This window comes from Oratosquilla oratoria, chromosome 30, assembly GCF_046742065.1.
Source record: "Oratosquilla oratoria isolate Oo_2021 chromosome 30, ASM4674206v1, whole genome shotgun sequence".
NCBI lineage: Eukaryota > Metazoa > Arthropoda > Malacostraca > Stomatopoda > Squillidae > Oratosquilla > Oratosquilla oratoria.
The window spans coordinates 13,893,330-13,957,468 of NC_134806.1; the positions used below are offsets into that span (position 1 = coordinate 13,893,330).

At 39.5% G+C, this 64,139-nt stretch overlaps 1 protein-coding gene across 3 annotated transcripts; it reads left to right on the forward strand.

The window, feature by feature from the left end:
- Positions 1 to 23,316: 23,316 nt before the first annotated feature.
- Positions 23,317 to 45,434, forward strand: DMAP1 (DNA methyltransferase 1 associated protein 1). Of its 3 annotated transcripts, none has more exons than XM_076212610.1 (10): positions 23,317 to 23,446; positions 33,027 to 33,258; positions 33,635 to 33,798; positions 37,088 to 37,303; positions 37,682 to 37,789; positions 39,485 to 39,670; positions 41,315 to 41,465; positions 41,937 to 42,091; positions 42,298 to 42,408; positions 44,740 to 45,434. In XM_076212610.1, exons 2-10 carry the CDS (start codon positions 33,042 to 33,044, stop codon positions 44,800 to 44,802), a joined length of 1,371 nt encoding a protein of 456 aa, XP_076068725.1. In that variant the 5' UTR covers positions 23,317 to 23,446; positions 33,027 to 33,041; the 3' UTR covers positions 44,803 to 45,434. The 3 variants fall into 3 exon arrangements, with proteins under 3 accessions (XP_076068725.1, XP_076068728.1, XP_076068727.1); XM_076212613.1 differs by having other exon boundaries at positions 41,321 to 41,465; XM_076212612.1 differs by having other exon boundaries at positions 33,027 to 33,255.
- The last annotated feature ends 18,705 nt before the right edge of the window (positions 45,435 to 64,139 follow it).

Sequence of the window (64,139 nt, forward strand, 5' to 3'; positions counted from 1 at the left end):
TATAGAGTAGGGATAATACACTTGTAAAAGAATTTTGGTAGCTTGGGTGACCAAAGATACAAGGCACTTAGCACAAGAAAGGACAATTTAGAGGTATAAGTAAAAAATAAATTAATAAGTCAATTATGTAAGTGTGTCGTTATACTATAGTGATCCGCCGGCCACCTTTGAAGCAAAATATTCTGTATAATCACAATATATGCACAAACTGGCAATAACTATCCCTATCGTTTGGTGAGCGACGGAGGCCACATCATTTCCCCGCTCTCTCTAATTCTTGTGAATTAATCTATATTGTTGATAGTGTTTTTGTTGTGGACGCCCGGCTTGGTCCCTTTGCATGGAAGGGATGGATTATATATTTGTGGTAATTGTTTTCCCGTCGAGAATTTTGTTCCTGTGGTTGCTTATGGACCAGTCCTTAATCCTCCTTGGAACACACACAGCACAGTCCCTAAGCTAATTTCCCTATCTCCTCACATCTAACACTAACCCCCCCTCCTTCCTTGGTGTTTTCCCTCCCTTATACTTATATTCACACCTCCATACACCCGCGGTCCTTGCTCAGTATTGCCGACCCACGCCGACGCGCAGGCGTTCCTCCCTCTGGGAACCCGACCCGCGCGGCCTTTGACCCCCCCCCCCCCCCCACACCGGGGGTGCCAACCGCCCGTCCCTGTCCGCGCCATATTCACATAAAAAACGCTACACTTCCCAAGTTCCCAGCAAAGTAATACTATTTCTTCTATTATTATTTCATTATATTACAAATGTTTACTATTTCAAACAGAGCACGAGTAATAATTAACCTGAATGAAAGGGTGGTTTGGCTTAGAAGAGTGGTTCTCAAACTTTTCCACCTAACGGAAACCCTTTCACATTTGCTGGTACTCGGCGGAATCCCCAACAACCCTCTCACCAAATATAGATGGACCCACCCCCATATAGATGGCCCCAACACACACACACACACACACACTTCAGCGAATGGACGGCTTGGATGACGTTCTGAAGAAAACTGAAGTCTGTGGATCCCAACGCAAAGAGAAGTGCCTAGTGTTTTTACAGGGTGGGGGGGAAATTGCTCGTGGAGTAGTGGGAAAGAGGAAAAGGGGAGGGATTACTGAGGGAAATGGAAGGAAATGAGGAGGGAGTAGACTTGGCCCAGCCAGACAAGCGAAAGGTAAACAAAAGACTGAGCGATGATGAAATGTCTAATAAAAATGTAAAGATTAGAAGTATAGAGAGGAGCAATACAGTAGAAAGTGACGAGAATATGTTCCAGGGATTTAAAGAGGGTGGGGGGGACACAACCCCCCCCCCCCGACTGATAAGACTAGAGGAGAGAGTTGATAAGGTGATCGAGGACTTGGAACGTAAGTTAGGTAATGTTGACTCCATTTTCCAGAGAATTGAAAGGTTGGAACAACTAGAGAAGGCAAACAGAAACTTAACTGAAGAAATAGAGGACCTAAAAAGACAGTTAGGAAATGTAAAGGAGGAGAATGAGAAATTGAAGCAGAATAGTAATGAAAACAGAGAGACAATAGCTAAAGAAGCTAAAAATTGGAGAACAACCCAAGAAGGGAATAAGGTTTCATTCACTGACATAGTCAAACAGCAATTGAAAGAACATAATGAAGACTCAGTTATTAAAGTGATGAGACAGAAGTAGAATATAGTAAGAGAATTAGCTGACAAAAAGAAATGTATAATTATATTAGGAATGGAAGAGAAACATAACCCAGATAGAACCGCAAGAATCAAGGAGGAAAATGAAAGAGTAAGCAGTTTATTAAAATTAGACCAGGAAGATGAACCAGAAATTATAAAGGAAATTGAGGAAAAATTCAGACTCGGAAAATATAGTACAGATAAGACCAGACCAATTAAGATTAAATTCAAGTCACAAACAACGGCAGAGAAAATTCTATCCAAAACAGGGAAACTAGCAACAAATGATCAATATAAAAAGGTATGGATAAAAAGAGAAATGAATAAGGAGGAAAGAGAGGCAGAAAAGCAGAAAAGACTTGAAGCTAAGGCAAAAAACGAGAACAGAACGGAGTCAGAGAAAGAGAGATTCTATTGGAGAGTAGTGAATATGAAAATAAAGCAGTTCGACATACTAAAGAAAAACATAAGGGAAACAGAGAACACAATGGAAGTGGCAGAAAACTAAGAGCGTCTTACACAAATATAGATGGATTGATAACAGGATTGAATGAACTGAATGATTATTTGAAAGAAAAAGAACCGGACATAATGGGAATTGTAGAAACAAAATTAAAAGGCCCACTACCACCCAACAGTGTAGGACATGATGCATACAATTATTGGATTAGAAACAGAGAGAAAAAACAAGGGGGTGGAGTTATGTTCCTGACTAAGAAGGATATAAACGTGAAAGGTGTCATATATGGAAAGAATACAGTAGAGATGATTATGATAGAAGTGGAAGACCGAGATAAGAAGAGCAGAAAATTTGTGATCAATTATGTGCCTCCGAAAACAGCCTCATAGGAGGAGAGTGAACATAAAAGTATGTTAGAGGACACAAAGATAGCATTAACTAAAATAATGGAAGACGGAGGAAGAATAGTTATGATGGGCGACTTTAATTGCAAAGAAATCTGCTGGGAAGAAATGACAGTAAAGAGTGGTGATGACTCATGGGGAAATGCTCTACTTGAGATGATTACTGACCATTCAATGACACAATGGATTCAAGAGAACACTAGGTATAGAAATGAAGAAGAACCATCGAGGCTAGACTTAATAATTACATCTGAACCTAGAATAGTGGACAATATTGAATATAAAACACCAATAGGTAAAAGTGACCACATATTGATTGAACTGGAACTTAATGAAGAAAAATATATGAAAAGAAATGAACAATATAGAAAAGGAAGAATGATGTATGAAAAAACAAACTTTGATAAAATAAGAGAATTCTTCCAACAAGAAAACTGGGAAGAAATATACAAAGAAGAAACATCAGTGGAAGAGAAATGGAATATTTTGACACAAATTTACAAAAAAGGAGTGGAAAAGTATGTCCCAAGACAAAAACAAGAAAAAGAATATGTAAAATGCTGGTACAACAAAAGTTGTAGGGAGTTAAAAGACAAAAGAGACAAAGCCTGGACCAGATGGAAAAAAGACAGAAGACCTGAAAAATGGAAAATATATACCAGTTATAGAAATGAATATGTACAAACGTGCAGAGAGGAAAAGAGAAAATATGAAAAAGACGTCATAGAAAAATGTAAAGATCAACCAAAACTATTCTACAGATTTGTAAACAATAAACTGAAAAACAAACAGGACTTAGAGAAATTAAGACAAGGGGGAGTTGAATACACTGAGGAAATGGAAATGGCGGAAATTATGAACAAACATTTTAAATCAGTGTTTACAAGGGAGAACATACAACCTGAAGAGATTGAATGGAAAGAGAAAGTCCCCCCTATAGAAAAAATAGAAGTATCAAAGAATGAAACATTGATACACTTGAGTAATCTTGATGTCAGAAAATCGCATGGACCAGATGAAATAGCAAACTGGATTCTGAAAGAATGCAGGAATGAACTGGCAGACAAAATACATAGCATAATAAGCAGTTCCTTAAAAGAAGGAAAAGTTCCAGAAGATTGGAAAAAAGCAAATATAGTACCTATATATAAAGGAGGAAATAAAGAAGAACCTACCAACTATAGACCAGTCTCTCTAACAAGTACAATAGCAAAAATTTGTGAAAGAATTATCAAAAATAGATGGGTAAAATACTTGGAAAAAAAAACAACGTACTAAATCCAAGGCAATTTGGATTCAGACAAGGACGATCATGCGTCACCAATTTAATATGTTTCTATTCAAGGCTAATAGATATAATACAAGAAAGAGATGGATGGGCTGATTGTGCATTTCTAGACCTAAAAAAAGCTTTTGACAAAGTACCACATAAGAAGTTGCTTAAGAAACTAGAATCTGAAGGAGGAATACAAGGTAAATTACTAAATTGGATGGAAGACTTTTTGCAAGAAAGAAAAATGAGAGTAGTGATAAGAAACCAGCACTCAAAATGGAATGAAGTAATAAGCGGTGTCCCGCAGGGAACAGTCCTGGCCCCAATAATGTTTGCTATATATATTAATGATATGGATGAAGGAATTGAAAGCTATATGAGCTTCTTTGCAGACGATGCAAAACTACTGAAAAGAGTGAAAACTGAAGAAGATTGTGAATCACTACAGAGAGATCTAAATAAAGTACAGGAATGGAGTAGGAAGTGGGAGATGGAGTTCAATACAAAAAGTGTAGTATAATGGAATTTGGAAAAAGCAAAAACAGAATAACAGGATCATATAATTTGGGAGAAGAAGGAATAAAAAAAAGTAGAAAATGAGAAGGACCTGGGAGTCATTGTTATGAATAATATGTCACCTGAGAAACATATAAATAAGATTTTTGGAGAAACTTATAATTTGATAAGAACAATCAAAGTGGCATTTACATACCTGGATGAAGAAATGGTGAGGAAAATCCTAATCACCCTGATAAGACCAAGATTAGAATATGCAGCAACGATATGGTCACCAAGTACAAAAAAATGTATAAAAAAAACTTGAAAGAATACAAAGAGCAATTACAAAACTGGCACCAACACTCTCAAAACTATCATATGAAGAGAGACTACAAAAACTTGAACTACAGACACTAGAGCAAAGAAGAGAGAGAGGAGATTTGATAGCTATTTACAGAATCATGAAAGGCATAGAAATTACTGATAGAGAGAATCTGATAAAATGGGATGACAGAAATACAAGAGGACACGGAAAGAAAATAAAAAAAGACAGCTATAGAAGAGATTTGAAAAAGAACAGCTTTCCACACAGAGTAATAGACAGTTGGAACAAGTTAGAGGAGAAAGTGGTGTGTGCAAAAACAATACATGAATTTAAAAATTGTTTAGATAAAATGAGAAATGAAGACGGGATACCACGAGCATAGCTCCCCTTCCCGTAAAATACAACTAGGTAAATACAACTAGGTAAATACACACACACACACACACACTTCCGTCGGACAGACGGCGAGGATTGACGTCCTGAAGAAAAAGTGAAATTTTCGTGGATCTCAACGCAAAGGAAGTACCTATTGTATTTGCAGGGAAGGGGATTGCTCGTGGTGTAGTGGGAAAGTGAGGAAAAAGGAGAAGGGGAGGGATTACTGAGGGAAATGGAAGGAAATGAGGAAGGAGAGGACTTGGTCCAGGCAGGCAGACGCCATGTAAACAAACGCGGGCCAGATCAATTTAGTGACGATGAAGGGACTAACAAAAATGTAAAGATTAGAAACATAGATATGAGCAGCACAATAGAAGGTGAGGATAATAATTTCCATGGATTTAATGAGGGGGGGGGCGGATACCAACCTCCCCCGACTGGCAAGACTAGAGGAAAAACTTGAACAAATGACCGAACATTGGGAGATTAGGTTCGGTAGAATGTCAAAAATTGCGCAAAGGGTTGAAAGATTGGAAGAACTAGAGAAGGCGAACAAAAACTTGACCAATGAAATAGAAGAACTAAAAAGACAAGTAAAAGAGGAGAATGGAGAATTAAAAAGGGACAATAAAGAGGCCTTAGCAAAAGAAGCACAGGGGTGGAGAAAAATACAGGAAAACAGTAAAGTTGCATTTACTGATATAATTAAACAGCAAATGAAAGAACAAACTGAAGACTCAGTTATCAAAGTGATGAGACAGAAGGAGAATGTTGTAAGAGACTTAGCAAATAAAAAGAAATGTATGATTATATTAGGAATGGAAGAGAAACATAACCCAGATAGAACCACAAGAATCAACGAGGAAAATTAAAAAGTAAGCAGATTACTAGAATTAGTTCAGGAAGATGAACCTGAAATAATGAAACAAATTGAAGAGAAGTTTTGACTCAGAAAGTATAGTACAGATAAGACCAGACCAATTAAGATTAAATTCAGATCACAAACAACAGCAGAGAATATCTTAGCAAAAACAGGGAAGCTAGCAGCAAGTGAACAATATAAAAAGAGAAATGAATAAAGAGGAAATAGAGGAAGAAAATATGAAAAGGAAAGAAGCTAAAGAAAAAAACAAGAACAGAACGGAGTCAGAAAAAGAATTCTACTGGAGAGTAGTGAATATGAAATTGAGGAAATGGACCATAACAGAGAGAAACAAAAAAGAAACAGAGAATACAATGGAAATAACAGAAAGTTAAGAGTGTCCTACACAAATATAGATGGATTAATAACAGGACTGAATGAACTGAACGAGTATCTGAAGGAAAAAGAACCGGACATAATGGGAATTGTTGAAACAAAATTAAAAGGTCCACTACCACCCAACAGCATAGGACACAATAGATATAATTATTGGATTAGAAACAGAGAGATAAAACAAAGGGGTGGAGTTATGTTCCTGACTAAGAGGGATATAAACGTGAAGAGTGTCACATATGGAAAGAATACAGTAGAGATGATTATTATATAAGTAGAAGACAGAAATAAGAAGAGCAGAAAGTTTGTAATAAACTACATGCCCCCAAAAACAGCCTCGTGGGAAGAGAGTGAACATAAAAGTATGTTAGAAGACACAAGAATAACACTAAACAAGATAATGGAAGATGGAGGAAGAATAGTTATGATGGGCGACTTTAATTGCAAAGAAATCTGCTGGGAAGAGATGACCGTAAAGGGCGGAGAAGACTCATGGGGAAATGTTCTACTTGAGATGATTATTGATGTGCCGTTACGAGAGGTAACGGGGCTTTTTTATATGTCCGTGTATCCCCATGTTTACATATCTTTTTGTCGTAAGGCTCGTTTCCCCTCGGAAGAGGTTTTCAAGTTTGTTTTTTCGTAATGTTTAATTTAAGTATGCTGCGAGCAGAAGCTTCGTCTGCTTAAGAATACTATCGTTGTAAGTTGTCTGCAAGCTGTGCTGCAAGATAGCATCTCATTATTTGTACAATGTTCACTTTAAGAATTAGACTTAAGAAGGTGTGTAAGAACCTGTTGCGGTGGTGTGATGTCACATCACGCCTCCAGCCAGTGTGGTTTGAAACGCCTTCTTGTATACCCGCTCCCTTCGCGGCCTACTCGGTGAGTTTTGAGCTGAATTTAGTTTTAGATCTGGTATATTGTTTCTTGTATGTCATAATGAATTTAGCCTTAAAGCTGCTCGTATTTCATGTTCAGATTATTTGTAATTCTGTATAAAAGCTGTTAGTAACGAGCGTTGCTCTGGTTTGTTTACAGTTTTTCATCTCCTACTCCTACTCCTACTACTTCTACTTCTACTCTTCCTCCCAATTACTGTGTGCTGCCATGGTTTCAACGGAAGCACCTGTTGTGTGAAGATGAGAAAGTCGTGTTTTCTATTGCCAATAAATGTTAGCGACGAGTACCCCGTGGATCCTTAACCCCGCGTTGTTTACGTTACGTAATCCAGAAAAGAGGGCACTCGTTACGCTAACCCCCTATGCGTCGCAGAGTAATCTGTGACGCCAAAATGAAAAACGATGGCCATTGGCGCTCTCTGCCAAGAAAATCGCTTTCGTGAAGAGGTGAATGAAAAGAGCCGCTGCGAAGGAGTTAAAAGTTAGCCATGCAGTATGCCAAGTCCATCTTGAGGATGTGGCCAGACCACGCCCTGCACGCCGTTGCCACGTCTAGATTCCCCTCGTCGTCACCACATGAACTTGATGTGTCGCCTTCCTGGCATAAGTTTGCGTGTGTGCGCTTGGGTTTGTAGCGCAAGTAAAAGTGTAGTGTAGCGCAAGCCAAAGTGTAGTGATCGTATCGGCGCGCGAGTGTGATGTGGCAGTCTTAGTGATCGTATCGGCGCGCGAGTGTGATGTGGCAACAACGTATGGTTGCCAAGCCCCAACAGTGTTTACATAACACCACGTCGCAGTTAAGCATGTGTTTTTCCTTTGAAGGCAAGCTACCTTGCCTAAATCCTGTCATATGTTAATATAAGCATGCGACTAATGTGCATTTTTAGATTGAACCAAATGTAGGGTTTAATCTGTTGTTGTCTACCTCAATAGTCGTATAGTTAGGAGTGTGGTAACGTACTCCGTGGTTTTCGATTAAGTTCGAGTTTTCCTTGTCTTCTTTATCATATTACTGTCTTGTCTCTCACTCTTTCTCTCGCTTGGCAATATGTCTTCCAACCACAGTATAGATGAAGGACCCGTCTCTGGTAGGGTCAGAGTCCTCACGGCTGAAGGGCAAGAGGCTTTTCAGAGAGCGTCTGATCAGCATGAAGAGAGGGTAAAGGCGAGTAGAGAAGGAGTACAAGCCTTATTGGAAGAACCGAATCATGGTCCTTGGTTGTATGAGGCCCACGCTGTGTACCAGGATACTGTAAAAAGGTACCTGGAATTCTTAATGCGTGAACGTACTTCAGAAAGTCTGGCTCGTGCTGAATCAGTGAAGCACGAAGACAGGGATTTTCAGGCATCTTTTCGTCAGGTAATCAGTAACTATGCTTCCTCTTCCTCAGTTGATGTCACGGAAGAGGAACACCACACTGAACCGTTTTTACAAGATGACCCGAAGTCCAATCAAGTTCCTTTATCCCTCGTCGACCACTCTGAGCGTTGTATGCCCCCTTCCATGAAGGGCAGTTCAAGAAGGTCGGTTAGGTCAGGTCGTTCCAGTAGCACCAGTGTTAGTGTTGCAAGGAAGCAACGAGCCAAGGTGGAGACCGCTCGTATCAGAGTTAAGTTTGCCGAACAGGAGGGTCAGCTTATGAAAGAGCAGGCTGAAATGCAGGCCAAGTTCAAAGTTATGACACAGCAAAAGGAGTTGGAAGAAGCCGAAGCCGAACTTAGGCACTTAGGACCTGACGATGATTGGGAAACATGCAGTGACTGGGACCAATTAAAAGGTACAGTCGCTACCCGCACCCAACTATATGTGGAGCAACAGGGTGGTATAGTCGATGTTTCCGCTAGTCAGAAGGATCTGGTAGGCTTGAATCCTGAAAGCCCTGTTTTCAAGCCCTGTTCTGATTTCAGAGTTAACTCACAGCCTGCTAACAATGTTCCATTCAGTTTTGAACCTCGTATCGAAAAGGTAAAGGTGAGGTCTGTGCAACCTGCGCAGCAACCTGTTGCTAACCATGTTTCTTATGTGTCACCACCTGTAGTAAAACCTCCTCGGAGTGCATCTCCTAGGTTGGGGACAACCTCCAATTCTGCCGATTTGAGCAAGTTCTTCTTGCGGAAGGATTTACTTCTTAGCAGGCTGTCTACGTTTGATGATACTGCGGAAGACTATGCTGTTTGGAAAGAGAGTTTCAAGGAAGTCGTGCAAGAGTTAGGCACCTCATGTAAGGAGGAAATAGACCTGTTAGTTAAGTACCTAGGTCCTGAGTCTAAAGAATGGGCCCGTACAACCAGAAACTCAAATGCCAAGAATCCAAACCTGGCGTGCAGTAGAATTTGGGAGCGCTTGGATGACAGGTTTGCTGCCCCTTCGATCAATGAGACTTCAATTAAAAAGAAGCTCGCCAACTTCTCTAGGATTTCACCTAGAGACACCTTAAGGTTATACGACCTGTGTGACATTCTGTATCAGATAGAAGCCTTGAAGGCTAACCCTGTATACAGTACACTGTTTGCATATTATGACGCCTCGTCAGGCATCAATCCCATTGTCGCAAAACTTCCACCCTGTATACAGAAAGCGTGGACTGGCAGAGCCATGAACTACAAGACTGCTCACGGTGTGCCGTACCCACCTTTCTCCTTCTTCATTGAGTTTGTGAAGGAGATGGCAAGGGTCGAGAATGACCCATGTTTCTCTTATCAAAGCCTTGGAGCCGATGGTTTTGTGAAACCAGAGAAGCCACCTCCCTCTAAGTTTCCTCAAGTGCGTGTGAAGAAGACTGACACCATGTTGTCCAGTGGCAGTAAGTCGACCATGGGCGCTGACAGGTCTGTTGGCGCCGCTAGTCCTACCGAGCAAAGAAAGGCAGAAAAGGGAGATTTTTGCGTCTACCATGATGCCTACGTACACCATTTGGATTTCTGCAGGGCTTTTCGCACCATGTCAGTGAGCGAGAGGAAGGTTTTCCTAAACGATAAAGGAATGTGCAACAGATGTTGCAAAGGTAACCATCCTCCTTCCAGCTGCAAAGAGAGAACTTTCTGCAAACTCTGTAAGGCCCATACTCATGTGACTGCCTTACATCACGATGAACCCAGGTCGAAGAGGAGTTCGACTCAAGCGGTTACACAGCATGGAAGGGAGGTTGCTCAAGATAAAACACCTCGCTCCCCTGTAGTCAATCAAGTGCCGCTTCCAAATGTTCTTACCCCCATAGTAAAGACTCAGGGAGGGGAGGATGCTGCGGTCAATTCCAAATGTACCTTGATATGCAGTAACCCCACCTCCATGAGTAAGTCCTGCGCCAAGACCTTCTTGGTAAAGGTCTATCCTGAAAGTAAGCCAGAGCTCGGAGTGTGGTGTTATGCCATCCTAGACGATCAGTGCAATTGCTCTTTAGCAAGGTCTGAGTTTTTCGATTTGTTTGACAAGCTGAGCAAACGGGTTTCATATCGTCTAGCTACCTGTGCAGGTGTAACGGGCGCTTCTGGGCGCACCACCAAAAATTACACCATCGTGTCTTGGCATAACTCACAAGAGGTGCATATCCCTCAGTTAGTGGAATGCGACAGCATTCCCAATGTAAGAGAAGAGATACCCACCCCCGCCATAGCTCGTGGTTATCCCCATCTGTCCGACCTGGCCGAATGTATTCCACCTCTGGTTCCTGAAGCTGAGATTCTACTCATCATTGGTCGAGATGTGCCTTCAGCTCATTACATTTTTGACCAGAGAATTGGACCTGTCAATGCCCCTCTAGCTCAACAGACCAGTCTGGGTTGGGCAATCATTGGGGAAGTGTGTCTCCATGGCACTTGTAGGCCTCCTGTCATTAGCAGTTTCAAAACATCCTTTGTACATGATAGACGTCCCTCTATAGTCGCACCATGTGGTAACCAGATTCATGTTTCTGAAGTAAAGGATGATTTGTTCAAGGTAACCAAAGATGATGACAAGGCCGCCCTGTCGATTGAAGACAGGAAGTTCTTGGATGTTATGAACTCAGAGTTCCGCAAGGATCAAAGTGGTCATTGGGTCGCGCCACTGCCTTTCCGTCCCAATGTTGTAGCCACCAGTAATAATAGAGACTTTGTGTGGCACCGCACACTGTCTCTCCATCGTAGCCTCAGCACAAAGCCGGAAAAACGTCAGCATATGATGGCCTTCATGCAAAAGATGTTAGATCGTGGGCATGCTGAGGTTGCACCACCATTGAAGTCTGATCAGAAGTGCTGGTATCTTCCATTGTTTGGGGTGTACCACCCTAAGAAACCTGACAAGATCAGGGTTGTGTTCGACTCTTCTGCCAAATCCAGAGAGTTCTCCCTAAATGATATGCTGATGTCAGGTCCTGATATGACAAACAGTATTCTCGGGATTCTTCTACGTTTCCGTCAGGAAGCTGTAGCAGTGGCAGCTGATGTAGAACAGATGTTCTACAATTTCAAAGTGAAGACTGAGCAAAGAGATTATCTCAGATTCTTCTGGTACAAGAATAATGACCCTGATGAAAGGTTGATTGAGTATAGAATGACTGTTCACGTTTTTGGGAACACGCCATCTCCCGCCATTGCCACCTATGGCTTGCGTAAGTCTGTAGAAGATGCCTCTCCTGAAGTTCGCTATTTCATAGAGAACAATTTCTACGTGGATGATGGGTTAGCATCTCTGCCAGATGCGGAGACTGCTTACAAGTTAATCCAAGACTCTAAGTCAGCACTTCAAGAAGGAGGACGCCTGCGCTTGCACAAGATCACTTCCAACAGTAAGGAAGTGCTGGAAAAGTTTGCCACCAGTGAGCTGGCTGATAACCTTCAGGAGCTGAACCTAACTTCTGACTCTATGCCTATGCAGTCTAGCCTGGGCCTCTTATGGGACATCCAAAGAGACGTTTTCGTCTATAAGTTCATGGATTCAGACAAGCCTTCGACAAAAAGAGGGATACTGTCTGTTGTAAATAGTCTGTTTGACCCCATGGGATTCTTAGCTCCAGTAATAATAGTGGGAAAACTACTCCTAAGAGAGATAACCAATCTAAAGTGTGGTTGGGATGAACCCATACCAGCTAAGATCCATACCAAATGGTCCAGATGGCTAACGTCCTTAAGGGACCTCAAGGATATAAGCATCAATCGTCAGTTTGCTAGTATTTCTTTGTCTCAAGCTCACAGGATAGAGCTTCATACCTTTTCAGATGCTTCCAGAGTAGCAGTAGGAGCTGTATCATATCTTAAGGTTTTCAGTGATACCAAAAGCTACCAGGTGTGTTTTGTGAGGGGACAAGCTAAAGTAGCTCCCAACCATGGTCATACTATTCCCAGGTTAGAGTTGTGTGCTGCAGTAATGGCAGTTAATCTCAGCAATTCCATCTCGGATTGCTTGGACAAACCCTTAGACGCAAGACATTTCTATTCTGACAGCATGATTGTCTTGGGCTATATTCATAATGAAAGGCGTAGATTTCAGGTCTACGTGAGTAACAGAGTAGACCACATTAGGTCGTCCACCGAACCTAACCAATGGCATTATGTACCTACAGATTGTAATCCAGCAGACCTGGCTACCCGTGGTCTTGAAATAACCAACCTAAATCAGAGTGATTGGTTGTCAGGTCCCTCAAGCTTATTTGAGGATGTTGTATCCACCAGTGGAAGTTTTCCTCTTGTAAGCCCTGAGACAGATAAAGAAGTAAAGGTATCAGACTACACAATTGAGTCTGAACCCCTTGTTAGTGCAAACAAAAGCAATGTAGAGCCTGCAATTGCGTCATTAGCTCAGAGGTTCTCTAATTTCTCCTGTTGGAGGAGACTTGTAAGAGCGGTAGCTCTCCTTAAGCATATAGCCCGTTCTTTCAAACAAGGTAACAAGTGTTGTTCAGGTTGGCATATATGCAACAAACATAAGTCACCCGATCAACTAGAAGATGCAGCTGATTTCATTGTTCAGACATACCAAAAGGATTATTTCTCGTCTGCCATGACTAAATTGCAAGGTGAAGTTTGTTTACCTCCTTCCAGTCCCATTGCATCTCTGTCTCCTTATTTAGACCAGAAGGGCCTACTTCGTGTGTGAGTCATGTTGAGTCAAGGCAGTGATGTACTTGGTATGCTTGCAAGGCCTATTATTATTCCAAAGGAATCCCACTTAGGCTTGTTGTTGATCCGTCACTACCATGAGACAGTGCACCACCAAGGGAGAGTGATTACAGAAGGAGCCGTCCGTACAGGTGGTTTCTGGATTTTGGGAGGGAAACGTACCATTTCTAAGGTCATTTCCAAATGCGTCACCTGTAAAAGGGTAAGAGGTAAGGTGTGTGTTCAGAAGATGGGAGACTTACCCGTCGATAGACTTACTCCCAATCCGCCATTTTCCTATGTAGGAGTTGACCTTTTTGGCCCCTGGCATATAAAAACTCGGCGTACTAGAAGTTCCTTCCTCGAAAGTAAAAGATGGGGCGTTCTGTTCACCTGTCTTGTTTCCAGAGCTATCCACATAGAGACTGTAGAAGAATTGAGTACTTCTTCCTTCATTAATGCCTTAAAGAGATTCATTTGTATTCGTGGCCCAGTTAAGATGATGCGTTCTGACAGAGGCACGAACTTTGTAGGTGCTGTCAAAGCACTGAACTTGCTTGCCATTACCGATGAAGGTGGTGATGTCAATAGTTTCTTGTCAAGTCAAGGTTGCACTTGGTTGTTTAACCCTCCTCATGCTTCTCACATGGGTGGAGCATGGGAGCGTATGGTGGGGATAGTCCGCAACATCATGAATGTGATACTGACTAACCATCACCCCAAGGCATTAACACATGAGGTGTTAGTAACCTTCTTTGCAGAAGTATGTAAGATCGTGAATTCCAGACCTTTAGTTCCTGTTTCCTCGGACCCTAGTAGTCCTTTCATTTTGTCTCCGTCCATCCTTCTCACTCAGAAAACTGATATTCCTGTAACTCTTCCTGAAGAGATAGATATTAAGGCAGTATACAAATCTCAATGGAAGCATGTCCATCACCTTGCTGAGGAATTCTGGAAGAGATGGAAGAAAGAGTATCTTTCCTCTTTACAACCCAGAAGAAAGTGGGTCAATTCCTCTCCAAATGTAAAGGTGGATGATGTAGTGTTGGTAAAAAATCAAGAGTGTCCCCAAGGACAGTGGCCCTTGGGTATTGTAAACAAAGTATTCCCTGGTAAGGATGATTTAGTCAGGAAGGTCCAAGTAAGAGTTGTGGTAAACAACAAAGCCCATGAATATGTAAGACCCATTTCTGAGCTTGTGTTGCTAGGTCAATAGATTTGGTAATTTTTCCCCCTAGAAAATTAGGAAGGGAGTGTGCCGTTACGAGAGGTAACGGGGCTTTTTTATATGTCCGTGTATCCCCATGTTTACATATCTTTTTGTCGTAAGGCTCGTTTCCCCTCGGAAGAGGTTTTCAAGTTTGTTTTTTCGTAATGTTTAATTTAAGTATGCTGCGAGCAGAAGCTTCGTCTGCTTAAGAATACTATCGTTGTAAGTTGTCTGCAAGCTGTGCTGCAAGATAGCATCTCATTATTTGTACAATGTTCACTTTAAGAATTAGACTTAAGAAGGTGTGTAAGAACCTGTTGCGGTGGTGTGATGTCACATCACGCCTCCAGCCAGTGTGGTTTGAAACGCCTTCTTGTATACCCGCTCCCTTCGCGGCCTACTCGGTGAGTTTTGAGCTGAATTTAGTTTTAGATCTGGTATATTGTTTCTTGTATGTCATAATGAATTTAGCCTTAAAGCTGCTCGTATTTCATGTTCAGATTATTTGTAATTCTGTATAAAAGCTGTTAGTAACGACCGTTGCTCTGGTTTGTTTACAGTTTTTCATCTCCTACTCCTACTCCTACTACTTCTACTTCTACTCTTCCTCCCAATTACTGTGTGCTGCCATGGTTTCAACGGAAGCACCTGTTGTGTGAAGATGAGAAAGTCGTGTTTTCTATTGCCAATAAATGTTAGCGACGAGTACCCCGTGGATCCTTAACCCCGCGTTGTTTACGTTACGTAATCCAGAAAAGAGGGCACTCGTTACGCTAACCCCCCTATGCGTCGCAGAGTAATCTGTGACGCCAAAATTGACCACACAATGACACAATGGATTCAAGAGAACACTAGGTATAGAAATGAAGAACTATCGAGACTAGACCTAATAATCACATCAGAACCTGAAATAGTGGAAAAGATAGAATACCAGGCGCCAATAAGTGAAAGTGACCACATATTGATAGAACTAGAACTAAATGAGAAAAAATACATGAAAAGAAATGAACAATATAGAAAAGGAAGATTGATGTATGAAAAAACAAATTTTGATAGAATAAGAGAATTCTTTCAAAATGAAAACTGGGAAAGAATACACAAAGAAGATACACCAGTAGAAGATAAATGGAATATTTTGACAAAAATTTATAAAAAAAAAAAAAAAGGAGTGGAAAAGTATGTCCCAAGAAAAAAAAAAGTTGTAGTGTGTTAAAAGACAAAAGAGACAAAGCTTTGTCCAAATCGAAGAAAGACAAAAGACCTGAAAAATGGAAAATATATACTTGTTATATAAATGAATATGTACAAGCGTGCAGATAGGAAAAGAGAAAATATGAAAAAGATGTCATAGAAAAATGTAAAGATCAACCAAAACTATTCTACAGATTTGTAAACAACAAATTGAAAAACAAACAAGACTTGGAGAAATTAAGACAAGGAGTTGAATACACAGAGGAAATAGAAATGGCGGAAATTATGAACAAGTATTTTAAATCAGTGTTTACAAGGGAGAATATACAACCGGAAGAGATCGAATGAAAAGAGAAAGTCCCCCCTATGGAAGAAATAGAAGTGACAAAGAATGAAATAATGAAACACTTGAGTAATCTTGATGTTAGAAAATCGCATGGAACAGATGGAATAGCAAACTGGATTTTGAAAGAATGCAGGAATGAACTGGCAGACAAAATACATAGCATAATAAATAGTTCATTGAAAGAAGGAAAAGTTCCAGAAGATTGGAAAAAAGCAAATATAGTACCTATATATAAAGGAGGTAATAAAGAAGACCCCACCAACTATAGACCAGTCTCTCTAACAAGTACAATAGCAAAAATTTGTGAAAGAATGATCAAAAGTAAATGGGTAAAATATTTAGAAAAAACAGCGTGCTAAATCCAAGGCAATTTGGATTCAGACAAGGATGATCATGCGTCACTAATTTAATATGTTTCTATTCAAGGCTAATAGATATAATACAAGAAAGAGATGGATGGGCTGATTGTGCATTTCTAGACCTAAAAAATGCCTTTGACAAAGTACCACATAAGAAGTTGCTTAAGAAATTAGAAACTGAAGTAGGAATACAGGGCAAACTGCTTAAATGGATGGAAGACTTTTTGCAAGAAAGAAAAATGAGAGTAGTGATAAGAGACAAACACTCAAGATGGGATGACGTAATAAGCGGTGTTCCACAAGGAACAGTTCTTGCCCCTGTAATGTTTGCTATATATATTAATGATATGGATGAAGAAATTGAAAGTTATATGAGCTTCTTTGCAGATGATGCAAAACTATTGAAAAAAGTGAACACGGAAGAAGATTGTGAGTCACTACAGAGTGATCTAAATAAAGTATGAGAATGGAGTAGGAAGTGGGAGATGGAGTTCAACACTAAAAAGTGTAGTATAATGGAATTTGGAAAAAGCAAAAACAGAATAACAGGATCATATAAATTGGGAGAAGAAGGAATAAAAAAAGTAGAAAATGAGAAGGACCTGGGAGTCATTGTTATGAATAATATGTCACCTGAGAAACATATAAATAAGATTTTTGGAGAAACTTATAATTTAATAAGAACAATTAAAGTGGCATTTACATACCTGGATGAAGAAATGGTGAAGGAAATTATAATCACTCTGATAAGACCAAGATTGGAATATGCTGCTACGATGTGGTCACCAAGTACAAAAAAAAAAATCTATAAAAAAAACTTGAAAGAATACAAAGAGCAATTACAAAATTGGCACCAACACTCAAAACTATCATATGAAGAGAGACTAGCAAAACTTGAACTACAGACACTAGAGCAAAGAAGAGAGAGAGGAGATTTGATAGCCATTTACAGAATCATGAAAGGCATAGAAATTATTGATAGAGAGAATTTGATAAAATGGGATGATAGAAATACAAGAGGGCACGGAAAGAAAATCAAGAAAGACAGCTATAGAAGAGATGTGAAAAAGAACAGCTTTCCTCACAGAGTAATAGACAGTTGGAACAAGTTAGATGAGAAAGTGGTGTGTGCAAAAACAATACATGAATTTAAAAATAGTTTAGATAAAATGAGATATGAAGATGGGACACCACGAGCATAGCTCCCCTTCCCGTAAAATACAACTAGGTAAATACTGTACTAGGTAAATACACACACACACACTGTCTCGACAGAGACTGCAGCAGATCCGAGGTGAATACACACACACACACACGATTAAATAAAAGTGCAACGTTTAGTACAGTACTTAGCATCACAATTCTGACCTATTTTAACAGACTTTTTTGGCAGATTTAAAAAGATTTAAGACTAACCGTCACCAACACGCACAGTATATAGTCGTACACACGTACAATCATTCTCCGTCTCTCTCCTAAAATGCAAAAGATTTCATCACGTTCATATTTTATTTTATTCATTCCTGTTCAAATAAATGAATAATCATAATTTTTTGCCACGGAACCCTTGAAGGGTGACTTTCGCGGAACCCACTTTGAGAACCACTGGTTTAGAATGACGCCTTGTCTCTACCGGCTCAAGCGCTATCAGATCGCGCGCTGAATGGCCTACCGGCTCCGGCGCTTGGCCTTTAAGCCGAAAATTCCATAAATCAATCAACCTATCAGATCGCCTTATCATTACTCTCCTTGACTACGGCTTCGCCCATCTCGTATGTCGTCATCCATTCCAATCAAGTTAGTCTCTTCGGGCGTTCTCACCCGTCCACATTTCCCGCGTTATGGGGCTAGCCCATTTCTCCCAGTTACTGCAAGTGCGGATTGTATTTTATTCTCATTTTTTATTATTATCTTTAACAAATTTTTAATTTCTTCTCCACTGACCCGGACTGGCTACCCACATCTTGGGGCACGCCATCTTTTCCCGCTAAAACCTGGAGGGTGCGTTAGGGGTGGAAAAGGTTGTTCCGTTCATAGGAAAGGCCACTTAAGCAGATTGGGAGAGGCCACATAGGGGTGATATGTCCTACCTGTGCTTAGATTAATGGTTACCACGATTCCTGATGTCCTAAACCTATAAAGATATGTATACAGCTTATAGAACCCGGAATCCCGGCATTAGCTTACATGAGGAGCGGCTTGGGCGCAGTAGGGCTCGATATACACGCAGTGGTGACCCAGTGCAGGTTGTAAGGAGGGCATAGACGTGAACCGTTTGCTGACGTAGTAAGGACCACCTGTGGTGTGACTGTCCCTTTAGCTCCTCATGGATGACGGGGCATCCCTGTATCCCGCCCACTGCCTTGGATCAGAAGCAATGTAGCAGGACACAGCACATCCACATCAAAGCCGCTTCATTCGGCGACCCCACCTCTCCGTCCCCTCATGCATAAAAATAGAAAACGGGGAGAAATCCCCTTGGATTGATATAATAATGATAACGATAATAATAACTTGGAATTTCCACACTGGAAAAGCGAAGAGAGAGGAATTATGCGTGGTCAAGTGAAAGGAAAGTAGTACGGGCGAGATATTCACTTTTTTTTTTTCGACCCAGCCATGACCGGCCAGTACAAGAAGTTGACGCCCACTGCCTCATCCGTAGGTCTGGGCATGGGGTATGGCATACATTCTGGCACCCTGTTGCCAGGTGGGATTTGTATATAAAATATATATACATGTATATATATGTATATATATATATATATATATATATATATACATATATATATATATATATATATACATATATATATGGAAATAAGCTCCACCGCAAGGACTCGAAGCTTTGCCGTAGCAACTGCTTGTTCTGAAACAAAGGCGATAGAATCGAGCCACCCAGGCCGTACAAAAAGAACCACCCGATTCACGACTTGGAGGTTCCCCGGCAGTACTAGGGCAGCTCGGTTTCTATTCTAATTTCACCGAGTCTTTATTATGGGGACCCATCCGACAAGTTGTGTGTCATTTTGACAAATGGAAATAAACTCCACCGCAAGGACTCGAACCTTTACCGTAGCGATTGCTTGTTCTAAAACAAAGGCGATAGCATCGAGAATCGGATGGTTCCTTTTGTACGGCCTGAGTGGCGGTGGAGCCTCCTGAACGACCACCTTACCACCCCAGAAGACCTACTCCGCAGGACCGCCCAACACCCTATCCAGGACTGGATGTCCGAACATCCCACCTTTCAGGACCTCACTAGAGCAATCAAGTTCATGAAGCCCAGCAGGGCCCCCGGGCCCGACAATATTCCGGTCGAGCTTCTCAACCACGGCGGGCAGGAAATAAAGACTCATCTGATGAACCTGCTTCTACGGATCTGGGAGTCTGAAACCGTCCCAGGGGACCTCAAGAATGCCAACATTGTCACAGTTTTCAAAAAAAGGGGACCGTATGGGCCGCGGCTGGGACCTTTCGCAGTCAGGATCGTAGATTCCTATTAGCGCTAGAATTTTCAATTGTCTCGGATTTCACGAGGCAAAGGGGTGACTTAGCTAATTTGGAAACAGATATTTAAAAAAAGATACGCCATAAAACGCTGCATAAATGTATTTAAAATTAAAAACATGACTCATAATGTTATAATTTTTACTTACTGGTGTGTGATAAGGCTTTGTTAATTTAATTATAAGGTAAAACTAAAAATAGGTAATTATTTTTACTGAAGTAACTATGAGCAGTAAAGAATGGCCTCTTAGATCTGCTGGGAGCTATTTTCAAACAAATATGACTAATTTTACGTGCGCCGTGGCAAACTGCACGTCAGATTAAAAAAATATATATAACTTAAGACAAAGTTTATCGTACCGAAAAAATTAAGTCTTCGATGCAAAATTATATTTTCGATACATTACATGGATTTGCCTATTGCTTGGTGCATTCAAATGAAAGTATATATCAGTATACGTCCATTGAAGTCGGTAGAAAATGACAAATTGCTTGGCTTGATACAATTATAGGCTGTTTTACGAATATCATCTGTGATTATAAATAGAGGCTCAAACAATGCTATATGCCGTTTGCAATCATGAAATTAATTGACTTAAATTTCAGACACAATAATATACAACAATACACCTCTGTAAGGTTATAAAACTTGCCCAAAAAAGTATTTATTTTCCGGCAAGAATTACAAAATCTGGCGGTGTCTGGTATCAATTTGCTCACTGCGACGGTCCCATTATCGCGTCATTTTCCTCCTTAGCATCGTCAGGAAAATCTTTGCCCGCGTCCTCCTCGACAGACTCCTAAAGCTAGCTGATGAGGTCTTACCAGAATCTCAGTGCGGCTTCAGACCATCACAAGGCACGGTAGACATGATCTGCGCACGACAACTCCAGGAAAAAAGTCGTGAACAGCAGGAGCCGCTCATGTGCATCTTTTGGGACCTGCGTAAGGCATTCGACAAAGTTCCGAGACGGGCAATGTGGGCCGTTCTTGCCCGTTTCGGATGCCCGCCTCGCTTTATCTCCTTGGTCCGTGCCTTCCATGAGGGCATGACGGGGAGAGTTCTCAATCAAGGTGGCATCTCGGAGCCGTTTGCCATCACCGGCGGCCTCAAGCAAGGCTGCGTCCTGGCCCCAACGCTGTTTTCCCTATACACCGCCGCCATGATAAATGAGATCCCCAAGATGCACCTGCAGTTGGTGTCCGCTACCGCCTGGAGGGAGGGCTCTTCAAGCTCTCCAGACTACGCTCGACCACCAAGACGTCCATCATAAGTACCAGGGAGCTGCAATATGCGGACGACAATGCCACCCTGAATCAGTCCCCGGAATATCTACAGCAGACAACAGACCTCTACGTAGACGCCTACCAGCGTTTCGGAATGCAGGTGAATACAGAGAAGACAAAGCTCCTGGCTCAACTACCTCCCAACCAGGCCACACTTGGAGCCAACGCACAGATCGGCGACCGCCCAGTTGAGAGTGTGGACAACTTTACCTACCTAGGAAGCATCCTCTCAAGAACGGTCACGTGTGAAAAGGACATTCAAAACCGGATCAAGGCAGCCCACTCTACCTATGGACGTCTCGGTCATCGCGTCTTCACCAACCACGGGCTCACCATTCACACTAAAATCATGGTGTTCCGGGCCGTGGTTCTCTCCACCCTGCTGTACGCGTGCGAAACCTCTACAAACACGACATTAAACGCCTCGAGAGTTTCCAACAGCCCAAGCTCCGGTATATCCTCCACATCCACTGGAAGGATTGTATCACCAACAACGAGGTCCTCTCTCGTGCGGCCCTCCCCAATGTTGAGGCCACTATCCTCCAGCGCCGCCTTCGCTGGGTGGGACACGTCGCTCGGATGGAACTCTCTCGCCTTCCTAAAATCATTCTCTTCGGAGAACTGGCCCACGGCAAAAGACCACGTGGAGCCCCTAAGCGCCGTTACAAGGACCAACTCGAGCTCTCTTTGACACAAACTGGCATCCCCCCAACTGTCTGGGAAGACATGGCTCAGGACCGGTTGGGGTGGAGACAAGTGGTCAAGAGTGGCGTGGAGGGCTTCGAAACTCAACAAAGAGAACGGGATAAACAATGACGCGAGGAAAGGAAATCGAAGGCGACGCAGCCCTAGCCTCCACCGACCCTACCTTGCGATTCATCTCCGCGGCTTTTCCGGCACCGACCGGGGTTGCTCAGCCATATTAGACATCGACACGGAGGGGCATCCTGAAGAGAAGGAATCGGGGGTCCTCCCTTCCTCGGACAACGAGGGGATGCCGACGATATATATATAAAACATAAAATAAATATAAGGGAAACACTTATATATAAATGAGGAACCTGCATGCAAAATGGTTAGAGGTAACGTTATACAAAATACATGAATGCTTATGGAATACATCGCATAAGCGGCGTGCGTTTGCGGGAGCAGCGTAGGTCTAACCAAGGTCTAAATATACAGGTCAAACCGTTTGAATTATTGTGCGCAGCTTCTGACGTCATTAGGCTGGGTCCGTTTTCTCTTTGTGAAACACTGAAGAAAACTGTGAAACGCCAAGGAAGACAGGAACTATAATATTTCATATATTATATATATATATTATATATCATATATATTATATATTCATATATATAGACAGGAACTATAATATTTTATATAATATTTGTCAGAATATAACTAATTGCGTGGAGCGGTGCGAGCGAAGACAACGACATTCCCGAACGACGCACCAGCTTTAACTGACAGCTCTAGGACCCGTGAACCCACTTTGAACAGCCAGGTGACGTTCACGGGCCCGCTGCGCCAACTCCCTCGAAATTCGGTCGGAAGTGGTTAGACCTTATATCCTTAGATCTTGGGTCTAACGACGCACGTAAACTACCACGTAGAACATTTACGTAATGGCTAAGAAGACTACATACATAAAACAATTACTATATGGGATTAAGTACTACATATACTGTATAAATAATTACTATTTATACTATAAAGAGAAGAATTACTACAGGGGCGACATGGTAATGATGTTTAGAGTAAAGAAAGGCATAGGAAAATAATTGCTTGTATAGCATGGAAGTTCAAGATGTCATAATAAAACTGAAAACCCAAGCTTTTCAGAAAGTATAACTTTCCACATAGAAGTGTAGATTTATGGAACAAGTTGTTTGGAGATATAATCCAAACCCTTACACCATAAACGAATTTAAGGCAAAGTTTGATGAATGGAAGAAAAGAGACGGGAGCCTATTAATAAACATAGCTTCGACCCTGTATACTAAACTAAATAAACACAACAAGGTAGATACATACACCTCCCAAATTACGTTGCAATCAACACAGACGACAAACAAAATATATCTTTGTTTATACCGCCATCTATTAACCGTGTATGTCAGTGACTTCTCGCATAGATGATCAATTGCAATTAAAATAATAGTGTATGGTGTACAATAAACTTGTTAAATTAGAAATATAGAAATATTAATTATACATAAAATTAGAAGTTTATAGCTAAAATATTACTATAGATTTCAATTTGACAGCGATTTTGACTTCAGTCAACACTAGTGTAAACAAAGTAAGTAGTGGTAGCAGGTAACAAATTTTTATACTTCATTATTTATACAGAGAAGTAAAATTGTATTACCTTGAAATGTTGTGCAATTTCTGTTATAAATGCACTGCAGGCATGGGGATTAATTATTAATCCTAAATATACGACACTTATATATCAGACATGAAAGCCACACGCCCCTCAGACTCGGTACATGATAATGATTATGATGAAAGTACACAGCACACTTTGATGATTCTAGTTCCATAGTAATAAATTTGTTAAGCTATCTCAGTGAAAAGTTGTGTAATCCAAGCCCCCACCATTAAGGACAGAGGGTTCTCTTTCAGTAACACGCAAATACAATTTTCACTTGTTTTTTCATGTTACTTTCCCCTTTATATTATCATGATGATCATCACAGCCTAACCTACCCATTCCATGATCATGATGATCATGGAATGGGTAGGTTAGGCTGTGAGCTATTGGACAAAATAAGGGACAATTTATAGTTATGAGATGTGGCTTAAGTGTTTCTGGTGAGATATGTTGTGTATTGAATGATGGTGTACATCATTTCCTTTGCAAATGCGTACTTTTCATTTCAAGTAATGAATTATAATTATTGAAATTATGCACTTATGCCTACATCTCCTCTCCAACGATCTTGGGGGACCTGTGGGAAATCGGTAGGTAGGTCAAACACCACCAGAGGCGCCACCATCGATGACGAGCACAATAGTGCGTCATTTTATGCGCACGCCATGCAAACGGGCAAATTTACATACCGCGGGAAATTTCATTCATACAAGTGTTATGCGAGTGTATTTACTACGATCGTAGTAAATTTCAAATAATTACATCATCAGTTACATGTCGATACATAAAAAAACAAAATAAACATGGCGGCTTGCATTCAGCAGTAAATCGAAAATTGGTTTATGTTTCAGCGTAAAAAATGAGCTAAATAAATTCAGTGTATTGGCAACTGACCAAAATGAACGAAAACTACTAGTCTCGCGGATTATTCTAATACCAAAATAAAGGCAGCGTGTTATGGAAGAGCTGAGAAATCGGTGGTACTAATTAGTTTTTTTTCTATCGGATCGGATTATCGGATAACAACAACGTCAACATCCATCCCGCCATCTTATCTATCTCAGGTGGTATGGATCAAACTTCACTCTATTAAGTTTCTTACCATTATGTTATTAGTGTAATAGACTTATAGTTGAATTATTTTAACTATTTTCCTTAAAATGTGTGGTTTTCATGTAATTTGATCAAAGAGAAGTTACATTTTTATCCTCCATAATATTACGGACCACAGCTACGATTCGTCCTGCCCGCTATCTATGATCACTGGTGGTATGGATCAAACTACACTATTAAGTTTGTTACTATTGTGTTATTAGTGTAATAGATTGCATATAGTTGAATTATTCAAACTATTTTCTTTAAAATGTGTGATTTTCATGTAATTTGACGGTATTCGTAGCTGTGGTGGGTAATTTTGCAGAGGATAAAAATGTAATTCTTTGATCAAATTATATGGAAATCACACATCTTAAAGAAAATAGGTCAAATAATGCAACCATATGCTAAATTTTCATATAAAATTGTGCCTGTCAGTAAAAACCGTCATTGTTTACGTATTTAATCGGCAATTAGTCAGACCGCATGTTTTGGCCCGATTTTTTCGGACAAAATAGGCCCGATTTGATTCCATTCAAAATGCAATATCTCGAGAACTAGGACAGCTAGATGGATAATTCAAATTGCATTGTACTCATTGCGACTTTTTGCATCCCATGAGAACTACTTCAGCTCAAATATCAGGAATTCCATTTTCATGTTGACCTAGCTAAAATCGGGGTTTTTGGGTGGGGAGCACTAATAAATTGAGTAATGCGCATTGCAAAACAGGTCTACAATCAACAAGAACATATAAAAAATATATGAAAATACATAAATTTCACCTTTGAGGATGGGAGTGGGTCAACATGACTGTAGCCATGTTGTTCAGGAGTGCTACCAAGGAATCGCAAAATTTCTCGCTTATAGTTTCACCCAACCAACATTTTTCTGCTATTATTGTGGTTTTTATTTCATGGAATATATGGTTACGATATACTTTTACCTAATAGTTCTAATACCTAAACACACATTTATACTAATAGTTATACTTTAAAGAGACCTCAAGTTACGTTACTAAGAGTGCTTTGGTGGGGATTGGAGGGGTCTGGGGGGCAAAGCCCCCAGCTAGGTTATGTTAGGTTACGTTAGGTTAGTTGAGGTTATGTTAGGTTAGGTTAGTTGAGGTTGCGTTAGGTTGGTTAGGTTCAGGTTATGTTAGGTTTGGTTAGATAGGTTCAGGTTAGGTTAGGTTACGTCAGGTTTGGTTAGGTTACGTTAGGTTTAGTTAGGTTATGTTAGGTATGGTTAGGTTACATTAGGTTTGGTTAGGTTACGTTAGGTTTGGTTAGGTTACGTTAGGTTTGGTTAGGTTAGGTTACATTATGTTGAGGTTAGGTTACGTTACATTAGGTTAGTTGTACACAAAATCGCAACCCACGGTCCTCTCGAAGCTTCATGAATTTATTCCCTAATTTACTGTTAGCAACTCTTGTGTGGGCGGAGTGGCCTTCACTAAATGTAGCGGATATAGCGAGAAATTTTTTGATTCGTTGGTAATGTTCCTGAATGACATCATGGCTCCGCTCGTGTTAGCCGACCCCACTCCCGCCCTCAAAGGTGAAATTTATGTATTTTCATATTTTTTTTGTGTTGTTCATTTTACACCTGTTTTGCAATGCGCATTACTCGATTTCATGCTCCCCACCCAAAAACCCCGATTTCCCACAGGTCCTCCCAGATCGTTGGGGTGGAGATGTAGGCATACATAAATTCAATAACTCATTACTTGAAAAGTACGCATTTGCGAAGGAAATGATGTACACCATCATTCAATACACAACATATCTCACCAGAAACACATAAGCCACATCACAAATTCGTTGGTTGGGTGAAACCATAAATTGACGAAAATAAGTTTAATGATAAATATCCATGTTTGCATACTTCTGAAATCTTACCAGACAAAACATTATCTCTAAAATCAATTTGAATGAAACTTGACAGGCGCAGCTGCAGGGCAATGTGCTAATATGATTACAGGGCATTATTTAAGGTCAATGTACTGATCAATGCAATAGGAGCTTGGCATAATAGGATCAAGCCTTATACTTTTGGTAAATGTTCAATTGTGTACATGGACACAATATAGCCTTAGAAAATTAATTAATTTTGTAAATTATAATGTATCAATGTAATATGCAATTTTCTTGGCAGAAATAAAAAACAAAAAGTTAGTAAAAACATTTCGTAAGTAATGAAGTCACACCGGACAAATGGTACGCCATGTTTGGTACAATAGATGCTGACGTTGAAGAAATGAAAGGATGATAGATTTGTCTAACCTAACCTAACGTGTATTTAGTAAATCGGTACCTGTAATTTAAGGTCATCCAGATCGCCATTGTCATCGTCACGGATGTTAGCGGCCTGTTCAATCACTCTTTCTGATTGCGGTGTATATAGGTTTTTCATAGCTTGAAGGAATGCATGGATTTCAGCACCATAACATCCCTTCAAGAATATATACCTTGCGAGGTACTGGTGGGAGTACCAAGGGCATACACTAGGCCTCAACTGGACCGGGGAGACAACATTTGACAAACGACAAGATGGCATCCTGATCCTATGCTAGTGACTTTTTTTGTTAGTATATTTGCTTGTAGCAAGGTATTTTTTTTTTTTATTTCCGCCAAGAAAATCGCATATTATGTTCATGTATTATAATTTACAAAATTGATATTTAATTTTCTAATGCTATATCGCGTCCACGTACACAACTGAACAAATACCATATTTCTAATTCTGTATGAATTTCTCTATTGCTAAGATTGAGAAACTGCTAGTCACTTGACTTTGTTAGTGCCATGGTTCCCACTATTCTAAATGCTTAAATTAGGGCAATATCCCTTAGTACAATAAATTCATTATTGTACCTATACTTGCCACATATTGGTATTAATACAATTGTATTATGTGGAAATGAAGCAAAATTAAGAAATCAAAATAACTTGGGACAGAATGGAAGGAGATAGTGAAGCTCATAAAGTGGAGGTGGGGGGGTATGTCCATATAATGTTTGGTCACATTATTCCCATGCCATATAATTTACAAGACAGCAGTCATATTTTCCCTGGATTGTGGTTTTTATGGTGGATTAGTAACATTACTGAGTGAGTGAAAGTGAAATGTGAGGTTTTATATCTATGCACCAATGGTTTTGATTTTTTTTTTTTTAAGTAAATAATTAGATATAAACAGTGTTTTGATAAAGTTTTTAGCTTATCTATTTAACTCAAATAAAAATGTGATCATAAACACAGTTCTAAAATTTGTAGATGGAAAATTTTTACAAAAGGAGTTCCTCAGGATTCCATTCTTGGGGCACTTCTATTCATACATACATACATACATACATATACCAAGGCTTTTTCCCCCTTACAAGGGAGGTAGCCAAAAAGGGAAAGGCATAAAAACACTCCCACCCATTTCATCCCTACATACACTCCACACCCCTCCCACCCTCCCTCTCATCTGAGCACCTCCTGGATGACGGGTCATCCCTGCACCCTGCCCACCACCCTGGGTCAGAAGCAGTGTCGCAAGACACAGCACATCCACAGCAAGGCCGCTTCATTTAATCGGCGACCCCCCCTCTCCGTCCCCCCTTGCATATAAGGAGAGGACGGGGAGAAAATCCCTTCGGGCTGCGTCAAAATTTACTCTCACATACTACCCCACCCCCCACCCCCCTGCCCATTCCTCCTCATGCAATCACAACATCATCCATATACAACCATTCTCCACTCACCTCTGTCTTCCGTCCTCTCCCTTCCTTCCTCAACAGACATTCCCCTCTTCCCCAAAGCCCCCTTCACCCCATCCATCCACCTCATCCTAGGACGTCCCCTCATGTTCACTCCCTCCACATCTGCCTTCCATACCTCTTTTACTAGTCTTTCTTCACTCATTCTTTCCATGTGTCCAAACCATCCTAATATTCTTTCATCGACCCTATCTCCCAAATCCTTTTTCACCCCTGTTCTCCTCCTCACCTCCTCATTTCTCACTCTATCCAGCCTAGTAACCCCCACCATACTTCTCAGACACCTCATCTCAAACACATTCAAACTCCTTCTCTCTTCTTCTCTTATGTTCCACGTTTCTGCCCCATACAGTGCTGTTGGCACAATCACTCCTTCATACAGTCTCCTCTTCGCATCCATTCCCAAATGTCTATTCCTCATTACACTCTTTAATCCACCAAGGCATTTACTCGCTTCTCTCAATCTACATTCTACCTCCATCTTCACTCCACCTTTTCCTGCTACACTTGCACCCAAGTATCTAAAACTATCCACTTCCTCCAGTCGCTCTCCCTTAATGTTCACTTCCAGTCTACTGCAACCTTCACCCCTTGTACATCTCATCACTTTACTTTTACCCATATAGATATAAATTATATAGACCACGGACTGAACTCTAATGTTTCCAAATTTGCTGATGATACAAAACTGCAGACTGGCAAATGATCACTTAAGGGGACCCCCCCGCCCAAAATCTTTTTTTCTGAAGGATCTTGCTGATTTTTTCTGTGTGATATCTAGGTCTGAAGAAACCTTCACAGCTTGAATTTTATTCAGATCTGACAAGTAGTTTTTTTTATTTTTTAATAAAAAACATAAAAAATACCATATTTTTGGGCTTCTTTCAAATCCTATCTCCTCTTACAATTTTTATTTGATGTCTTCCATTTTACAGCAAAAGAATCTTCTACATATATGAAAAAACAAAATAGAATTTTTTTTTAATATCTTCGTTTAACGCCGAGGAAAAAAATATTAAAAAATTATCGAAAAAAATGCAAAATTTTGACTTTGACACGTTATTAAAAAATTTCTATTTAACATATGCAAAAAAAACTCTCTATTTCATTTTTTGTCATTTATCTAGCTATTAATAGAGACCTCGTATGCAAAAATCGGTTGAAAATTGAGGGAGGAGATAGACTTTGTGTATCAAAAACTTACATTTTTCAGAAACGAGTGTTAAAGTTTTTTTTTTCCTTAGTTTGACTAAATTTTACATTGGACCTCCTAAGACCCATTGAAAACAGGTTCCATTGTATTTTCATGATGATTTTGCATCTTTCAAGTAACTCGGGCACTTTGTACCCTCCTACAGTGTAGGATATTATTCACTCAAAGTGAGGGTCTCATAAGCCGCCACCTCACTCTTTGTCGCAAAGTTTGAGTTCTTGGTCTAGAATGACCCAGCAAGGTAGTCTGATTTCTGGGATTCAGCTCTCTTTCTTTTCTTGGGTTTCCTTTCTGGTGTTGGAACAGGCTCTTGCTGCATCAGGGACATCACTGTGAGGTTTGAGACTCTAAACCCAAGGTGTTGCAACAAGGAGGCATCCTTGTAGCCACTTGTTAGCAAACAGTTGTTTGCGTAGAGACAACGTGTCTGATATAGGTGTAGAGGACAGAGGATCAGGGTGCTGAGGATGTGGATGTAGATGGCAGGGAGAGAGCTGCTGGAGGGAGTACTAGTGGTGATGGCGGAGGTGGTGATAACAAAGTTGATGCTGGGGTTCTTTCTTTCTCCCCTTGAGTTGCTAATGTAGACGTTCTTATCTTCTGCAAGTGTGCCTTTTGTTTGGATAGCTTAGGCATGGCTAATATCATCAAATATCTCTTCACTAAATAATATATGCGAATTTCACACGGCAAATTAGTGAACGCGGCAAGCTAACGTGTACATGTCCTTTACTTTGTAAGGCTCAGGCCACTGCCAGTCGTGCAGGCTGAACTTCCTCACACCACATACTCACGTGCATGCCGGATGTAAGAGAAAATTTTATGAGTGCATCAAATGCAAAAAAATAAAGTAAGATATGGTCAAAACATATGTAAACAATGGTCGTGCGCAGCATGTGGCTGCCGGGGGGAGGGAGGGTAGGCCCTTTAAACCCTTTAGAAATGGCAGTATGATAAAAACACTTTACCAGCATCTAGAGCAAGATCCCTACTATGTATTTATGCAATATTTTTTTTTTCTTTTTTTTTCTCTCTCTTAAACTAATTAGATATTCAAAAATACTTACATTAACTACAGCAATGGTCTAGGAAGTGGCAAATGAAATTTGACCCAAGTAAATGTAAGGTTATGCACACAGATAAAAATAAAAATAATTATAATTACAAGTTATTTGGAAATTTGTTAACAAAAGTGGATAGTGAAAAGGATCTTGGCATAATTATCAGTAGTGATCTCCAATTATCTAAGCAGTGTATTTCTGCCTTAGAGAGAGCAAATAAGATTCTAGGGCAGATTATGCAATCTTTTGATTTTAGAAGTCCATCTATCCTTAACAAGCTATTTAAATCTTTAGTTCATCCAGATTTGAAATATGCTTTTTTGGTAGTCACTGAATCTCATTAAAGACATTGACAAATTGAAAACAGTAAACAGCGAGCCACAGAAGTGATTCCAAACATCAGAAATAAATCATATGAAAATTGTCTAAAACATATGACTTTTTCCCTAAAAAAGTAAAACATATGACTATTTTCCCCAAAAAAGTGTAGACTTAGGGGTGATTTGATATAGGTCTTTAAGATTATAAAGGGAATTGACAACATCATAACTTTAATTTTTTTTTTACTCCAAATGTAAATTAGACAAGAAATAATGGCCTCAAACTTTCAGGAAGTGAATTTAATGTGGAAGTGGGTACAAACAACTTTGACACCCATGTACTAAGTGAATGTAATAAACTTCCTGAAGTGGCAGTGCAATGTAGTACGGTTCAAAGTTTCAAGAGTCATTTAGATAACCTATGCAAAATGCTGTAATGCTTGCCATTTATTTTATTTGTTGTAATTGATCTTTATTTGTTATTATTTATTTATTATAAATTTCCATTATATTCTATTTAGTATTATTATTTATGTTTGTTAATTATTTATCATTGCTGTGGATATGCTGTGTCTTGCAACACTGCTTCTGACCCAGGGCAGTGGACAAGATGCAGGGATGACTTGTTATCCATGAGGTGCCAAGATAAGAGAGAGGGAAGAGGGTGGAGGGGATTGGAGTATGTTGGGGATGGAATGGGTGGGAGTGATTTTTTATGCCTTTTTTTTCTATCTTGTAAGGGAGGAAAGCCTATAAGAACATAAGAAATAAAGGAGACTGCAAAAGACCATAAGGCCTACACTAGGCAGCTCCGTATCCATCACCACCTGTCATCCCCATCCATAAAGTTGTCTAATCGTTTTTTAAAACAACTGATAGTTTCAGCGCTTACTACGTGGTTACTAAGTTTATTCCATTCATCGACCACCCTATTTGTAAACCAATTCTTGCCTATTTCCTTCTTAAATCTAAATTTGTCCAGTTTATACCCATTACTGCGAGTCCTGCCCTGTTGTTTTATTATGATGACCTTGTTTGCATCACCCCTGTTATAGCCCTTGATCCACTTGAACACTTCTATTAGATCACCCCGCACTCTGCGTCTTTCCAGAGAGTGTAAGTTTAGGTGCCTAAGCCTCTCTTCGTAAGGCAAATTTCCAAGTCCTTGTATCATTTTGGTCATTCTTCTCTGTACTGATTCTAGTGAATTTATGTCCATTCTGTAGGACGGAGACCAAAACTGTACCGCATAGTCAAGGATGGGTCTAACTATCGCTAGATAGAGTTTAATAATTACCTCTGCACTTCTATTCGTTACCGTCCTAGCAATGAAGCCTAATGCTCTGTTTGCTTTATTTGCTTTATTTCTGGCGCTAATGCACTGCTTCCTGGTTTTAAGGTCCGGACTCACCAGAACTCCCAAGTCCCTCTCGCACTCAGATTTTTCTAAAAACGTGTTATCTAAGTTGTATCTATTTTCGGGGTTGTGTAGCCCTACGTTTAACACGCTACACTTAGAGATATTGAAGTTCATTTGCCATTTCACCGACCATGTTAACAGTTCATTAAGATCATCCTGCAGAATCTGGGCGTCTTCTCCTGACCTAATTAGGCATCCTATTTTAGTGTCGTCCGCAAACTTACTAACATCACTATTTAACCCATCGTTATTCAGAGTAAAGGAGAACATGTAATGCAATGGTGACTTTATAATGCAAGTAGTGTGATGCAAATTACATATGGCAGCCAATGCTGCACACAAGAATTTGAGTTATACTGAAGTGGTTAATAATATACATTTGAGCATTAAAACTTTGATGATTGGAAATTTTACAAAAAGCCACCTATTGTGGTACTCAAATAACAAAAGTTGATATTTCTAAAATAGCTCATTTATTATGTTTGTGTACAGGAAATGTCTGAATATGCAGATGTACTTAAACAACACATTCTGTTTTCCCGTTGAAGTCTATTAGCAAGGATTAATGTCAAAAGGAGCATGCTAGTATGTCAAGAATTAATTTTTAATGTTTCTTTTCTTTCCAAACAGAAATTCAAATAAAAAATGGCAGATGTACGTGATATTTTGGAGCTAGAACGGCCAGTGACCCCAGAAATAAGCAAAGATGCAATTCTGGGAATTAAGAAAGATATTCCAGCCAAGAAAAAAATGGAAAAAGCTGCTATGAAGAGACCAGAAGGAATGCATCGAGAATTGTATGCCCTCCTTTACTCGGACTCCAATAAAGATCTTCCACCTTTGTTACCCACAGATACAGGTAGTCTATAAAAGGATTTTGTGGGAAAGAATCCTATGTATACTGTATTAAGAACAAAATTTATTTTAATTGTATTTGTCCACTGATATCTGCCATTGGCCAACTCAGGCATTTGCTGAAGGACTATATAATATATTAAACTGCTGCAATATTTTTATTTTCATAAAGGAAAACAATGAAATCTTACCCTATATCATTAGCTAAACTAGAAAGTATGCAAAACTGAGCTGCCAAACTGACACCAAATAATGGACCACAAATCATATGAAAATTGTGAAAAAATATTTCAGCACAGGTTCTCTTAAAAAATTGAAATTCAGTTGGATGTGTATAATGGAGGATTGTCCATCTATTGATGTTTTTCTTTATACTGAAACAGGTCAAGGCTACAAGAATGTGAAAGCTAAGCTTGGTATGAAGCGTGTTCGACCATGGAAATGGATGAAATTCACAAATCCTGCCAGGAAAGATTCAGCTGTGTTTTATCACTGGCGGAGGGAAACTGATGAAACTAAAGTCTACCCATTTGCCATGTTTGATAAAGTAAGACAGTTTTTCAGTCTTACTGTTTTCATATTTGTTAAGTGTTTTATATATATAGATACATATATATACATATCATATATACATACATTACATACATATACCAAGGCTTTTTCCCCCTTCCAAGGGAGGTAGCCAAAAAGGGAAAGGCATAAAAACACTCCCACCCATTTCATCCCTAAATACACTCCACACCCCTCCCACCCTTCCTCTCATCTGAGCACCTCCTGGATGACGGGTCATCCCTGCACCCTGCCCACTGCCTTGGGTCAGAAGCAGTGTCGCAAGACACAGTACATCCACAGCAAGGCCGCTTCATTTAATCGGCGACCCCCCCTCTCTGTCCCCCTTTGCATATAAGGCGAGGATGGGGAGAAATCCCTTCGGGCTGCGTCAAAATTTACTCACACATACTACCCCACCCCCCACCCCCCGCCCATTCCTCCTCATGCAATCACAACATCATCCATATACAACCATTCTCCACTCACCTCTGTCTTCCGTCCTCTCCCTTCCTTCCTCAACAGACATTCCCCTCTTCCCCAAAGCCCCCTTCACCCCATCCATCCACCTCATCCTAGGACATCCCCTCATGTTCACTCCCTCCACATCTGCCTTCCATACCTCTTTTACTAGTCTTTCTTCACTCATTCTTTCCATGTGTCCAAACCATCCTAATATTCTTTCATCAACCCTATCTCCCACCTCCTTTTTCACCCCTGTTCTCCTCCTCACCTCCTCATTTCTCACTCTATCCAGCCTAGTAACCCCCACCATACTTCTCAGACACCTCATCTCAAACACATTCAAACTCCTTCTCTCTTCTTCTCTTATGTTCCACATTTCTGCCCCATACAGTGCTGTTGGCACAATCACTCCTTCATACAGTCTCCTCTTCGCATCCATTCCCAAATGTCTATTCTTCATTACACTCTTTAAACCACCAAGGCATTTACTCGCTTCTCTCAATCTACATTCTACCTCCACCTTCACTCCACCTTTTCCTGCTACACTTGCACCCAAGTATCTAAAACTATCCACTTCCTCCAGTCGCTCTCCCTTAATGTTCACTTCCAGTCTACTGCCACTTTCACCCCTTGTACATCTCATCACCTTCCTTTTACCCACATTTATCTTTAGCTTTCTTCTATCACATACTCTCCCAAACTCTGCCCCCAGCTTCCTCAATCCCTCCTCTGACCCTGCCACAAGCGCAGTGTCGTCCGCAAACAACAACTGGCTCACCTCCCACTTTTCTCCATTTTCTTTAACCATCTCCAATCCCTGACTCACTACCCTAGCATTCACCTCTCGCACCACCCCATCCATGTATAAGTTGAACAGCCAGGGCGACATAACGCATCCTTGACGAAGTCCCACCTTTACTTCAAACCACTCACTCTCTCCATTTCTAATCCTAACACATGCTCTACTACTCTCATAAAAACTCTTGACAGCTCCCAAAAGCTTTCCTCCTATCCCATAAATCTGCATAACCTCCCACAGTGCCTTTCTGTCTACCCTATCATAAGCCTTTTCCAGATCCATAAAAGCCCAAAAAACATCCTTCCCCTTTCCTATAGCTTTCTCACATATCTGTCTTACCACAAAGATCTGATCTACACAACCTCTACCCGTCCTAAATCCACACTATTCCTCACCAATTACTCCTTCTGTTCCTCTCCTAATCCTCTCAATTAAGATCCTCCCATAAGCCTTCCCTACTACACTCAACAGGCTAATCCCTCTGAAATTACTACATTCACACTTGTCCCCTTTTCCCTTGTAAAGAGGAACTATACAGGCACTACTCCAGTCCTCCGGTACTCTACCCTCTCTCCAGCAAACATTAAATAACCTCACCAACCAGTCCACCATCACTGAACCTCCCTTTTTCAGACATTCTGCATGACATCCATCCAGACCAGGTGCCTTACCTGCTTTCATCATCTTTACAACTGCCTTCACCTCATCCTTCCTTATTTCTCCTCCATTCTCCTCACTCATCACTCTCATTTTCTTCGCATTTCCCACTGCAGCTATCTTTCCTTCCCTATCCTCCTTCACATTCAGCAACTCCCTAAAATATTCTGCCCATCTTCCCCTCACTGCCCTCTCTTCCATTATCATCTCTCCATCTGTACCTTTTACCTTTTCTTCCCTACTTGATTCGCCTCCTCTTCCTCTCTTAATTTCTTTCCAAAACATCTTTTTATTACTTTCAAAATTTTCTGTCATACTCCTACCCCATTTCACATCTGCTCTCCTCTTTGCCTCCTTTACCTTTTGCTTTACTTCTCTTTTCTTTTCTTTGTACATCTCATATGACTCCCCTGTCCTCTTTTGTAACCAATCTGTGAATGCTCGCTTCTTCTCTTCTACAACCTTCTTTGTTTCCTCATCCCACCATTCACTACCCTTTCTTCTATTTCCCCCTGTCCTTCTTGTTCCACACACCATATATATATATATATATTTTTTTCCCTCCAGTCATGAATGCTGATTTAGTGTGGGAGTATTTTCTGCAAATATTTTATGCAGTCAGCACTGTATGGAGGGAAGTAAAGGTTAATTTTCCCAGGTATCCTGTGCGGGTCATGGAACTTGTTTTAATACCCAGCAACCTTTTTCATCTCATCTTCTTACCAAGAAGAGGATAGTAGGAACTTGTGGTGAGACTCACAGACAGGACATTTGGAAAAGGGAGAGCAACAGTTATCATACCACCACCATCTAGGGGCTGCCAGAATGAGGCAGTGAGTGGGACTGACAGTATACTCAGTCACTATCATACATCCCTCCCATTATTTAATAACTTCATTCTTTCACTAAACACCCGAAAGTCATCCAGGGATTATGTGTGACATTGGGGGCAGGAGAAGGTAATCTCATGCAAAAATACTGTCAGTCTCTTCTCTTTTACTATCACCCAGTTACTAGGGTTCTGGTTTGAGTCTTCCTCCAAGGCCCTATTATGCTGCAACTTTTTGTAGAGGGAAAGCACAGAGTGGAAGATCCTTAGTCCTTGCACTCTGTCCCATTCAGCCACCTTTTATGGTACACATAAGAACATGGTGACAGGATTCTATTCCCCCTTGTTTCCATGAATGGTGGACTTTTCCCATGAAGATGGATACCAATCCAGCTATCACTGTTTGGTCATTCCAACCCCAAAATTAAGAGAAGGGGATAGTTGCCTCGTACACAGGATGTATGCACTATAAAGTTTTAGATTTGCATTTTGTGTATGATAATGAGATTTCTTATCAGTATGTCTTCTCATTGTCAGAAAGTGGACATCCTTTCCTACACTGATGCAGAATATAGCACTCATCTGGTGTCTGATACTTGGACACGTCAAGACACAGATTTACTCTTTGATCTGTGTCAGCGTTTTGACCTGCGTTGGTATGTAATATATGACCGGAGACCAACACATTGGTCAAACAAGAAAATTGAAGACATGAAGGAGAGGTACTACGAGGTTACAAATAAGCTGAAAAAGGTTTGTAGTACACTTATTGAACTTGAAAAAACAATGACTTACTGACTTGTTATACTGGCCTGGTTGATTCAGATATTCATACATTGCCATCTAAATGCATATGAGGGAAGTTGAAAATGTGGGTATACAGATTGCATCTTTATATTAGAAAAGAAAAATGTATATATCATCGCTCTGCTGTATTAAAGCTGCAATCGGCATCATAACTGATGAAGGTGAAGAGTTGGAGATTATAGACTCATGTTACTGATTCTAGTAATAACATAGCACATTAAAATAACAACTTTTGCATGAGAGATTATGTGGATTTTTTCTGGAAAGCTTATGCTTTGGTATATAGATAGATCCATTTTTTTTTGTTCTACTTTTGATTTCCAGGTGCGTAATTTGAGTGGACCAGAAGGAAAGATCATTGCTTATGATGCAGAACATGAACGAAGGAGGAAACAGCAACTTATAAAATTATGGGAAAGAACACCAAAGCAGGTATATAATAGATTTTCTCATTTGGGTGTACATGATACTGATGAACCTTAAAAATTCATGTTGATTGAGTTTTCTGAGGATACCAGTGTGATGAAACAATGTTCTGACATTCATGCTTCAAACTAGAAAAGGAATTCTAAACCCTTCCTTTCTCATTTTCTACCTTTATTTGAAAGAATTAGGGACATAAATGTGTTCAGAAGAGAGGTGAAAGGAAAATTGAGAGTGGATGTTAGTGGAAAAAAAAAAGAATGAGACAGAGAGGTACTGAGTAAACAGATTGAATGAGGAGAAAGAATACTAAGTAAAATTGAGCAATTTATGAGATATAGTGAAAGGTAAAGGAGAAATAGGAGTAGAGGAAGAATTGGTATATTTGAAGGAGGAAAGGCAAAAGTGCACAGTGATGGTGTGGGAGATGATGAGGATGGGAGGGAACAGGAGAGGCAGCAAATGGTGGGATGAAGAGGAGGGTGTGGAAGAAAAAAAAATGAATATTGAAGAATATCTGCAAAGAAACGAGGAGACATACAAGAAGTATGGAATAAGGAGGGTGGAAACAAAATATAAGGATATAAAAAAGAGAGCTAGTGTGAAGAGCATGTGTTTCACTGAACATTTTGAAAAAAAAAGAATTATAGAAGGAAGTGAAAAAAGTTAGGGGAGGGGAGTTGGAAAGAGAGGAGAGGGTAAAGGGTACAGATGGATAGATGTTAATAGAAATGAAAGCGGTGAACTGGAGATGGGTAGAGTACAGTACATACATATACCAAACAGCTTTTTCCCCCCTTACAAGGGAGGTAGTCTAAAACAGAGGCATAAAATCCACGCCCACCCATCCCATTCCCAACTACTCCACTCCTATTCAAGAAATCGTTGAATGTAGAGGAGGATAAGGAGGTAGTGGGAGATGGCAGGAGACTGAATGCTTTGGCAAAAGAGGAGATATAAAGTACAGAGTAAGGCAGTTCCATGTAGGGAGTAGTTACAGTGGAGTGGCTGGTGAGATGGATGTATGCCTGGCAGCCATGCAGATTATGGGGCTGGAAAGAGAGCTGTTGGGTAGAGTAGATAGGTTGGGCATATGGAAACAATGAGTGACTAGCAAAAAGAGTGTAGAAAGCAGAAGAGGGAGTAAACTTGAGAAGAAGATCAGGAATGAGGTAAATGGATGAAGAAGTGATTCGGCCTTGACTACTCTCTCTGTCTGTCTCTGTGTATGTGTATGGATTTCATTCTGCTCAATGATACATGAACATGTCAAAGTGGTTAACTGGTTTTGAAACTAGCACACTGACAATGAATTTTGTCATGCCTAACACTACATGAGTTTATACAGATAAGAGGAGTGTTACTGTAGTTGAGAAGTTAGGGCTCTTTCAATTAAGCCAGTGATGCTCTTTGCAGATTTTGTTCTGACACAAGAAAGTTCAGCTAGTATATATATACATCAAAGACCTTTCAATTTACTCCTGCAGTAAACCTCTACCAAATTCACTATCTAATCTCTTCAAACCCTCTCCCTGCTTGCAAAATAGGCATCCCCATATACTCAGCTGTTTTCTGTTCTTTCTCGTATACCTCTACCCTCACTCTCTTACTCAAACTCTTGTATTTGCCACATTCATCACTCCATCCATATACAAATTAAGCATCCATGGTAACATCACATACCCCTATTTCTCTTTATTTTAGATAGAAGAGGAGCAGCAGCTGCTTTCTGAACTGCGCAAAATTGAAGCACGGAAGAAGGAAAGAGAAAAGAAGACACAGGACTTACAAAAGCTGATCAGTGCTGCTGATGGATCTGCAGATGTCCGCAAACTGAAAACTAACAAAAAGAAAGTACAGCCAACCAAGCTTCCCAAAACAGATACAACGGTGAGTTGAAGAAATGGTTTTCTCATGTCTGGTGACAACCCTCTCTCTTGCCCTTGTTACAGTCCTTTCATTATATCCCACATTCTTCTTGAATGTCCTACCTCCTTGATCCCTCAGAACAACCTCCTTTCTCATCATTCTCTACAAACACCTTTTTTTTTTGTCTTGTCTTGTTTTGTCTTGCTTTAGGAGAATCTACATATCTACATTGCCTTACTAGTCTTACTCTGAAAACACAATATCTCTTTCTGAGTGACTTATGGGCCAGTTCAATTGTTCATGCTAATTACCTGGGAGCTGTGGGTCTCGTGCAGGAGATCAGAGACAGCAGATTGATTGATTAGGAGAATCAGTAGACCTCTTCAAATTACAGCTCCCTCATACCATACATTTGACAACATCATTGTTGGGTCCTCTTCTTTCCAGAAGATTAGGGTCTGACATACATTAATTATGCTTGATGTGTTCAATGTAGTGACTGTAGAGCCCCCCCAGCTGGGCCTTGAGTGTTGTGTGGCAAACTGGGCAGCCCAAGCCTGGTTGTAGCTCAATCCATATATTTGTCCCATTCACAGCTTTTAATGGAACACCCCAACACTCCTGCAATACTAAGGTATCATGTTCCTACATACATATACCAAAAGGCCCTTTCTCCTCATAAGTGAGATGGCCCATCCAAGACACACACTCACCCTTCGTCTGTACTATACTCGTGCAATATCCTTTTATTGTCCCTTTTTGTCTTGGCTCCTTGTTCATAGAGTTGTGATATTCGCAATATTATACTGATTTTTTCCCCCCACATATTTTCTGATCCCTGATCTTTCATGTATAATTTTTTTCTCAACAAGATATCCATAAAGACAGGAAATGTCTAAATGAAACTGAAGAAGTATAAACAAGTGCAAACTTAACCATGTAGAAGCACAAGTTAGATGTTACATAACCAGTGCAACTTGGGCGAGCATATGAAGATCACGAGAGTGTTGATCTCGCTATGGCTACTGTACTATACCAGTCTGTATCGTATCAACATATCTATATTGCTTGCAGGGTGGACAAGCATGAATGGGCCCTGGCTCAATGTATGTGTCGTCTTTCCACAAAATATTTATTATTACCTTTGACAGATGGGAGAGAAAAAAATATATAATTAGAAGTTTGAAAATATCACAAAAGCCTTGCTGTATGACCGACCGATGTGCCAGTGTTATTGGCATATTGGTTTGGTAATTGCACTTCTACCTTTGTGTTTGTGTAACAGGTAGAAAATGTCAATATTTCTAATATCTATTTATCAACTAATCATGGTGCTCCTGTTCAGCTGATTTCCCTGCCATGAATTTTCATGTCCAATCCACAACCACATTTACCCCACACTATTAACCTGTACCTACCATTTTCCTCTATAGCCCTGTAATCATGTTCAATCTTGGTATGATATTGACCTTAAGGATAGAACTGCTGTTGAATTGTCATCAATGAAATACAAATACATGATATACAATAATAATAGAGAATAGTCATATATGTGATTTTAATGTATTTTATTTACTTTATTTTTTATTTATTTATTTATTTATTTATTTTTTCATTATTATTATTATTTTTTTTTTTTTTTGCTTTTTTCCAATTTGTTTTAAGGCTCAGAGTGTGGAGAGTTGTACAGGAATAAAATTCCCAGATATGAAGGCTTCAGGAGTGAGCCTTAGGTCACAACGCATGAAGTTGCCAGCAAGTGTTGGACAAAAGAAAGTTAATGCCATTGAACAGCTACTTGGGGAGTTAGGAATAGGTAAGATAATATTACAGAAACAAAACAAAAAATAAAACACACACACACACACACATATTAGAAACAATACTTGTTCAATAAAAGGTGTGAGATAGCACATATACACAGCCTTTTATGAATGTAAAAGTACACAAGGAAGCTCGCTGGCTGAGTGGGTTAGGGCGTCATTACTTGCGGCGAAGGTCGAGGTGATGGCTGTTCGAATCCTGCCACTGGCAAAGTTGAACCAAGGGCATGGTTCATTAAATTCCACACTACAAAGTCCTCTGTGAGGGGCACCGTCCTAGCCTTCCGATAGGGGGGAGTTTGTGACGTTAAACCATATCATCATCATCAAAAGTACACAAAAAAAAAAAAAACTATGCAGGAATTTTGTGATTATTCTGTTTATATTTTGTTGAGGGTTATCTTAATTTTCATAATATTTAATTCTAGCTGATTTGTAATTGATTTAATGCTCTAATTCACCAGAACTTAATCCAATGGCAACTGAAGACATTTGTCAGAACTTCAATGATTTACGCTCTGATTTGGTTCTGATGTATGACCTTCGAACAATACTTCTTAACTATGTCTTTGAACTACAAACCCTAAAACATCAGTATGAGAGTCTCTTACCAGGAAAGGTGAGCATATTTGCTAGTTGACATACCACTGACAGAATTTGTCATGAATATTATTCTGGATTTTTTTTTTATTGTGTCCAGGACCCCTACTTTTTCAATTGCATTATATCTTTGAAATTTCTTTAAACAAATGATTATTTTTATCTATGTACAAAGAGTTTGATTTTTTTTTTTTTTTTTTTTTTTTCTCTCCTCCCAACCTTTAGACGCTAGAAATCCCTGCCTCACTTATCATTAACACTGGAGAAGATTCCCCATCAAGACCAAGAGCCATTTCAGAGATGATCGATGTTGTTGCGACACCATCCACTCCAAACGTGAGTAGACTTCAATTTTTCTTCATTTATGTTATCAATATAGTGATGTAGATCCTGAATGTTTTTAAGATGAAATATTTGAGAAATATTATAGGTATTACAAGAATGAATAGCGTGAGAAACATGGTGAGGCAGAGAATAGGAGTAGAAGGAGGGTTTCTGTATTGCATAGATCAGTGTTGCTGTGGTTTGGGGACATGAAAAGTGTGGAAAGCAGAAGTAGATGGAGTGAGCTGAAAAAAAAAAAAACAGGAATGAGGTGGATGGATGGTGCAGAGGGGGTTTTGGATGCCACTGAAATGTCTGTAAAAGTGTATCCTTATATAACTGTATGTACATACATACATACATATACCAATGGGTTTTTCCCCCTTACAAGGGAGGTAGCCAAAGTCAAAGCCATAATGAAGTATGGAAGACAAATGAGTGGAAGGGCAGTGAGCTAAACACAGAGAACAGTTGGAGCTTTATTCACTGATGTTTCGTCCTTATCAGGACTTTTGAGAATGTCCTGGTAAGGACGAAACGTCAGTGAATAAAGCTCCAACTGTTCTCTGTGTTTAGCTCACCGCCCTTCCACTCAAAGGCATAAATCCACTCCCACCCATTTCATCCCCACATACTCCACTCCCATTCATCACACCTCCCTCTCTCTTTTCCTGGCTCTTGGATGACAGATCGTTCCTGCATCTTGCCCACTGCCCACCATATGTAACCATGATATAGTATATAAACCCTTATACACCATATACCAGTCACATTTACATTATACATGACCATATATGTCTATGTGACAATGGCACTGTTCCAGGTGTAAAAATTAGAAGTGAACGGAATATTTTTGACAGCCTGAAGGGAAATCTCTCAGTCTTCTCTTTTTCTGTATGAGGGGATGGAGATGGGAGTTGGTGATTAAGTGAAGCGACCTTACTGTAGATGTGCTTTGTCGTGTTGCATTGCTTCTGACCCAGGGCAGTGGATAGGCTATACGGATGACCTGTCATCCATGAGGAGCTACGATGAGAAGGAAGAAAGGGTGGTGGATGGGAGTGGGTACTTGCCTTTTGACTTGGCTACCTCCGATGTACGGGGGAAAAAGCCCTTGGTACATAGATAGAGTGATATAAGATTGTGAATGATTAAAGGGATGATGGAGCTAGGAAGGATGTTTTTGTCAGCTTCATAGATTATTCCAAGTTGATTAGGAGGGGAAGTCTCCATATAATGAAGCAGTGGTTCCTAGGCCCTGATGTGGAAGTGCTATAACTTGCTACATTACCTTTGATCTAGGTGGTGAATGAAGCAGGGCACAAAAATGATTATTCATCTTCAAGTTGTTGAGATGGGAGGGGTATTAAATGGATATTGTATATGAATTGTGTGTGCATGTGATTTGATTTGGGTATCCTGAGATGAGTTCAAGGAATATAGGTGTTTAAAAAATGGATAGTGAGAAATGCAGAGGTGAGAGAGAATTAGAATGGGAAAGGAGCCATTGGATAGGGTAGGTTAGAGAATGCTTAGGTGGTTTGGGTATATTGAATGAAAAAAATAATGAAAAAGTTAGTAAAGAGTGTGAAAAGCACAGTTGAACAGAGTGAGCTTAAGAGGAGGATAGATTGTGAAGTGGATAAATTGGATAAAAAGGACTAGATGTACATGGAATGTCATTGGAGTAGAGAAAAGAATGTAAAAGATAAGAGCAAATGGAGGGAGATTGTGGATGGATGAAAAGATGATGTACCCTGCAGGGAAGTTCTTCTCTTCTGCTTTGTAGAGTATTGTGAGTGGATGAGAAAAGAGGAGTTACCATATGATTGAATAGGAGTAAACTAGTTCCTGCTGTCAAACCCTGCCTTTGAAATACTGTGCATTGATGTAGTACCAATGGCATGAGCAGTGTAATGGGTGATGGGGTAACCCTTCATCATCTAGGTGATGAGATTGGAGGAATGATTGAATGTGTTTTATTTGTGTATGGTGAGCATGTGTGATTTGACTCGGCCATCCCCCCTGATAAAAGAGAAAGGAGCATTTATATATATATATATATATATTGATAAGTATTTTAGACGAATGATTTGGATGATGGAGAACATAAACACAGGGGAAGGCTTGAAACCTTAAACACTCTAACATTTCGTTCGTTCGTCTCTGAAGATGTTCTGCGCGAACGAAACATTAGTGTTTAGGGTTCTGAGCCTTCCCCAGTGTTTATGTTCTCCATAATCCAAATCATATATATATATATTTATATATTTTAATGGAAGATCCCAAAATTATGTATATCTTTATTTATATGTATGACTGACTTTCATTTTTTCATTTCAGCGGAAGAGAAAGGCAGCTCTGGAGCAGAGTAATGTGTTAAAGAAGATTAAATCTAGAACATAATTAGGGAGCTTGTCAAATTTCCATTGTTCCATTAATATTGAATTATAATAATTATTGTTTTGAATTTCACTGACTGGAAATATGCAGCCGTACAGTAGTCAGCAAGTCTTGAGCCCTACCATAGATCTCTTGTGGAAGGATTGTTGGGCTACTGGCTATATTTTGTCAACTCATAGGAGGAAAAGAGGAGCATTCATTTGTCAGCTGTTCATACATACGTACATATGCCAAATGCTTTATCCCCCCTACATGGGAGGTAGCAAAAAAATAAAGGCATAAAATCCACTCCCACCTATTCCATCCCCACATACTCCACTCCCATTCACCCCCCCCCTTCCTCCCTCTTATCTTGGCTCCTCCTCATCTCTTCATGTGTTATAAAAAATGGATGGGGGGGGGGTAGTCAGGGCTGAAATAGATATTTTAGGCTAGGTCTAGAGACCGAGTGACAGGCCCTTGGGGCTGCACATGTAGATAAATGTAAGGGTGTTCATGTGATTTGATGAAGAGCACCAGTGAGGTAATTCTCTCATATACCAGTCTTGTAGACCACTGTCATCAATCCCGAAGACTTCTGAAATACCATTTTAAAGTTTTGTAAATCACTGAAGCAGAAGTAAAAGAATTACATATTTTTGTGTTTTAATGCCTAACAGTTCAAGATTGGTCAAGAGCTGATAGAAATGATCAGAGAAATGTGACAAAAATTGTCCTGCTTTCCTTTCTCAAATGTTGATAGAATTATCTGTATTGACTTCAGTTGGAGCAACCTGCCTACTGATAATATTAGCACGGGAATCTTCAGGGCGTGTGGCAAGAGGATTTGTATGCTTTTTCAACTCTTCAATTATCTTTTTTGTCAATCCTCTGAGTCAAATTTTTGTTGATGATATCCCTCCTCTTTGTATATATTAATAGTTTCATCATTATCATCATTGGTATTTCATCAAATAAGTTTTCAACAGCTTGAGACAGTGTATTACAAATGTGATGAGACAGAATCCATACATATGTCTGTCCAGGGGACAGTTTTCACAAGGCCACCTTTAGATTTTCCTTTTAGTTTTGTTTGTTACCTGAACTGGTCAAGGAAAACATAATTCCACACTCCACTTTGATGATGTCATACATGTTCCTCTCCAAGAAATGCTACTAACACATCATCTAGTATTGATGTGGCCATGTCCTGCAACTACCATGCAGTGTACATACATACATATACCAAGGCTTTTTTCCCCCTTACCAGGGGGGTAGCCAAAAAGGACAAGGCACAAAAATATTCCCACCCATTTCATCCCCGAAAACACTCCACACCCCTCCACCCTCCCTCCCATCTTAGCACCTCCTAGATAACGGGTCATCCCTGCACCCTGTCCACTGCCCTGGGTCAGAAGCAGTGTCGCAGGACACAGCACATCCACAGCAAGGCCGCTTCATTAAATCGGCGACCCCCCCCTCTCCGTCCCCCCATATATAAAGGAGAGGACGGGGAGAAATCCCTTCGGGCTGCGTCAAAGATTTTTGCTCACACACACTACCTCACCCCCATTCCCCCGTTCAATCCACCTCATACATCATAACATTTTCCATATACAACCATTCTCCATTCACCCCTGTCTTCTGTCCTCTCCTGTCCTTCCTCAACCGACATTCCCCTTTTCCCCAAAGCCCCCTTCACCCCATCCATCCATCTCATCCTAGGATGTCCCCTTATGTTCACTCCCTCCACATCTGCCTTCCATACCTCCTTTACTAGTCTTTCTTCCCTCATTCTTTCCATGTGTCCAAACCATCCTAATACTCTTTCATCCACCCTATCTCCCAGCTCCCTTTCCACCCCTGTTCTCCTCCTCACTTCCTCATTTCTCACTCTAGCCTAGTAACCCCCATCATACTTCTCAGACACTTCATCTCAAACACATTCAAGTTCCTTCTCTCTTCCTCTCTCATGTTCCATGTTTCTGCTCCATACAGTGCTGTTGGCACAATCACTCCTTCATACAGTCTCCTCTTAGCATCCATTCCCAGATTCCTATTCCTCATTACACTTTTTAAACCACCAAGACATTTACTCGCTTCTCTCAATCTACATTCTACCTCCACCTTCACTCCACCCTTTCCTGCCACATTTGCACCCAAATATCTAAAACTATCCACTTCCTCCAGTTGCTCTCCCTTAATGCTCACTTCCAGATTACTGCCACTTTCACCCCTTGTACATCTCATCACCTTACTTTTACCCACATTTATCTTCAGCTTTCTTCTATCACACACTCTCCCAAACTCTGTCACCAGCTTCCTCAATCCCTCCTCCGATCCTGCCACAAGTGCAGTGTCGTCCGCAAACAACAGCTGGCTCACCTCCCACTTTTCTCCATTTTCCTTAACCATCTCCAATCCCTGACCCACTACCCTTGCATTCACCTCTCGCACCACCCCATCCATGTATAAGTTGAACAGCCAGGGTGACATAACGCATCCCTGACGAAGTCCCACCTTTACCTCAAACCACTCACTCTCTCCATTTCTAATCCTGACACAAGCTCTACTACTCTCATAAAAACTCTTGACAGCTCCCAGAAGCTTTCCTCCTATCCTGTATATCCGCATAACCTCCCACAGTGCCTTTCTGTCTACCCTGTCGTAAGCCTTTTCCAGATCCATAAAGGCCCAGAAAACATCCTTCCCCTTACCTATAGCTTTCTCACATATCTGTCTTACCACAAAAATCTGATCTACACAACCTCTACCTGTCCTAAACCCACACTGTTCCTCACCAATTACTCCCTCTGTTCCTCTCCTAATCCTCTCAATCAAGATCCTCCCATAAGCCTTCCCAACTACACTTAACAAGCTAATCCCTCTGAAACTACTACATTCACACTTGTCCTCCTTTCCCTTGTAAAGTGGAACTATACACGCAGTGTACCATGCATAATTTCAATGGCCTGCAGCAAAGAAGAACAGTAGCATTCTTTTCAATGTGTATAGTATTTAATAGCCAATCGCCTTCACATTCTACATGAATGTAGAAATGGAGTATCATAACTGGAATTATCGAGCAGTCCACCCACTCTTCCTGTTGGAGAAATTCTTGCAGCTAATGTGCGTGTGAATATTAGACTCGTACTGAAGAGGTTAAAATACTGCAATGACTGGGTAAACTGTGGTATGTAGCAATTTTAATTAAAATAAACATTGATAAAGTATGACCTTGAAAGCTTTAAATTACTGCAATGACTGGGTAGACTACAGTCTGTAGCCATTTTAATGAAAATAAACACTGATAATGCAATACATGGAGAAACTAAATTGAAACAAAGCCTAGATAAACTTGGGGAAGGACCAAATTGGCCATATGATGCCGTGGAAAATAGACTATCTTTCCACAAGTTCTGCCTTATTTCCACTAATTTTTAGTTCTTGATACTTCAACCAATGCTAAAATTGAATGTTGGAATAACTGTCAACACTGAAAGTCAATCTTGGCCCCAATGACATCGTCCTCTAACAATAAAACCTTTGGAAAAGGGTCAAATGTTGCCATTGTTAACTCCTTTCATACACAAAATGCATTGGTTTTGTCCTCATCATTCGTGCACTTGATAGTTTTCCCAACTGCCGATAGAGAGTGTGGTAACTGTGACGTCAACTAAACGGTTTGCTATTGTAACCACAGGGCATGATTCCATTACATCACTCTGCCCTGTATCTACAGTATTCACGAACATTACCCCTTTCCTTTATACAATGTAGTTAGGAATTGCCTCCATCAACATCGAACTTAAAATGACATGCTTGTATCTTTTGATGAATTATCATCCTCTGTCATGTTTAGAAGAACTTCGAATCTTGCCAATGGCGGGTTGAACCAAGAGTATAATTCATTAAATTTCACAATATAAAGTTCTCTGTAAGGGGCACTGTCCTAGCCTCCTAATAGGTGGAAGTTTAGCAACATCAAGTTGAATCATATATACATAGATACATACACACATGCACATATGTCGGATTAACAGTGAATATTGGAACTCCGGAAACACAATTTTCATGGATTACAGCAACGAGGGAGTACCTGTGTTGTATTTAAAAGCTCATGGTGCAGTGGGCAGGTGAAGAAAAAGGAGAAGGGGAGACGGAGACATTATTGAGGAAAATGAGGAAGGGAACAAACGTGCCCCAGATGTCAGAAGGGGTGTCAACAAAAGGTGTGCAGATCACACAGATGAGGTACAATGGGGGAGCGGAGGTATTAAGAGTAGAAATATAGATAATAGCAGCTCAATGGAAAGAGAAGATAATGACTTTTATTGATTTAATGAGGGAGGAGATGACAACCTCCCATGACTAGTAAGTCTAGAGGAAAAACTAACAAAAATGAATGAAGCATGGGAGGTTAGGTTTAACCAATTAACACTAGTTGCACAAAGAGTTGATAAACTGGAAGAACTAAAGAAGGAGAATCAAAACCTAACTAAAGAAATAGAAGAATTAAAAAGACAGTTAAAAGAAGTAGAGGATGAGAATGAGGAATTAAAGAGGAATAATAAAGAGTCCATAGCAAAAGAGGTAAGTGGTTGGAGAAAAGTCCAAGAGACCAACAAAATTTAATTTAGAGATATAGTGACACAACAGATGAAAGAATAAACTAAGGACACAGTTATTAAAGTGATGGGAGAGAAGGGAGAATATAGTAAGGGACTTGGCAGACAAAAATAAATATATAATTATATTAGGGATGGAAGAGAAACATAATCCAAATAGGACTACAAGAGTAAAGGAGAAGGAAAAAGTAAACAAGGTATTAAAAGTAGGTCAAAAAGATGAACAAGAAATTGAAGAAATAGAGTAGGGAAATACAATATAGATAAGACCAGACCAATAAAGGTTAAATTCAGGTCAAACGACAGCAGAGAATATCTAATCAAAAACAGGGAAACTAGCAAAAAGTGATCAGTATAAGCAGGTATAGATAAAAAGAGAGATGAATAAAGAAGAAGAGAAAACAAAAAGAATAAAAGCAAAGGGAAAAAAACGAGAAAAGAACAGAGACAGAGAAATTCTATTGGAGAGTAGTGAATATGAAAGGAAATGGTTCATAGCAGAGAAAAACGGAAGGGAAACAGAAAACAGGATGGAGGTAGCAGAAAATTAAGTGTCTTACACAAATATAAATGGCTTAATAACAGGCTTGAATGAACTGAATGATTACCTGAAGGAAAAAGAACCGGACATAATGGGAATTGTAGAGACAAAATTGAAAGGTCCAATACCACCCAACAGTGTAGGACATGGTGCACATAATTATTAGATTAGAAACAGGTAAAACAAGGGGGTGGAATTATGTTCCTCACTAAGAAGGATATAAATGTGAGGAATGTTACATATGGAAAGAATGGAGTGGAAATGATTATGATGGGAATAGAGGACAGGGATAAGAAGAGCAGGAAGTTTGTGGTAAATTATGTGCCTCCTAAAACGACTTCGTGGGAAGAGAGAGAACACAAAAATATGCTAGATGACACAAGGATAACACTAAATAAGATAATGGAAGGTGGAGGAAGAATAGTTGTAATGGGTGACTTTAATTGCAAAATAATCTGCTGGGAAGAGGTGACAATGAAGGGTGGAGACGACCTATGGGGAAATGTACTACTTGATATGATTATAGAACATACAATGACGCAATGGATACAGGAGAATACTAGGTATAGAAATGAGGAAGAACCATCGAGACTGGACCTAATAATCACATCAGAACTTGAAATAGTGGACAAGATTGAATATAAGACACTAATAAGTAAAAGTGGCCACATATTGGTTGAACTGGAACTAAATGAGGAAAAATGCGTGGGAAAAAAACGAACAATATAGAAAGGGAAGATTGGTGTATGGATTTTTTTTTTTTTTTATAAAATAAGATATTTTTTTTTTTAAAAACCAGACTGGTAAAGGAAAGCACCAGAAGATTGGAAAAGAGCAAATATAGCACCAATATATAAAGGGGAAAGAAGGAAGACCCTACTAACTATAGACCAGTCTCTCTTACAAGTACGATAGCTAAAATTTGTGAAAGAATGATCAAAATTAGATGGGTAAGGCATTTGGAATATATATATATATATATATATATATATATATATATATATATATATATATATATACTAAATCCAATGCAGTTTGGATTTTAGACAAGGACGATCATGCGTCACAAACTTGATGTGTTTCTATTCAAAGCTAATAGATGTAATACAAGAAAGAGATGGATGGGCTGGTTGTGCATTTCTAGACAAAAAAAAAAAAAATTAATAAGGCGCCGCATAAAAAAAATTGCTTAAGAAATTAGAAACTGCAGGAAGAATACAGGGCAAACTGCTGAAGTGGATGGAAGACTTCTTGCATGAAAGAAAAATGAGAGTAGTGATAAGAGACAAACATTCTAATTGGGATGAAGTGATTAGTGGAGTTCCACAAGGAACAATTCTGGCCCCAATAATGTTTGCTATATATATTAATGATATGGAAAAAAGAATTAAAAGTTATATGAGCTTCTTTGCGGACGATGCAAAACTGTTGAAAAAAGTGAACACTATAGAAGATTGTGATCTCAATAAAGTATGGGAATGGAGTAGGAAGTGGGAGATGGAATTCAATATTAAGAAGTGTAGTATAATGGAATTTAGAAGAAGCAAAAAAAGAATAGTGGGATTATATAAATTGGGAGAGGAAGAATAAAAAAAAAAAGTAGAAAATGAGAAGGACCTGGGAGTCATTATTATGAATAATATGTCCCCTGAGAAACATATAAAAAAAAAATGGAGAAACTTATAATCTAATAAGAACAATCAAAGTGGCATTTACATACCTGGACGAAGAAATGGTGAAGGAAATACTAGTCACTTTGATAAGACCAAGATTGGAGTATGCAGCACCAAGTAAAAAAAGAAAGAAAAAAAAAGACAACTTGAAAGAATACAAAGAGCTATTACGAAATTGGCACCAACACTCAGAACTATCATATGAGGAGAGACTAGCAAAACTTGAGCTACAGTCATTAGAGCAAAGAAGAGAGAGAGGAGACTTGATAAATATAGAATCATGAAAGGCATAGAAACTATTGATAGAGAGGATCTAATAAAATGGGATAGTAGAAATACAGGACACGGAAAGAAAATCAAGAAAGACAGTTATAGCTAGAAGAGACCTGAAAAAGAACAGCTTTCCCCACAGGGTAATAGACGTTTGGAACAAGTTAGATGAAAATGTGGTGTGTGCAAAAACGATACACGAATTTAAAAACAGTCTAGATAAAACGAGATATGAAGACGGGACCCTACGTGCATAGCTCCCCTTCCCGTAAAATACAACTAGGTAAATACACACACACACACGTCCGTTGGATGGACGGCGGAGATTGACGTCCTGAAGGAAAAGTGAAATTCTCGTGGATTTCAACGCAAAGGAAGTACCTATTGTATTTACAAGGGGATTGCTCGTGGTGTAGTGGGAAAGTGAAGAAAAAGGAGAAGGGGAGGGATAACTGAGGGAAATGGAAGGAAATGAGGAAAGAGAGGACTTGGTCCAGGCAGGCAGATGCCATGTAAACAAAAGAGGGCCGGGCCAATTTAGTGATGATGAAAGGTCTAACAAAAATGTAAAGATTAGAAACATAGATATGAGTAGCACAATAGAAGGTGAGGATAATAATTTCCATGGATTCAATGAGGGGGGGGGGGCGGATACCAACCTCCCCCGACTGGCAAGACTCGAAGAAAAACTTGAACAAATGACCGAACATTGGGAGAGTAGGTTCGGTAGAATGTCAAAAATGGCAGAAAGGGTTGAAAGATTGGAAGCACTAGAGAAGGCAAACGAAAACTTAACTAAGGAAATAGAAGAACTAAAAAGACAGTTAAAAGAAGTAAAAGAGGAGAATGAAGAATTAAAGAGGAATAGTAAGGACAACAAAGAGGGTTGGAAAAAAATCCAAGAAAACAGTAAAGTTGCATTTACTGACATAAACAACAAATGAAAGAACAAACTGAAGACTCAGTTATTAAAGTGATGAGACAGAAGGAGAATATAGTAAGAGACTTAGCAGATAAAAAGAAATGTATAATTATATTAGGAATGGAAGAGAAACATAACCCAGATAGAACCACAAGAATCAAAGAGGAAAATTAAAAAGTAAGCAGTTTACTACAATTAGTTCAGGAAGATGAACCAGAAATAATGAAACAAATCGAAGAGAAGTTTAGGCTCGGAAAGTATAGTACAGATAAGACCAGACCAATTAAGATTAAATTCAGGTCACAAACGACGGCAGAGAATATCTTATCCAAAACAGGGAAACTAGCAACAAGTGAACAATATAAAAAGGTATGGATAAAAAGGGAAATGAATAAAGAGGAAAGAGAGGAGGAAAAAAAGAAAAGACTTGAAGCTAAGGAAAAAAACGAGATCAGAACAGAGTCAGAAAAAGAGAGATTCTATTGGAGAGTAGTGAATATCAAAGTAAGGAAATTCGACATACTAGAGAAAAACAAAAGGGAAACAGAGAACACAATGGAAGTGGCAGAAAACTAAGAGTGTCTTACACAAATATAGATGGATTAATAACAGGGTTGAATGAGCTGAATGATTATCTGAAGGAAAAAGAACCGGACATAATGGGAATTGTAGAAACAAAATTAAAAGGTCCACTACCACCCAACAGTGTAGGACATGATGCATATAATTACTGGATTAGAAACAGAGAGACAAAGCAAGGGGGTGGAGTTATGTTCCTGACTAAGAAGGATATAAACGTGAGGTGTGTCACATATGGAAAGAATACAGTAGAGATTATTATGATCGAAGTGGAAGACAGAGATAAGAAGAGCAGAAAGTTTGTGATAAATTATATGTCTCCGAAAACAGCCTCGTGGGAAGAGAGTGAACATAAAAGTATATTAGAAGACACAAAGATAACATTAAATAAGATAATAGAAGATGGAGGAAGAACAGTTATGATGGGCGACTTTAAATGCAAAGAAATCTGCTGAGAAGAGATGACAGTAAAGGGTGGAGACGGCTCATGGGGAAACGCTCTACTTGAGATGATTACTGACAATACAATGACACAGTGGATACAAGAGAACACTAGGTATAGAAATGAAGAAGAACCATCGAGACTAGACCTAATAATTACATCTGAACCTAGAATAGTGGAAAAGATTGAATATAAAACACCAATAAGTAAAAGTGACCACATATTGATTGAACTGGAACTAAATGAGGAAAAATACATGAAAAGAAATGAACAATATAGAAAAGGAAGAATGATGTATGAATTTTTTTTTTATAAAATAAGAGAATTCTTTCAAAAAGAAAACTGGGAAGGAATATACAAAGAAGAAACAACAGTGGAAGAGAAATGGAATATTTTGACAAAAATTTATATAAAAAAAAAAAAAAAAAAGGAGTGGAAAAGTATATCCCAAGACAAAAACAAGAAAAAGAATATGTAAAGTGCTGGTACAACAAAAGTTGTAGGGAGTTAAAAGACAAAAGAGACAAAGCTTGGACCAGATGGAAAAAAGACAGAAGGCCTGAAAAATGGAAAATATATACTTGTTATAGAAATGAATATGTACAAACGTGCAGAGAGGAAAAGAGAAAATATGAAAAAGATGGTCATAGAAAAGTGTAAAGATCAACCAAAACTATTCTACAGATTTGTAAACAACAAACTGAAAAACAAACAAGATTTGGAGAAATTAAGACAAGGAGGAGGTGAATACACAGAGGAAATTGAAATGGCGAAAATTATTAACAAACCTTTTAAATCAGTGTTTACAAGGGAGAACATACAACCTGAAGAGATCGAATGGAAAGAGAAAGCCCCCCCCTCCCATGAAAGAAATAGAAGTAACAAAGAATGAAATATTTAAACACTTGAGTAATCTTGATGTCAGAAAATCGCATGGCCCAGATGAAATAGCAAACTGTATTTTGAAAGAATGCAGGAATGAACTGGCAGACAAAATACATAGCATAATAAACAGTTTTTTGAAAGAAGGAAAAGTTCCAAAAGATTGGAAAAAAAGCAAATATAGTACTCTTATATAAAGGAGGAAATAAAGAAGACCCTATCAACTATAGACCAGTCTCTCTAACAAGTACAATAGCAAAAATTTGTGAAAGAATTGTCAAAAGTAGATGGGTAAAATATTTAGAAAAAAAAAACAAGCTAAATCCAAGGCAATTTGGATTCAGACAAGGACGATCATGCGTCACCAATTTAATATGTTTCTATTCAAGGCTAATAGATATAATACAAGAAAGAGATGGATGGGCTGATTGTGCATTTCTAGACCTAAAAAATTGCCTTGGGTTTACCACATTGTTTTTTTTCTAAATATTTTACCCATCTACTTTTGACAATTCTTTCACAAATTTTTGCTATTGTACTTGTTAGAGAGACTGGTCTATAGTTGGTAGGGTCTTCTTTATTTCCTCCTTCATATATAGGTACTATATTTGCTTTTTTCCAATCTTCTGGAACTTTTCCTTCTTTCAAGGAACTGTTTATTATGCTATGTATTATGTCTGCCAGTTCATTCCTGCATTCTTTCAAAATCCAGTTTGCTATTTCATCAGGTCCATGCGATTTTCTGACATCAAGATTACTCTAGTGTTTCAATATTTCGTTCTTTGTTACTTCTATTTCTTTCATGGGAGGGGGGGGGGCTTTCTCTTTCCATTCGATCTCTTCAGGTTGTATGTTCTCCCTTGTAAACACTGATTTAAAAGGTTTGTTCATAATTTCCGCCATTTCAATTTCCTCTGTGTATTCAACTCCTCCTTGTCTTAATTTCTCCAAGTCTTGTTTGTTTTTCAATTTGTTGTTTACAAATCTGTAAAATAGTTTTGGTTGATCTTTACACTTTTCTATGACATCTTTTTCATATTTTCTCTTTTCCTCTCTGGACGTTTGTACATATTCATTTCTATAACAGGTATATATTTTCCATTTTTCAGGCCTTCTGTCTTTTTTCCATCTGGTCCAAGCTTTGTCTCTTTTGTCTTTTAATTCCCTACAACTTTTATTGTACCAGCACTTTACATATTCTTTTTCTTGTTTTTGTCTTGGGACATACTATTCCACTCCTTTTTTGTAATTTTTTGTCAAAATATTCCATTTCTCTTCCACTGTTGTTTCTTCTTTGTATATTTCTTCCCAGTTTTCTTTTTGAAAGAATTCTCTTATTTTATCAAAGTTTGTTTTTTCATACATCATTCTTCCTTTTCTGTATTGTTCATTTCTTTTCATGTATTTTTCTTCATTTAGTTCCAGTTCAATCAATATGTGGTCACTTTTACTTATTGGTGTTTTATATTCAATCTTGTCCCCTACTCTAGGTTCAGATGTAATTATTAGGTCTAGTCTCGATGGTTCTTCCTCATTTCTATACCTAGTATTCTCCTGTATCCAGTGTGTCATTGTATTGTCAGTAATCATCTCAAGTAGAGCGTTTCCCCATGAGCCGTCTCCACCCTTTACTGTCATCTCTTCTCAGCAGATTTCTTTGCAATTAAAGTCGCCCATCATAACTATTCTTCCTCCATCTTCCTTTATCTTATTTAATGTTATCTTTGTGTCCTCTAACATACTTTTATGTTCACTCTCTTCCCATGAGGCTGTTTTCGGAGGCACATAATTTATCACAAACTTTCTGCTCTTCTTACCTCTGTCTTCCACTTCGATCATAATCATCTCTACTGTATTCTTTCCATATGTGACACACCTCACGTTTATATCCTTCTTAGTCAGGAACATAACTCCACCCCCTTGTTTTGCCTCTCTGTTTCTAATCCAATAATTATATGCATCATGTCCTACACTGTTGGGTGGTAGTGGACCTTTTAATTTTGTTTCTACAATTCCCATTATGTCCGGTTCTTTTTCCTTCAGATAATCATTCAGCTCATTCAATCCTGTTATTAATCCATCTATATTTGTTGTAAGACACTCTTAGTTTTCTGCCACTTCCATTGTGTACTCTGTTTCCCTTTTGTTTTTCTCTTGTATGTCGAATTTCCTTAGTTTCATATTCATTACTCGCCAATAGAATCTCTCTTTTTCTGACTCTGTTCTGGTCTCGTTTTTTTCCTTAGCTTCAAGTCTTTTCTCTTTTTCTTCCTCTCTTTCCTCTTTATTCATTTCCCTTTTTATCCATACTTTTTTATATTGTTCACTTGTTGCTAGTTTCCCTGTTTTGGATAAGATATTCTCTGCCGTCGTTTGTGACCTGAATTTAATGTTAATTGGTCTGGTCTTATTTGTACTATACTTTCCGAGTCTGAACTTCTCTTCGATTTGTTTAATTATTTCTGGTCCATTTCTGTGTGTGTGTGTGTGTGTGTGTATTCACTTGGTCTTTGGATCACATGTTGAATTCGTGATCGACAGCTATTTCCCTCCTGGAAGAGAGCTCAGAGCTCGTAGGTCCGATCTATGGGTAATGCTATGACCTTCCACACACACACACACCCAACTCCCCGCCCACGAGAGTCAGAGTAACGACCCGAAGCGCAGTGGTACCGAAATAATTTCGGCCCTGGGCAGGATTCGAACCTAGAACTACGGGCCACTATGGTGGCAGTTCAGCGCTCTACCAACTGCGCCACCGAGTCGTGTGTGTGTGTGTGTGTGTGTGTGTGTGTGTGTGTGTGTGTGTGTGTGTGTGTGTGTGTGTGTGTGTGTATTCACCTCGGATCTGCTGCAGTCTCTGTCGAGAACAGCCAGACACCACCCTACGGCAGTGAACTCAGAGCTCATTATTCGCCGATCTCTGGGTAGGTCTGAGACCACTCACACACCACACACCGGGACTGCAAGGTCATAACTCCTTGACTAACGTCCCATACCTACTCACTGCTAGGTGAACAGGGGTTACACGCGAAAGGAGACAAACCCAACTTATCTCCGCCCGGCTGGAGTGTGTGTGTGTATTTACCTAGTTGTATTTACCTAGTTGTATTTTGCGGGAAGGGGAGCTATGCTCGTGTTGCCCCGCCATTGTATCTCGCAGTGTCTAGTTTGTTTTTAAACTCATGAATGGTTTTTGAGCATACTATTTCATTATCCAGTTTGTTCCAAGTGTCCAAAACTCTATGTGGAAAGCTGTTTTTCTTCAGTTCTCTTCTATAGCTATGTTTTTTTTTTTCTTACCATGTCCTCTTGTGTGTCTTTTGTCCCAGTTAAGTAAGTTCTCTCTATCAAGTATCTCTGTGCCTTTCATGATTCTGTAGAAGGTCAATAGGTCCCCTCTCTCTCTTCTTTGCTCCAGTGTCGGTAATTCCAGTTTAGCCAATCTCTCCTCGTATGATAGGTTTGCAAGTGCAGGTGCCATTTTTGTAGCTGCTCTTTGGATTCTTTCTATTTTCTTTATATTCTTTTTGGTACTGGGGGACCACAATGTCACCGCGTACTCTAATCTAGGCCTTATCAATGTAACCAATATTTTTTTTATCATGTCTTCGTCCAAGTATGTAAATGCCACTTTTATTGATCTTAGCAAGTTGTAAGTCTCCCCGACAATTTTGGTAATCTGTATATCATAGGACAAGTCGTTCGTGATAATTACACCCAAATCTTTTTCGGATCCTACTTTCTTTACTTCCTTGGTTCCAATTGTATATTTTCCTGATATTCTGTTTTTGCTTTTTCCAAACTCCATTATGCTACACTTCTTAGTATTAAAGTCCACTTCCCATTTCTGACTCCAGTTCCATACCCTATTTAGGTCTTCTTGCAGTGCTTCACAGTCCTCATCAGTTTCTACTTTCCTTAACAGTTTGGCGTCATCAGCAAAGAAGCTCATGTAGCAGTTCACGTCCTCGTCCATGTCATTCATATAGATAGCAAACATTATTGGTGCCAGTACAGATCCTTGCGGTACTCCACTGATCACCTCTTTCCAATCTGAATATTTTTCTCTGAGCACTACTCTCATCTTTCTACCAGTCAGAAAGTCCTCCATCCATTTTAGTAGGTTTCCTTGTATTCCTCCTATGTGTTCCAGTTTTTTTTTTAGTAATTTTCTGTGTGGTACTTTGTCAAAGGCTTTTTGCAAGTCTAGGAATGCACAATCAGCCCATCCATTTCTTTCTTGCACTATGTCTATTAGTCTTGAGTAAAAGCATATTAAGTTTGTGGTGCATGATCTTCCTTGTCTGAACCCGAATTGTCTTGGGTTTAATATGTTGTTGTCTTCCAGATGTTTTACCCATCTATTCTTGATTATTTTCTCACAAATTTTGGCTATAGTGCTTGTTAGTGATACTGGCCTATAGTTGGTGGGTTCTTCCTTGTTTCCTCCTTTATATATTGGTACAATGTTAGCGTTTTTCCAGTCCTTGGGTATCTTTCCTTCTTTGAGTGAGCTGTTTATTAAGATGTGTATTTTGTCTGTTAGTTCTTCTTTGCACTCCTTTAGAATCCAATTTGCAATACCATCCGGGCCATGTGATTTTCTGACGTCCAGTCTTGATAGATGTTCTGATATTTCTTTTAGTGATGTTGTAAACTCACTCATGTGGGGAGATTGCTTGTTATTATCTATGTCCCAATTTTGTATTTTCTCTCTGGTGAAGACAGATTTAAAGTGATTATTCATGACTTCGGCCATCTCTAAATCTTCTGTGTATTCTATATTTCCTTGGCATAGTTTCACCATTTCCTGTTTGGTTTTAAGTTTACCATTCACATACCGATAGAATAGCTTGGGTTGATCTTTGCATTTGTCTATAATATCCTTCTCATGGTTCCTTTTTTCCTCTCTTCTCACATTAACATACTCATTTCTACAGTTTATATAAATTTGCCATTTGCTTTGTTTTTTGTCTTTTCTCCACTTTTTCCAAGCTTTGTCCCTTCTGTCTTTTGCCTCACTGCATCTTTTGTTGAACCAACACTTATGTACTCACTCTCTCGCTTTTGTCTTGGTACATGCCTGTTTACCCCTTCATTGTAATTATCCATCAATATATTCCATTTCTCTTCCACTGTTGTCTCTTCCCTATAAAAAATTTCCCAGTTTGCATTCCGGAAGAATGTCTTTAGTTTTGCAAAATCTGTTTTGTTGTACATCAATCTTCCTTTCCTATGCTTTTCGTTCCTCTCCATGTCTATTTCTTCCTTTAGTACAGTTTCGATGAGTACATGGTCACTCTTTCCAATTGGTGTCTCGTACTGGACTTTATCCACTATTTCAGGTTCTGTTGTAAATATTAGATCTAGATTCGATGGCTCTTCATTGTTTCTGTACCTTGTGTTTTCACTGACCCATTGGGTCATTGTGTACTCCATGGTCATGTCTAGCAGTACATTGCCCCACGAGTCATCTCCTCCTTGCACTGTCATGCTGTCCCAACAAATTTCTTTGCAATTGAAGTCCCCCATAATTACCAGATTACCCTTACCCATTAGTATCTCATTTAGTGATTTTCTTGTATCTTCTAGCATTTTTGTATGTTCGTTTTCTTTCCAACCATTCGTTTTTGGAGGTACATAGGTCACCACAAACTTTCTGCTTTTCATATTCTTGCCTTCGACTTTTATCATGATCAGTTCAACATTACCTTTGCCCTCTGCAATTTTTGTCACCTTTAGGTCTTTCTTGGCCAAGAACATGATTCTCCCTCCCTGTTTCTTGTCCCTGTTTTTTATCCAGTAATTGTATAGACCTTGTCCAATAACTATGGAGTGTGTGTGTGTATTTACCTAGTTGTGTATTCACTTGGTCTTTGGATCACGTGTTGGACTCGTGATCGACAGCTATTTCCCTCCTGGAAGAGAGCTCAGAGCTCGTAGGTCCGATCTATGGGTAATGCTATGACCTTGCACACACACACACCCCCAACTCCCCGCCCACGAGAGTTGGAGTAACACCCCTCAGCGCTGCGATACTGATATTATTTCAGCCCGGGCGAGGATCGAACCCGGACCTCCGTAGTGGCAGGCCAGAGCTCTAACCACAGCGCCATGTGTGTGTGTGTGTGTGTGTGTGTGTGTGTGTGTGTGTGTGTGTGTGTGTGCGATTTCTATTAGAAAATACAAAATTAAAAGTTACAGGGATTATTATGTTTACTGAAATCCCGATAGATGGCGCTACCGTCAGGCAGCACATGTCAACGCTATTCAAGACATGGCTACTTTCCTATCTTGTGTATGTAAACAAATGGTTGGATGACGAAGGTGTTCAAAAGTTGTCCAGCTGAGGACAGGAAGGGTCTCACTAATTGCCGAAAAAACCGAGAAAACCGAGAAAAGCCGAACAATACAAACAAGGACGGGTTTTGCTCAAATGCACACTTCTATATATGTATGGTTGCATTATTTGAATTATTTTCTTTAAAGTGTGTGATTTCCATGTAATATGATCAAAGAGAACTTACGTTTTTATCCTCTGCAATTTTACCGACCCCGGCTACGACTCGTCCAGCCCGCCGTCTATGATTGGTGGTATGGATCAAACTACCCTTTTAAGTTTCTTATTGTTGTGTTATTAGTGTAATAGACTACATATAGTTGAATTATTTAAACTCTTTTCTTTAAAATGTGTGATTTTCATGTAATTTGACCAAAGAGAAGTTATGTTTTAGCCTCTGCAGTATGTACAAATACCGTAACAAATTAGCATATGGTTGCATTATTTGAACTATTTTCTTTAAAAGGTGTGATTTTCATGTAATTTGATCAAAGAGAAGTAACAATTTTATCCTCTGCAAAATTACCGACCCCAGCTACGATTCGTGGTTACCGCTAGCCTGCCATCTATGTTCTGCGAATGCAGATCATCACTGAGCGTCAGAGTTGCCAGATTGGCGTTTTTAATGCCAAATTTTGTATTTTTGGAATGTTTTTACTGTGTTTGGCAGGAAAATTTGTTGGGTGGCATTTTTGAGAATTTGGCATTTTTGGGGGGCGTTTTTAAATACCCGGTCGTGATTAGAGATCACTCTTTTACTTGTATCAAGAATTAAATGATGATGTATATGAATGATATAAATTTATCTTGGTTATATCATGTGGGAAATGTTGTAAAGATTTTGTGCCTAGCCAAAGGATGTTTCAGCTCTTCTTTAGTGAAAATATGTAATAACGCAGTAGTGCACCAAACATTTCTAAATCTGATGATGCTTTTGATTATATTTAGACACAATAGAAAAGTCACAAATGTATTTTCTATTTATATATATCAGAGTCTCTAGGAGGTTGTTTAATAAACTGGTTTAATTTATTGTAGAGGATACCAAAAAGTTTACTTAGGAACTTAAACGTAATGTATGGAGTAATACATTTTATCTTAGTTATTGGTATTTTTTCTTTCTCTCATAATACGGAGTATAATATATTTTATTTTGGAAGTTCATATCCTTCTTTCCTTTTCACACAGTCTTGAAGTAGATTTATTTCAGAGGATGGTGGTTTATTACAGTACCACTAGAATTAAATGATGATGTACATGAATGATATAAATTGATCTTGGTCATATCATGTGACATTGTTTTATATTGGCTAGTCAACAGTAGAAAAATATTTTATATTGTAATTGTAGTTATACACATTATCTTTAACTACTTGATCTTGGTTATATCATGTGGTATTGTATTATATTGGCTAGTCAACAGTAAAAACTATTTTTCATATTGTAATTGTAGTTATATACATTATTTTTAACTACACATGTAAAACCAAAATACAAAAAAAAATCTTAGAAAATGTCACAATTTTTGAAATCGTGACATCCAGCTCGCTGTCTCCCCTTCCCATTTTCTCTCGTCTGATTTCTCACCGTTTCGGCCCTTCATTTCCTATACTCGGGGGAATTACCAGAGTCCTTAAGACTTCTAGTAGCTACATCCTGTCCTTTCTCCTTCTCCTTATCCTCATCAACTGTTGTGCCATTTTGGCAATCAATTAAAGTGCCTTAACGAAGTGAGAGACTTCTAATTATTTAGAGAACCCCCCCCTTTAGATGCAAGTGTTCTCACACGACTTAGGCCAACGGATTTTCATCGGCCAAAGTAACAAAGCGGCCTTGTCCAGCTCCCGCTTAGTGCGAACACACCCCCTCCCCCCCCCTGCGCGCTACCACATATTTGTTTTAAGCTAGGCAATTAGAATAATTAGGATCGTATCTAACACGCTCGTGAATAGTGTCTACCTCAAGGAACAATTGGAGCGGTGTCATCTTCCACATGAACATTGTTCGTAGTACCCTTCACAACTAGGGGCGGAGACGTAGAACTATTGGCAACGTCGGAAGCCGGCTAGCGGGCATTTTGACCTCACATGCCGCGGGACAGAGGTCAGTCTACACATCGGGTTCAACAAGGGAGGTCGGACCGCTCATTCTCGGAAGTCCAATCGTGTCCTTTCCTCCCTCATGTGACTGTTGGGGATTTTCATCCTTGAGTGACGATCGAGTGTCGATTATTTGGGTACAAACCCCTCCCGCCAGAACTCTAAAAGTGCAGTACGATTGACCAAGACTACGTCGGTGAAGTGTGTTACTTGCAAGCCCATCTCAGCGCCCGCCCCCACCAGAAGCGGAGCCGCGCCGGTCGGAGCTCAGCAGGAGACCGCGCCAATTGAAGACGTCTCCACAAGCAAGACACACATTAAGTACAGATACTTTACCATAAGTTCATTAGCTAGGAAACGCGCGCAGGGAATAGATAGGATGTATGTGTGAAATCCAACTGTTAAAACCCACATTGTTTAATGTCAAGTAGCATATTTCTAGTGTTTAATTATTTAATTCATTAAAACTCACAATAGGAGTTCTGGGTTTCATTAGCCTAGGACGGTTCACTTAATGAGTTGTCCCATCATACCCCACCCCCGTCTTTGATCTACTCTCACGCTTGCCTTGGAGGGAAGGCGAGTGGTCCTGAGATGTGATACAAATCTCCTGGACTTCGGTTCCCCAACTGCAGCTATCTTCCCCCTCCCTTCATCAATCACTTAAGGTACGTGTTACCCACACCATCTCATCCACCACCTTCTTCCACTGTCCAGGAATTTGTGTCAAATGTAATGGTTGGCATTTTTGGGGCATGTTTTAAAAACAATTTGGCAGCATTTTGTCAGAATTTGGCATTTTTCCTGGTAGAAAACCTGGCAACCCTGCTGAGCGTGGTTGATGAAGTTGGCCAAAAATATAATACTTGTAGAATTTCTTGTGAGGTTCGAACATGTGGGGCATATTTGCATACTAACTTGAATAAAGGTAGAGTGAACATTTTTATTTTAAAAACTGTTGTTGTTTATTTCTTTACAATAC

Excerpts from the sequence above, each read along its gene's own strand:
- DMAP1 (XM_076212610.1), top strand. The coding sequence starts at position 33,042 with ATGGCAGATGTACGTGATATTTTGGAGCTAGAACGGCCAGTGACCCCA. Across the intron at positions 37,304-37,681 it reads TTACAAATAAGCTGAAAAAG|GTGCGTAATTTGAGTGGACC; the intron begins GTTTGTAGTACA and ends TTTGATTTCCAG. Across the intron at positions 41,466-41,936 it reads ACTTGGGGAGTTAGGAATAG|AACTTAATCCAATGGCAACT; the intron begins GTAAGATAATAT and ends CTAATTCACCAG.